This window comes from Mus musculus, chromosome 17, assembly GCF_000001635.26.
Source record: "Mus musculus strain C57BL/6J chromosome 17, GRCm38.p6 C57BL/6J".
Lineage (NCBI taxonomy): Eukaryota > Metazoa > Chordata > Mammalia > Rodentia > Muridae > Mus > Mus musculus.
The window spans coordinates 20,918,271-20,983,968 of record NC_000083.6 but is presented as its reverse complement, the minus strand read 5'-3'; the positions used below and the strand labels follow the sequence as shown (position 1 = coordinate 20,983,968).

Sequence of the window (65,698 nt, the reverse complement as noted above, 5' to 3'; positions counted from 1 at the left end):
GCCTGAAACCTGCTTGCTCAGGGGTGGAGCTTCCTGCTCATTCGTTCTGCCACGCCCACTGCTGGAACCTGCGGAGCCACACACGTGCACCTTTCTACTGGACCAGAGATTATTCGGCGGGAATCGGGTCCCCTCCCCCTTCCTTCATAACTAGTGTCGCAACAATAAAACTTGAGCTTTGATCAGAGTAACTGTCTTGGCTACATTTCTTTCTCTTGCCACCTAGCCCCTCTTCTCTTCCAGGTTTCCAAAATGCCTTTCCAGGCTAGAACCCAGGTTGTGGTCTGCTGGCCGGACACAACAATTGGCGAACCAACGCGGGACTGAGAAACGGCAAAGGATTTTTGGAAGAGACACTGCTGGTTCAGAGCTCCATAAAATAAAGGATAAAGGAAATTCATACTGGAGAAGGTATGGGCTAAGCTGAGACAGCGTTAAACACGAGCGCTGGTTCACTTAGGTTCAGCAGTGAGGAGCTGGGTAACAGGCGGTAGGCCGTAGCTCTCCGAAGCTACATGAGGCGTGAGAAAAGAAAGGGTTTATTAAAAGGAACAGGCGGATTGCCCCAGTTAATAAAAAATGCATCATAAGGGAGGAAAATGTCCCAAAAAGCAGAGAGAAATTTCTTTCTGGGCCTTATAGCAGGAGTACTCTGTTCCCTTTTGTGTCTTGTCTAATGTCCGGTGCACCAATCTGTTCTCGTGTTCAATTCATGTATGTTCGTGTCCAGTCTGTATGAATGAATGTTCTATGTTTTGTGTTGGATAATAAAGATGGTATAAAAAACTTTATCTGCAAAGCCAAGAGCTGCCACGTGTTTCAGCCAGGAATCAGACACATGGCGGGAGGGCCCCTGCTGGAAAAACTGTTCGTTTTAGGAAATAAGGGCGAGTGCACAGCCTCTAAGTTTCAGAGTAAAAAAGCTAATAAATGGTTTGTGACTAATGTGTTTGACAATGGTAAAGTTTTTTTTTATTCTATGATTGTAGCTACAAAAATTATTATTCTCTAATTGGTCTAAATGTAACTGCTTCATTTGGTTCTTTTTTATTGGTAATGTGCTCTGAGTGTCTTCACATTCAGCTCATAAGTTGTTGGTTAAGATTAATAATTGTTACATTGCTACAGATGGTTAGTGTTAAATTTGATAACTCAAGTTTAGAGTCCTTCCGACACGTGGCATAAAGCAGGCCAAGAGGCTGGGTCTCTAAAGATATTTCTAGTTTAAGTAATAATTAATGTGGTTCGTATCCTAAATAGTAAAATTTAAGATAATATTTAAAGCAATGTCTTTTTATTAAAGCATTAAAGCTTGCTTTAATAGGTATTCATAGGTATTAATTGACATCCAAACTTTGTAATATGATAGTAATGCTTCTAATATTGATTTTAAAGATAATAAATTGTTTTAAACTTGGGTTTTGCTTTCCCAAGGTTATAGGTATTATCCTAACCTTGCACAAAAAACTTAAAAATTATGGTTAAAACTGCTATTGTTCCATTGACTGCAGCTTGCAGTTTGATTTCAAATTTAAGATCTTTAATTCACCTGTTTACTGTAAATAAGATAATTACAAGAGTAATCATCTTATGAGAGCGCTCATACAGTTCACTTCATACGAAACTGTGAGTTATCTAGTTATGTTTGTCTTTATGAATAGATTAGACAAACAGTTTGGCTATAGTTGCTGCCTGGCAGGAAACTGCAGTATGGGCAATTTTTTCACAACACTAAAGTTGTGAAGAACATTTTAACTGTAAGTCATCTTAAAAAAGAGTATCAAAATTTAGAGGCATAGACAGTTATATTGTTTCTCTAGAATCGGTCCTTATTACAGGAGGGCCAAGATGCTCAGATTAAAAAGTATTTTACGTTTGAGTCAATACAGGGCTCTGGGCAGCCCCAGAGCAGCTTGTGGCCTTCTTGTGTTTTACAAACAGTGCCTGAGAAAGTTTTTCCCTGTGTTCAAGAGAATTTCTTTTTAACAGTGTTACAGATCTATTCAGATGTTTAATAATGCTTAAATTCAAAGAGTTTTGCTTCTACTGAACTGTAGTCACTAGAAAATTCTACCTCTAGGTATGGGTAATGTAACTTTACATTATGTAAGAAAAATTTTTATTATTTCTGCTTCTATACAAGAAGCCAAGAATTTTAATCTTTCAGTGTATATTGTTTCCTAAGTGAAAAGTGTTTTATTAACTAATTCTTCTCAAAGAAAGTTTACCTTAAATCCTTGCTCTCACCCAAAAGATTCAGAGACAATATCCTTTTATTACTTAGGGTTTTAGTTTACTACAAAAGTTTTTACAAAAAATAAAGCTTTTATAATTGTTATTAATTGGTAATTAAAAATTGGTTGTGCCCAAAACAATTCTTTGGCCAAAAAGAAAACATTATTGTAAAGTCATTTTTCTCATCCTCCCAGCCGATCGTTGGCCCACGTGGGCCCAACTAGCTTCTGTGGGGCGGAGTCTTAAGACACACAGTTTCCTCTGTTCCAGCACAGATGATCTAGTTGTGTGCTGTAGATGGTGTTTTAAAATGCTGAACAATCAAACCTTAATTTGTATATTAATAGTCAATGCCATATCTCTGAGCTCGCAATTGCTTAAATTGTTCATCCCTCAGATACTATTAATTCTCAAATTTACAATTGCTTATGCATATTTCTAGTTAATAAGTAAATAAATTATGCACATGTGACTCTTAATAACTTTGCAAGCCTTCTAGTTACAACGGCTCCTTAAGAAAATTGATTAAAAGTGCAATTAGTCACTGCCCCTTTACAGCCAAGTATTTAAAATGTTTTGTCAACTAGTTATTAATTCAAAAGTTTAGGTATTGTGAAATTTTAAAAATTTAACTTCTTAAAAGACAAAAAAGAGAGAAATTGTATCCCCGTGCATACTATTTAGTGCATTCCCATGCACACTACTTAAGTCTTACCTTTATTTTCAAAATTTAATATTTTAATGTCAAAGAGTTTAATAAATGCTTTATAGTATCTTAAAGGGATCTACTTATTGGCGTATAGATTGATCCTAAAACAGCTACCTTATTAGAAAAGAGAAAAACAGGTTTTCTCCACAGAACGCTGCAGAAGCATATTAGTTAATTCGTGTGATGAGCTGGTAGGTAAGTTGACTCATGTCCTGATTGAATTGACTAAAAAACTAAATTAAATTCATGTTTTAGATCCATCCTTACTTGTCATTTTTCCAGTTTAGACTAGCTTCTAGCCTTTTAACTTTATGGCAATAGTACATCAGAGACTGTATATTCAGACTTAGTAAAATTAGTCATTTAATAGTGTCATAATGATTTTTCTCTTTTCTTCAATGTGACCAGTCATTTTAACTCAATCTTAGACTGGTCTAATATTCAGTCCAATGTTAGAGATTCCTATATTCTAAATTACCTAACAAAGTTAATTCAGAGCACATCCCCCACTCCCCCTAGATCCCTAACCTCAGAAGGATTGCTGGCCTTACAGCTAGTGGAAAAAGCTATTAAAGAGCAATTGGTCACTTAATACATTGGTAAAATAGAAGGACCCCCTGACTAACAAATGGAAGGGTCCAGATCCAGTTCTAATTTGGGGTAGGTGCTCAGTTTGTGTTTTTTCACGAGATGAAGATAGAGTGCGGTGGCTGCCAGATAAATTAATTCATCAGATGAACACAGATTCTAAATCTTCTAAAGTATCACCTTGAGGACTAAAATTCCTGTTTTGCTTAAAAGTCAGCTTGAGGACTCAGGCTCTGAAAAAGCTACTCTCTGAGCCAGCCCCCCCCCCCCCCCACAGGAGGCCAGAGACTAGCCTCAGCTTTACAATTTGCATTTGAATAAAGTACCTGGACTTCCCCAAAAGAAGTTCTGCTTTCCTACTTTCTCACTGTCGAGATTTTGTCTTTCAAGCAGGTAAATCAACATTCTCGAGCCGGACCAGCGGATGTGCATCCCTGCCCCTCCTAGAGCACACAGGTGGCAGCTGTTATCTCCATTCTCAGGACATTTCCAGCACGTGGCTTTCAGTCTGAGTTAAAAATTAGGTTTACCAAGAGGGCTAGAAAAGTAGATATTTCTATATTAATAAAGATTGGTTTTTATTTTGATAGACAGGCTTAGTCCCTTAGCTGACCTCTGGCTTTTCACCCTTGCTGTTACTGCGAGGTCCCTTTAGTTTCTTAGGCTGTGGAAAATACAGGGATGAGGAGGAACGACTTCCAGCTCCTATTTTAGCCACAAGTCGTGGTGTTACTAATGACATAATTCTTGCTTAGGCTTTGCTAAATCTGAGGTTGATAATTCTCCTTTAGGAGCTGCACAGCACTCAGAACTGTGCATACTGGTTTGTGATCGTACAAATTCAGTATGGGTATCGCTTGGTGCAGAAAGCTACTGCAGGGGAAGGTCCAGCCTGACCATTTCTGAGTTTCCTGTGAGATAAACCCGGTTTGAAAGAGGTTGGTATCAAATTTTGGCTAAAAACCAAAAATATTTTTCGGCTCTGCCTCCCCTCCCCAAAAGATACCGAGAGCCACAGGTGTGGGTCTTAACAGCATCCACGGGAGGAATCGGGTCAATGTCCACCCAAGCCAAGGTTAAAAGCCCACTCATCTACAGATGAGAAAATCATTTGATCACCTCAGTCAAGCGTTGCCTTATTTAACTTAATTAATAGGGGGGAGAGAGATTGGAGACCGTACTGTCTTCACTGCCTCCAACCCCAAAATAAAAAAGCCAATTGGCCTTGTACTACAGAGCCGGTCGAACCCCTTCTCCCTGTTTCCCACCTATCATCCAAAAATGCGGAGGAATATCAACTTAGTGTTATTCTTATTATAGTGTATTTCACATTTGTTCAGTCAAACTTAGCCAGAGTTCCAACGCCCTACTTAAAATTCCACTAGAAAGTTACCTACTCAGTACTAATTAGCATTATACAGTCAGAGCCTGCAGCTCCAGGCTTTTCAGTTAGTTGTTTACTAAGATAAGAAAGGACAGTCTAGCCAGATACAGTTTACCATAAGAAAAGTTAAAGAATCCCAGGGAAGCAGGTTTTTTCTTTAGCCCTAGATTCCAGGCAGAACTATTGAGCATAGATAATTTTTCCCCCCTCAGGCCAGCTTTTTCTTTTTTTAAGTTTTGTTAGTAAAAGGGAGGAAATGTAGTCTCCCCTCCCCCAGCCTGAAACCTGCTTGCTCAGGGGTGGAGCTTCCTGCTCATTCGTTCTGCCACGCCCACTGCTGGAACCTGCGGAGCCACACACGTGCACCTTTCTACTGGACCAGAGATTATTCGGCGGGAATCGGGTCCCCTCCCCCTTTCTTCATAACTAGTGTCGCAACAATAAAACTTGAGCTTTGATCAGAGTAACTGTCTTGGCTACATTTCTTTCTCTTGCCACCTAGCCCCTCTTCTCTTCCAGGTTTCCAAAATGCCTTTCCAGGCTAGAACCCAGGTTGTGGTCTGCTGGCCGGACACAACACCTGACATAGCTCTTTCTTGTGAGTCTATGCCAATGCCTGGCAAATACAGAAGTGGATGCTCACAGTCATCTATTGGATGGAACACAGGGGCCCTAATGAAGGAGCTAGAGAAAGTACCCATGGAGCTAAAGAGATCTGCAACACTATAGAAAGAACAACAATATGAACTAACCAGTACCCACCCCCCACCCCCGCCCAGATCTGTGTCTCTAGCTGCATATGTAGCAGAGGATGGTCTAGTATGCAATCAATGGGAGGAGAGGCCCTTGGTCTTGTGAAGATCATATGCCCCAGTACAGGGGAATGCCAGGGCCAGGAAGCAGGAGTGGGTGGGTTGGGGTTCAGGGTGGGGGAGGGTATAGGGGGCTTTGGGGATAGCATATGAAATGTAAATGAAGAAAATATCTAATTACAAAAAGGAAAATAAACCCAGAGAATTCATGGAATTCTTAGGCAAATGGATGGATCTGGACGATATCATCCTGAGTGAGTCAATTACAAAAGACTACACATGATATGCACTCACTGATAAGTGAATATTAGCCCAGAAACTTAGAATACCCATGATACAATTTGCAAAACACATGACACTCAAGAAGAAGGAAGACCAAAGTGTGGATATTTCATTCCTTCTTAGAATAGGGAACAAAATACCCATGGAAGGAGTTACAGAGACAAATTTCAGAGCTGAGATGGAAAGAAAGTCCATCCAACCACCACTTATCTCAAGTAATTTCAGTCACTCAGTTTTACAGCATCTAATACTTATATACTAAAAGCAGTGCTGAAACATATGAAATCTATATGTAAATGTAGGTGATTCAAATTCTAATTGATCCAATAGTTGTGGATGTGTTGACATATACACAGAAAAGAGTGGCTATACTGTCCCACATTGTTACAGATACCTTTTCTCCAGATTTAACATATTAGCATGACTTATTTTCTTATTATTCAGTAATTTTATGGTATTCAGTAACATATACAATGTAATATACCCTATTAAGGAAGCATCCAGTATTGTGAAACAATCAAGAAGCCTTTAAGTTCCTACTTAAAGATGGTACAAAATGTTTACAATGATAGTTAAAACAGTGAAGCAAATTTGATAGGGAGAGTGAAGCAGGGTCTATGGGACAAAAATGAATCTGATTTACAGACCTTTAAACTGGCAATTACTTGTGGGATTTCTCCAACTGTGAGTGTCTTTATGTTCGTGAGCTATGAGTCCATAACATCGAACTATTGTATTTCCTTGAAGAAGACTGTACACTATCCCTTTAACAACATAAAAGTTGAAAGATTCTGAACAGTCTTTATTTTGTATTCTATCACACCTACAGAATAACAAGTACATTGTAAACTGCCATGTCTCATGAGACAAGGGTTTATATAAGAAAGCAATGTATCATCAATGTTTTTGTAAATGTGCCCTTAATGTGGACCTAAGCTCATATTTATTGGGCATCAAGTTATATCTGAAACATTGTTTGTAACATATGCAAATTTCAAGGGATAAAGGAAAGAAAATATATATAAATTTTACACTTTACAAGACTACAAATTATAACAGCAATAAACATATTTAAGAAAACCTACTTTACTCATGGTTCTTGATTTTTCTCTTTTTTCTTGATTATTTTATTTATTTATATTTCAAACGTTGTCCCCCCTTCCCTTTTTCCCCTCTGTAAACACCCATTTCATCCCCCCTTCTCTTTGCCTGTATGAGGTTGCTCCTCAATTCACCCACTTACTCCTGCCTCACCTCTTTAGCATCCCCCTATGCTGAGGCATCAAGCCTCCACAGGACGAATGGTCTCCCCTCCTACTGACACCAGATAAGGCCATCCATTTCTACATATGCAGCTAGTGCCATGGGTGCCTCCAGGTATACTCTTTGGTTGGTAATTTAGTCCCTGGGAGCTCTGAATGGTCCAGTTGATATTGTTGTTCTTCCTATGGGGTTGCAATCCCCTTCAGGTTGTTCATTACTTCCCCCAATTCTTCCACTGGGGTCCCCTGGCTCAGTCCAATTGTTGGCTGTATGTATCCTCATCTGTATTAGTCAGGGGCAGGCAGATCCTCTCAGAGCCTGTTACCAAGCTCCAGTCAGCAAGTGCTTCTTGGCATCAGCAATAATGTTGGAGTTTGGTGACTGCAGATGGGATAGATGACTAGGTGGGGCAGTATCTGAATGGACTTTCCTTCTATCTCTGCTCCATTTTTGTCCTTGCATTTCCTTTGAACAGGAACAATTCTGGTTTAAAAATTTTGAGATGGGTGGGTCATCCCTCAACTGGAGGCTGTGCCTATCTGCTGGAGATGGTCTCTACAGATTCTATCTCCCCTGTGTTGGGTATTTTGGCTAGTGTCATCCCTGTTGGGTCCTGGGAACCTCCCTCACACCTTCGACTTTCTAGTTCCTCATCCTCCACTGCTACATATTTCTGTTCAATTTCATGACCCTCTGTACTTCTCTCTCGCCTCTTCCCATACCTGATACTGAACTCCTTTTTTCCCTCCTCCTCTGCTCTTCCTTTCAGCTCCCTCCCTCTGTTTCTCTCCTGAGATCATTTTTGCTCCCCCTTATAATTAGGACTGAAACATTCAAACTTTAGTCTTTCTTCTTCTTAAGCTTCATATGGTCTATGAGTTGTATTATGTGTATTCTTAGCTTTTTGGGCTAATATCCATTTTTCAGTAAATAAGTTCTATTGTGTCTGGGTTATCTCATACAGAATAATATTTTCTAGTTCCATCCATTTGTCTGTTACTTTCATGCAGTCATTATTTTTAATAACTGTGTAGTACTCCAATGTATGATTGTACCACATTTTCAGTATGCATTCCTCTGATGAGGGACATCTGGGTTGTTTCCAGCTTCTGGCTATTATAAACAAGGCTGCTATAAACATAGTGGAGCACATGACCTTTTATATGTTAGAGCATCTTTTATGTATATACCTAGTTGTGATACAGTTGGGTAGAACTATTTCCAAATTTTTGAGGAACCACCAGACTGATTCCCAAAGTGACTTTATCCACTTGCAGTCCCACCACCAATGGAGGAGAATTTCTCTTTCTCCACATCCTCACCAACATCTGCTGTCATCTGAGTTTTTGATCTTAACCATTCTAATTGGTGTGAGGTGGAATCCCAATGTTGTTTTAATTTGCATTTCCCTAATGACTAAGGATGTTGAACAGTCCTTTAGGTTCCTTTTGGCATTGGAAACTCCTCAGTTGAGAATTAGGTTTTTTTAGCTCTGTACCCGATATTTAATAAGGTTATGTGGTTCTCTGGAGTTTAATTTCTTGAGTTCTATTTTAAATAAGCCTGCTATGAACATAGTGAAGCAGGTTTCCTTTTTTTAAAAATTTTTACTAGATATTTTCTTCATTTACATTTCAAATGCTATCCCCCAAACCCCCTATAACCTCTCCTGTCCTGCTCTACTACCCACCCACTCCCACTTCTTGGCCCTAGCGTTCCCCTGTACTGGAACATATAAAGTTTGCAAGATCGAAGGGCCTCTCTTCCCAGTGATGGCTGACTAGGCCATCTTCTGCTACATATGCAGCTAGAGACATGAGCTCTGGGGGGTACTGGTTATTTCATATGGTTGTCCCACCTATTGGGTTGCAAATCCATTCAGCTCCTTGGGTACTTTCTCTAGACCCTCCATTGGGGGCCCTGTGCTCCATCCAATAGATGACTGTGAGCATCCACTTCTGTATTTGCCAGGCATTGGCATAGACTCACAAGAGAGAGCTATGTCAGGGTCCTATCAGCAAACTCTTTCTGGCATATGCAATTGTGTCTTTAGAGGACAGTTTCATACTATGCACATTTAGCAGGATAACAGCAGTAATCCCACCTGTGAGCATCCCCAAAATTGGTTCTTGATCAGTCTTATGGTACCAGGCATGCATTTCTCCTTTAAAGCATGTATTAGACCCAAACACTTTGTTACACTGTAACATTTGTGCCACTATTGAACACATGGACATATCTTGCCACATTAGTCATTCATGTACTTCACAGGTGTAATATATAGGTAAGACTTTTGACAACGTTTCTCCTCAGCAGTCAGATTAGCATCTTCCTGTATAATGAAAGCTAGTAATTAAGTAAGAAAATTCTTGGTAACTGTCAACTTGATTCTTCCAAGACCTGTAGTTAATATATACTGTTTACAGCAATAAAGTCAAACCATGAAATTCTGGTGTGTAACCAAGAGCAATTTCAATAGCTTGTATTGTTTGAGGGGTCTCCAGAACACTCCTGACCAACTATTTAAGGGAAGGTATCCTACTAGTAGCATTGGTCGAGTTGCCAGCCCATGGCTTCTGGGAAGAGCATAATTCTTCTCTGTAGTGTAACCACAGTGGAACTCATCTAAATACACACACACACACACACACACACACACACACACACACACACACATACACACACACATCCCTACAAAGGAAGGTGTCATGAGAAAAAATTTTATTGTAATCTGTGAGGGAGAACAAGGAAAAGGATGAAAGGAGACGGACACACACACACACACACACAGCTGATAAAATAGGTTTCTATATGTCTTTTCAAATATCTTTAATGTTATCTCTCCCTCTGCCCCCTCCTCTGACATGCACTCTAATACCTCTCCCCACTGAAACACCTCTTACCTTTATTCTCTCTTCTTTTTTTCATATCTATTCTGTGTTCTACTATCTAGAAGTTTTGAAATTTTATTCCATAGGATTGTGATCAAACATCAAATTTTCAATCAAGTAAATGTAAATGATGCTGTCAGAGGAATCTCAAATGGTGAGGGAACAGAAGCCCTGAGGGCCAGCAGAAAAAAATGGAAACAGGCAACTTTGGGAGGTTGGAGGTTGGGGGAACCCTCCAGAATGCACCAGAGACTTGGGAGGTAAGAGACTATCAGGACTCAAAGGGACCTTAGATGAAATACCCTAGAGTAGGGAGTGGGAACTTATAGAGCCCACTTCCAGAAGGAAGACAGGACATCTAGTGAGGGTAGGGGTTGCCATCCCACAGTCACAACTCTGACCCATAATTGTTCCTGTCTGAAAGAATTGCAGGGATGTAAATGCAGAGGAACCTGAGGAAAATGTGGTCCAGGGACAGGCCCAAAGTAGGATCTGGCCTGACACTATTACCTAGGCTATGGAACATTCACAAAAAGAGACCTATCATGACTGCCTTCTGAAAGACCCAATAAGCAGCTGAAAGAGACATAGGCAGTTATTTGCACCCAACTAATGGACAGAAGCTGCTGACCCCTGTGGCTGAATTAGGGGAAAGCTAGAAAAAGCTGAGGGTGACCCTGTAGGAGGACCAGCAGTCTCAATTAAACTGGAGCCCTGAGATCTCTCAAATACTGGACCACCAATCAGGCAGCACACACCAGCTGATATGAGGACCCCAACACATGCAGCAGAGGACTGCTGGGTCTGGGTTCAGTCAGAGAAGATATACCTAACCCTCAAGAGACTGGAGGTCCCTGGGAGTTTAGAGGTCTAGTTGGATGAGGGTTAGAGGGTGGGGACATCATTGTGGAGACAGGGGTGGGGGCAGAGAGGAGGTATGGGATGTGGAACAGTTGGGAGGCGGAGGGGGTTGGTGAATAAAATCTGAGTGTAAAAAAATAAAAAGAAAATTAAAGGAAAGTAGCAGTGGATTTTTGCTACGCTCTCTGGTCGAGTCAACTGGACAAGCCGTAAGGCTTAAAAGTCACTCATGAGGCAAAAGAGTTTCAAGGAAGCTCTCCTCCTGGAGGCTAGTGTTCTCTACCCATACATTAATTTTTCATTCCCGAGTTCCAGTACTACGCTAGTCTAGAGTATGGATCCACGTGCTCTCTTTCAGTATTTTCCTATAAGTGCTCTGACATGGCTAAAGCCTTCCGCCAGTGTTCCAACAGTCCAAGGGCATCCTTGACCAAGATCAAGGGTTTAGAATTCAGCAAGATTGTAAAAGCTAAGTCACTCCCTTACACAGGAATTTACCATCGCTTAGGAAGAAGGAAGTTTCAGACCAAAGGAGAAACCAGAATAGATACTATAGCAGAGTTACACCCATACACATATTTACAATGGCCTAAGGGGAAGGTGGACTATACAAGAGACTAAAATAGGAACTATGGCAAGGACGCGAAGCCCTTGACCCTGGCTTCTAAGATTAGTGAATTTTAGGTGGAGCCTTCGTTGATCCCAGCTGATATCAATGTATTCTATCCTGGGTGGTTCCCGTTAGACCTTTTGTGTTTGCATTCCTCTGTTTTATGTAAGATTCCGGTTACCTCAATTGTACCTTGCGAATATGTCACCCAACTTCCTTATTGTCCTCTGCATAAAAAGTCTGATGCTCGAGTTGTAAAATTACATTCAGATTCCACACAAACTCTCCTGCGTGTGTGTCTGTCTGTCATCATCCACGCTTTGCCCACCCGCGTCGAGAGACCCCGTTCCACGCAGACATAGGGACCCAGAAGGTCTGCGGCAGATTTTTATTTTCAGTCATAAGCAAGGAAGGCTTTATATGACTTGAGCAGAGATGTCTGTTGTTTACATGACCTTACATACATCACCCATGGTCCAAAGGAAACTCCATGGGTATCTGTGGTGCCTATTAGCAGATGAAGGCCAATGTTCCTTCAGTATCACAAGTACTTTTTACACATTTCAAAGTTCATGAGCATCTTACCTCCTCCACTACATTACCTTCCCGCACCAACTCACAGGCTTCTTTGCATCTATTCATTCTCCTTACAACCCTACCATTTCAGCTGTGTGCCTGCTCACTTCCTCACTCTTCTCCCTCCTTCTTCCACCCCCCTCTGTTTCTCCCTCTCCTCTCACTTTCTCTTCTCTCAGTATCTCCCCCTCTCCCAGCCCCCCTGACCTCTCAGGCCTACTACTTTCTCTTTCTGCTTTGGACTCCCCTGGACTCTACTACATGTCTCTGGCTGGTTTTTTTTTTTTTTTTTTTTTTTTTTTTTTTTTTTTTTTTTTTTTTTTTTATATCTACAATGAAACCTTCCTCTAACCATACTATATAGTGGTCATGTCATCAATTTATACACATCACAGGGTAAATTCTCAGGATTACTACCAATATTATATTCACCTTGGGTTTGTGCTTTTCAGGATAAGAGTAATGGAAGTCCTAGACATCCCAAGCCCAAATTTTTTTTTTTAATGTATCCCTCGATGACATTGGCTGTTGGTATTCAATCCATGTGATGAGAGTTGATGCTGAAGGTGATTATGGCTGCATTATTGCCCTGCTATTCTACCTCCAGCCCAAAATCATAGCCTTGATTTTCACATTTCCCATAGCTGGACCTGTAAGATACAAGGCTTGTGAAGAAGACAAACAGGACCTACCTAGTCTGAACAGAAATGGAAATTGCTTGAGGAGAAAGGTTATTATGCTTACTCTGATTTAAAATAATAAAATATATCCTGAAAATGTCACTGACTGTAATTATGATGAATTGCTTCCCCTATTAAAAGTTAACATCATCAGCCTGACATTTCATTGAGACAGGGGCTCACTAAGCAACTAGCTCTTGCTAGCCTGGAACTCACAAAGATCTATCTGCCTCTGACTCATGACTACTGGGATTAATGGCATATGCTAACAATGCATGGCAATCCTGACTTGCTAACAAGATCCTTCAGAAAATTATCAACTCTCTCATTTGTTCATGGAATTCTCCATAACACTCACAAAAGAAATGTAAGGATCTGTAAGTATACTTGGGAAGTACACAGCTGTTCAGTTTCATTATGAATTTTTACTTACTCTAAATAAACCGTGGATATATACTAATGAAAGCCTAACCTGTATTTCAATGTTCATGTTACAGATTTATGCATTTGCTTATGTCTGTTATTCTTTATCACTTAGCCATCAACTGCAATCAGTAGGAAATTTACTTCTCACCTGAACTCTTTTACTCTATTATCAGGGTAATATTTGTGCTGAGATATTGGTAGTACACATAGTTACTGAGCTGATTCACAGGATGAGTATACTAAACCTCTGGTTTATAATGTAGATCCCAGTAAGTCATAGGCTACTCTCAAGATATCATGTGTTTCAGTATGTGTAACTCTTCATGAAGCCAGTTCCCAGTACATTTGCTTTCCCTTGTGAACTTTCTTTAAAATATCTCAGTATTCTTGGGACTGGAGAGATGGCTTGGCAGTTAAGACAGTGGCTCTTCTTGCAGAGGACCTGGGTTTGGTTCTCAGTACTCACATGATGGCTCAAAAACACATATGACTCCAGTTCCAGAGGATCAACAAATTCTCACTTCTAACAGGCACCAGGCACACACATAGTACACAGACAGGCAAAGCACTTATACTCACAAAAATTTTAAAATTCCAAAGCAATAACTCATTATTTAGACATGATACTGGATTGAGCAATAAATTTTATAAGACAACAAAAGCTAAAGTAAAATTTATTAAGTGCCACCAATTTAAGAGACAATAGGAATGTCTACATACCTGAATATTGAGCTACCTAATTTGAAGAATTCACTTTGTTGTCAGGGAGGCTGGTGAACTGTTCATGCATGGCTGAGTCTTAAAAAAGCTGAAATTTATACTTAAGCACTCACTAGTTTTATAGTTTTTTCTTATCTTTATATGAGGTATAAACACACATGTATCATAGATCATGAAGAATGAAAAAGTATAATTTATCTGTAGAGGATGTGTGGCTCAGAAGTGCTACCCAAACTCACAATGCAACTTCCAGAAATTTCTTAGTAAGAGTGAACAGAAATATACCAACTGAGAATATTTGTGGCTTCAGGTGATTGGTGCCTGAAATCCATGCTCCATCTCTCCCATTCAATCTCCTCATGCTCAGAGTGCAGAAAAATGACAAGATGGTAACCAATGAGGTGGTTGTGGCGATGATTTTCTTTTTACAGACTGCGGTTGAGTTCTTGGAAATTCTGTTCTCCTTTATCGTCTTTTTTACTGTACAGTGTGCAGGTTGAAGCCCACAAATCTGACTTTGATCATTTTTATAATTTAATTATAGCTAACTTTTTCACACTCTTACGTAAAGGGGTACCCCAGACAATGGCAGTCTTTGGACTGAAGGTTTGTTACAGTGACTTTGTTTACAAACTGCTTTTCTATCTCCACAGACATGGCAGGGGTGTCTCTTTTGGAAGCATCTGCTTTCTGAGCATTTTCCATGCTATCAACATCAGTCCACTACTGCCAGGAGGACACAGGTTAAAGAAAAATACCATAGGTACATAGTCTTACCTATACCTGATCTGGGTCTTCTACTTCATTATAAATATTTTCTGTTATAAACATGATTGGGAAACAAGGCAATAGAAATATAATAAGCCTAAAAGATGCAGGTTAGATGCATTATACTTCCCAAGCAGACCCACTCAGGACAGAAAGGATGACAATTTTTTTGAGACAGGGTCCCACTATGAGCTTTGACTGAATTCAGATCCACCTGCCCAGGTACCCTACTGGCAAAGACTACATGGTACCTGGCTTGAGGCTTCAACACAGAGCAAAAGGATCCCAAATTAATGTGTTTAGGTCTGTGATGTAGCCATAGGATGCCTTAGGAGAAAGTGGAAGTGATGCTGGAAGAGAGTGGGGAGAAGTGAACAAGGGAGAAAATCCCTCATCCCCAGCTAAACTCCCAGACATAAATTGACCTGGACCTTACCTGGTGAGGATCCACACCACACTGGTGCATTATGCAGAGGTATGCACCCTGCAGGACATGCAAGGTCTGATGGAGGCTTGTTTTCTGACCTGCTGCCATTTTGGACAAAGGGACCTGATGTCTTACTTCCATTTTGATAAAGGGAGGTAGAACACTGTCCTTGTGGTCTTCATCCAATAGGAGAGCAATAGGTATTCTCCCCAGTTCCACCTGCAGCTTATACATCAGAGGCATATCGTTTGTGGGAGCTGAAATACTTTCAACCTAGTGCGCTACTTCTGGACCCTACTCATTAGTCAAAGGTATCTTCACCCCCGACCCCCCTCCAACTGCATCTAGGTTTCTTGAGTCAAAGCTGTTAAAAGGCTGAATAAAAAAGATACTGGCCATATCCAGAAAGAGCAAAAATCTGTGGGTGTGTACTATGAATGGTGCTATGAAATTGACCAAAGGATAACCTATGCACATGTGGAGACTGAGGCCTACAGGACAAGATGGGATGGTGGAACTCTACATGATATCATCTGTTCTATGAACCAGATCCAGGATGCAGGTACCATAGAACAGAGTTCAGCTCCCACAGAAAAGTCTGGCTTTCTGAATAAGTAAAGTTTCACCTATGCCTAACACTACCTTCATTGGTCGGTATCTCTTAAGGACATGGAGGCTGCTGCTTCTGCCACCTGAGTACTGGGTCTAAGCCTGCAATCCCCTACTAAGCATTTCATAACCTCCATCTCTTGGCCAGGATGACCTCCTCATCCAGCCCTTCCTAAGGATCCACCTGATCCTTTGATCCACTTGATCCAGCTTTGACCCCCATGGTAACACGACCCAATCCTGTAGCCATGTTTACATGTCCAACCAAGTGGACTTCAGTTCTGGGCCTCATGTCCCCTGCCTTTTAAAGTCAATACCAAGAAAGGAAAGCTGGATGAGCGTGCTTAAGGTAGAGCCTCATAAACGTTACTGAAGAGGTCCCTGGAGATGCTGTTAGGATTAGGACTTAGGGCATGGTTTAGAGCTAGTACTCCTGCACTTCTAACAAGCCTGTAGACAGTGCTAACTATCAAGAAGATTCCAAGTTCTCTGGAATAGTTTGTACAAGGGGAAGGACTAGATTGTCAGACTGTGTACCCAGGTCTCACCCATTCTGGTACATGCTATAGCGTTTGAGGGAAGAACTGATAAAAATCAGTCACACAATGCCACACAGTTTCTGCCCATCCAGCTGAGTGAGACACTTCTCTCATGTTACTTCCCATGAGACTGTCCTTGGTAGACACTGTATCTCAAAGTCCCTTGTTTCTTTTTCAGGGGCTTTTGGCCTCCTACCTGCAGAGTCCAGCACAGCCTTGGTAGGGACAGAATGACATGGTTCCTGTCCCTAGGACAGGGCCAGCAGGTGTGGACCTCCACAAGTGTCAATGGCTGCTGTGGGCATGAGGTTTGTATAATAATGTACATATTTTCAAGTTCCTCCAAGGAATGTCCTGTTGATGTTAATGACTCCATGATAATCAAAGACAGCCTGAGTCCAGCAGGCAAAGGTGTAGCTAATGTCTCAGCAAAATGGTAAACATGGGGACCTTTGGGACACAGTCCTTACGGCTATGGAACTCAAGAAACTTGAGTTTGAAAATATGTAATTTCTCAACTATGCAAAAATATAAGGAAGCAATATAAATTGTATAAAGGGTTTCTCAGGTATAAAGGAACAGAGGTAGCTGCACTATGAGCCAACCTGTCAGAAGGATACCAAGGAAGGAAACAGAGATTTAGGGAGTGGTAATCAAAAGGAAAGATCCCACCCAGCTAAGTATTTTCTTGTTGTTTATACTTAAAAATGCAGGCAGATTCCTGAGGTCAGGGTCAGCCTGGGACAGAGCCAATCTAAATTTAGGTCTAGTCATGGTGGAAATGATAATCTCAGGATAAGGTTTCACCCAGCTAAATTTACAAAGACAGGCAGATCTCTGAATTCTTTTGCAAAAAAGGAGAAAAAAATAAATATATACTTGCTGTCCTTTGCTTAAAAGCCAAGGGACTACGGTCATGGAATGCTGATTCGTGGTATGTTCAAGAAAGAACCTGGAATAAATAACTGAGTTGATATGGAAATTTAAAATAATGGGCTTTTGGTCTGCATGATGAGCTAGCAGATTGTATAGCCCTGGCTGTCCTGGAACTCACTTTGTAGATCAGGCTGGCCTCGAACTCAGAAATCCGCCTGCCTCTGCCCTCCAGAACTTTTTTTATACTAAGAGCTGAGCTGTCTGTCTGGAGATTCTCTGGGAAACAAAAACAGCTCTTCTAAGAAATTTTTTAAACAGGATTTCTGATTTTGGTTGGAAAAATCTATGGAGAGAGAACATGGTGGTGCCTGGCTGGTTCTATCTTCATAAAGACTTCCTACAAAGCACTGGTGTAGGTGTGTGCGGAGACTTTTCACAGGGCCCTAACCAAATCTCCTGGTAGGCAGGCTTGGCCTGCAGAGCTACATATGGATTCACCACCCAAAGTGACGGCACAGGAAATGGGGAGCTCCACACACACTCACAGGTGCTATCTCAGTTATGCGGTCCAAATCTGAGAACTCTGCTCTGCCAGTGCCTGAAAACCTGAACTGCATCACAGGACATTGCCCTGAGCAGTCTCTGGATACTGCTGTGTCTCCTGCTGCCCTCCTGCTGGATCCCAAGTGCACGCTCTTGTGATAGCAGGAGTGACATCTGCAGGAAGGTCTCCTCAGAGAAAGCAAAGAACAAGCCACAAGGCAGTGGGCTTTCCTCCATTCCGATTACTAAGACTAGAGAACCAAGTATTTCTACACCTTTATTTCTCCGTGTACAGTAGGGAAAGGAATAAAATAAAAATGGCACAATTGACACACAAAAAACATGGTTGGGGTTGGGAAAGGGTGGTGGTAAGTAGATGGGGGAGGGGTCCCCATTACAGCAGCAAAAGCCAGTGACCTAGGATGCTCCCATCTCTCCCAATATGGGCAGGAACAACCAGCCCTTCTTTTCAGGCTGCTGTCCTGCAACAACTTGTACTGCTCCAGCCCCTTGGGAGGTGGACAGAGAAGTCTTCCCAGGCTACAGAGGAGGAACCGAACCGTGCTGGGGGAGGAGCCTGGGGTCAGACCATGCACAGGGAGTGACAGTCATTTGCCCCCACCACCTCCCTAAGGGAGGTAACTTTGTGGGGGTTGGAGGGTGGACACCAGAGGCCGGCAATGCTTCTTCTTCCAGCATCAGGCAAGAGAGAGAACTGGGGAAACAAGAACAATACGCCTCAGAACCACACCACATTCTCCAACCACATTTCTGAGTGCTGCCCCATTCCCCGGAGCCCTCACCCTTCTGCCAGAGGCTCTACACTCTCAGGCCCTTACCAGTCAGAGCCTCCTGGGCAAAGTACTTGACATCCACATCCTGGTCCTGGGTCAGCTTCTCCAGGATGGGCTTGACTTCACTCTGCAGGGTGCTGGAAAGTGAAGGGAAAAGAAGATAGTGAGATAGTCTTGCCTTGGATGGATGGATGTGTGTGTGTGTGTGTGTGTGTGTGTTCGGGGGTGGGTGGGGTGGAGGAGTTGTGCCCACAGGTAGAAAGAGGGCTCCGGTGAAGGTAAGTATCAAGACAGGAACACACCAAATCATAAGGCAGAGTATAGAACATGAACACACAAAGCATACACATGGAAAATTCCTGATCTCTAGGCTTGTAATCAAATAGTTAAGCAGGGAAAGCTCTTGGGTTAGCACAGGACATGAGCAAGTCTGACAAAGTAGAGCCCACAGGCCTTGAAGCTGAGCAAAAAGATTCCTTTAGTGACTGAATCCATGTTCACTGAGGTATTGTATACTTAGTATGAATACAAAAATATATCACTCTAGATTCTTGCTCAGATAAGCCAAGACTACAAGACAAGGCCAGTAAGTGGCAAGATGATCAAAGGCTTCTTGGTTTTAAGGGGCCTAGAAGTGGCATATACTCTTTATGTAAGGAGACATGGAGGAATATGCCTATCCTGTAAGGAAGGAAGACAGACCTTGGAGAGAAAGGCTGTGGAGCAACTATGAGACACACAGGCATCAAATGTTGGCAGACCGCTCCTCTATCCTCCATATAACCACTGTCTTCATTTCTACCTCCTAGAGTTATGCTTTTGTTGTTATTTGCTTGCTTGCTTTGTTACTTTTTGGGAAGCAGGTCTTTCTATATAACTTTATGTTATCTCAAGCTACATATCCCATCCTGGTCTACAACTCGACCCTCAAGCATCAACCACCAGAGTGTGCTGGGAATTCAGCAGCTGCCTACCACTGTGCCTAGCATTTTGACTTTTTCCCTCGAATATTCTTTCTGCCCCCCAACCCCCCCCACCCCGCACTCTTTGCATTCCTCTTCCCTGCTGTGTGTGTGTGTGTGTGTGTTTGTGTGTGTGCGCCCAGGCACATGTGCATGTGAATGGACACCATCTGTATGTCTTCAGAAGCCCGAGATGGGAACTAGAATTAAAAGCATGAGTGATCTTAAGTACACATGATGTGAGATAAGTCCAGGCCCTCTCAAGAGAAGCTAGTGCTCTTAACCCCTGAACCATTATCTCTCCAGACCCATATTAACTATTTTAACTCATACTCTGTACCAGCATTTGGATTATTCTTTCTTATGATTATAATATATAAGCCCACCACATTTTCAAGGGGTTGAGGGGGTAGCAACACTGAGTACTGTCTAAAAGCAAGGGCTGGATTAGGGTCTACATCTAGCTAGCTGGATCCTTCCAGTTAAAATGCTCATCCTATCTGCACTACAATTCCCATAGCACGATGTTCAGCCGAGTATTTCAGCTGTAACCTGTGCTATGTTAACAGCGTACACTGCAGAGCACCTAGTCGATGTCCTCACTGAGCATGTGAAGACAGTACTTTTAAACTGAAACAAAAGCACAAGTTACCTCATTCTCATATTTTCACATATATTAATTTTGACTACCTTCCTTCCTCCCCTCTCTCAACCCTACTTGTAGCTCTCATCTTCCCATACTCCCACTTGAATGTCATATGCCATACTTTCCTCTATGTCTTCTTCCCATGTGTATCATGGGAATTCTTTATCTTCCTATATATAGGATACTAGAGGAGTTCTTTATATAGAAACATCTCCACACTGTCAGGTTAGCCTTCTGATACACAGCTTTTCATTTTCTTGAGGGCCATCTTATCAATCACTTCTTTTGGCATCTTAGCAGGTTTATGTCCAACTCAAGACATGAAGACATTCTATATTTTCTACATGTTTTATTCATCATGCTGGTTCTAGCTCAAAAACTAATTTGTTTATGTAGAGGCAGAAATTCTGTTTGGGTTTATGTGGGCAACCAACTGATCCAGTCAGTTTTAGAAGACAGACACTTAGCCATCAAACTACAATGGTACCAGAGTGCTCTAGAAAATATTCTAGTGAGACATGAATATCCTGTCCCTGCCCCATGCTGTTTCTAAATTATGTGTCAGGTAGACTTGAGGTGCATAGTTTTGTTCTTTAGGATGTATGGGCTAGCCAAGCACTCTGCATTCCCAGGCCAGTTCCTACTAAAACTCTGCTGATATATAATGGCCTCAAATATAAGTACAGGGAATGAAGACTATATGTTTACCAAAGCTTCCTGTGGCAGTGCTTAATAGTTTCCCTAGAAATGTTAAGTATATTTCATTACATGTATTTTTTTTTTCTTCTTGTTTTTTGAGACAAGGTTTCTCTCTATAGCTCTGGCTGTCCTGGAACTCATTCTGTAGACCAGGCTGGCCTCGAACTCAGAAATCCACCTGCCTCTGCCTTTCTTTTTTCATTGTACTCTAGAGAAATGAATTCTTATTCTAAAACAGAGAAGATAGACTTTGTGGAGAGGAAAGAACAGGCATGGGTCACAACGCATAAAGAAATCAGACCCTGAGTTCTGTCTTTAAATATCTAAGATGTTTAGAACCCCCAGACCTCACCTGTTATCAAGAATGGGTCCTATCTTCTGGAGTGACTTGGCCACATTGAAGCGGACATTGGCAACTGGGTCCCCTGCCATACGAAGAACTGTGGGCAGCATGTGCTTGGTGGTGATATCCTGTCCACAGACCTCAGACAACACCTGAAAACCAGTGAATGGCAGAAGTACAGTTATGCAAGGCTTACTGCTAAGTCCCCATATATCTTCTTCTGAATATGCTGCCTGAGTCATCATCAGGACCCAGGAGCAACATGGAAGGGTATGGGTCTAGAAGCATGACTGTGGGGAGTTCTAAAATCCCTAACACAGTCTTCACTGGGGATGTTTCAGACTTTATATCTGGACTTCCATCATTCTCAGCATTTGAGAGGTCTGGATTTCTATCCCCTGAAATGCCACCTTCATAACGGAATCTCGAAATTGTAGCAGAGGAAATAAGCAAAATGTTTACTTAAGATTGTTTCTAACCCATCTTTAGCTTCTAGCTTGTGTAGGATTTACATGTCACTAAACAGTATAAGAAGTAAAACACAACTAAAAATGAGTAGTAAGTATATTCTGACACAGAATCAGAACTGTTCTATGCTCTCTATTATTACATTATTTTTCACATCCTGTTGAAAACCACCATAAATCTCAAAAGATGAGAAAACCAAACTACTAACTGGTTAGGTCCTATGATGTGTGACAGAAGCATGTGTTCTCCTTCCCAACCAGTAGAGGTGCACAGAATATGAGGCTGCTGCTCTCATACAGAAGCCTCCCAAACTTGGATCTCTCACCATGCAATCTTGGCCCTGTAGAGACCCGATCAAATACTGCAGATTCAAGCATTAGCCTGCAGTCCTCAGAAACTTATCCTTAGTCATGTTTCTATTCCCAAGCCAAACATCTGGGTAGACAAAGGGTCTTCCTCCACCTTCACATCAGCAGCACTCCCGTTCCCTGGGATCTATAGGCAGTTGGGGTGCTCACATTGATGCAGAAGAGTGTAGTCATTCGGTGCAGGTAGTTAGGGTCTCCAGACATGGCTAAGACCTTGGGGATGATAGTGGCATGGGCCCACTCCTTCCCGAACTTCTCTACTAATTTCTTAAGGTTGCTGGTGGCAGCCTCACGGATAGCATAGACTGCAATGGAGACAGAGCAAGGGAGGTGATTCAAGATGAAGGACTGAGCAGGAGGGCATTAACAGCTACACACATATCAGCAAATTCAGCAAAAACAGAAAATAGCACTTGCTATGTTAACCTAGTTTCTCTTTCTCATACAGCACCTTTTGGCCACCTACAGAGGCAGGCACCATTTGCCTCATTATTCAGAAGGATTGATGGTTGAGGCTCTGCTAATGTAAATTACACTTTAATACATACTAATTAAAACTGGTAGAAAAAAAAACAGTAAATTTTTTAACCCCATTAATAAAAAACAAATAATGTGTTTCACAAGGGCTGAGAGGCCATGGTAAGAAGTCTTCATGTTTTGGAATGAGCGTAAAGATAGAAGATGGGAAGACACTTGGTATGTTTCAGCAGACTAAGGATTCAAACTCAGGTCTTCTGCATCCACCCATAACCTCAACCCCAATCTACACTATGGCTTCTTAACAGCAACATGTAAGCACTGACAGCAGAAGAATGTCCTAATTATCTTTCTGTCTTTGGGGTTAACCTATCCTGCTGTGTTGCTGGGGGAACTTACCATGATCCACTAGCCAGGCCATACACAAAGAGTTTAGTTTCTCATCAAAAAATTCCACACCCTGCGGGGAAAAAAGATTGGTAAGGATTTGAGGGGTGAGAGGAAGGATGGAAGGGAGGGCCTGGTCCCAGAGAATCATGCAATTCTCAACCCCACCTGATCTGCTAAGTGTTCTTGTTCTGAATGAACCCCACTCATCTGCTAAGAGTCTAATTTCAGAGTAGAGTCCTCTCTGCATGGGCAGCTGTCACTGCCTACAAGAGGTATCTCCAAGTCCCTTGTTACAGCAACACAGCCCTGGTACTGGGGATAGGACTGGACCCTATACTCTTATCACTTCAGGACCAGCAAAACCTGGATGGATCCTCACTCACAAGCTGTCCAGCCAGCAGAGGCATGTATTCAATGATGGCCAGCCGCACTCGCCACTTGGCATCTTCAGCTAGTTCCACGATGGCAGGAAGCAGGGACTGAGAGAGCTGCCTGATGCCAATCACCTCGTTCACACAATCCAGGTTGGAGATGATATTCAGTCGGACTTCAGGACACTTGGAAAGAAAATAGGAAGGTTGAGAGAACATACTACATACAGCAACCCTAGAAGGCTGAGAGGAGCAGGCAAGAGCTCTTTCTGGGTATTGTCCTATAACACAAAATATCCACCTCGTCTCAAGAGTAGCTGAGGCTCTGCAACGTGAAATGGGAGCACTTGATAAACTGAAAGAAGTACCTAGTGTCTGGAACACAAAGGAGTGAATATGTTGGGAATATTTTCTATCATTCTCACTTCTCACTGACACAGAATCCCAGACCTTTGGACATGATTTCTTGAGTAGGAACAGCCTATGAGTCATGGGGACAAATCTGCATTCACCACCGTAGAAGAAGCCACAGTATAATCTACCAAAGTGCTCCATTAAAGAATGCCAATGGATAGCATCCCACTAGTCTGGCTTCCCAGGATCTCTGGCCATCTCTCCTATCTCTCACTAACACTGGCTATATTTTCCTAACAGAAAGATCTCTTGCAGCTGCAGCACTTGCCTACAGATTCAAATCCAATTCCCTAAACTGTTACTACAGTGCACAGGCAAGTATGGTGACCAGACTGGCTATGGCCAACAGAGCATGTAGAAGACACAAGCTAGAGCTATTTCAGTGGAAACATGAAGCTTTAAACTATGGCGCACTTCTCCCAGTACCTAGTTTCTGAGTTGAATTATGGGACAATTTATCCATCTGTCCTCTCTACTGGCACATTCTATAGATCCCTAAAGATCACCATTGTCTTGGTCTTTGTTCAACACTCAGGGAACGGATGAGTACAAAATTAAAGGCACATGAGGCATGTCTGACAAGAACGAGTGAACAAGCAGACACTTTTGCCTGTCATCAACTTATCAAAGCAGAGAGTGTAGAGTGTGGTGCCAAACTTTTAAAATACTTTTGGATAATTTGATTGACTTTGAAAACCTTCCTGCCACTCTTACCTCATCCTTCAGCTGAGCCAAGAACAGGGGCAAGAGGTGTTCGATGGTGTTGTCTTTGCCCAGAATGGGAGAGAGGCCCATGATGACTGAAGCCAGTGCTGACTTGACATGTTGGTTGGCATCTGACACAAGCTCCTTCAGAAGAGAAGGAAGGAGGGAGCCAAGGTCAGAAAAATCCCCTTTAATGATAACTGGCCACATAGACAGTAGCCCCAATTCTAAGACCACAGTCTTCTGCTTTTCATAGGCAGGGCATCTCAGGGCTGCACTACATTTAAAGAGATGGTTATGTGAGCCCCGATCCTGGGGCCACTGCCCTATTCCCCAAAACTCTGTGGATAAGGGAACTCTGGTCTCTGAGCAGTAAATACATCCCTTAGATCTGAGGGTCAGTTTCAACCTTCAGATTTTGCCTACAGCCTAATCCATGACTGTTAAACAGTTACAGTATCTCAAAAGGCCTTGGATCTGATTGTATCTAAAACCAAATCCTACAACCAAATACTCTATTACCTTGATGCAGGGCAAGATCTGAGTCATGATCACATTCTCCCGGCAGTCAGCTGAGAGATTTTCACAGAACTCTGTGGGCAGGGAGAGGAAGGTATTAGTGAGATTTGATGCTCTGGGCCCATTTCTGCCTCTTAGAAATCCACCCATCTAGTTGTGTTCTGGTTGTCAGCACCAACCTTTGACCTTGTGGGAGGCTGCGGCCCTCACCTCGGCCTCACAGTCCTTCATCAGGTTCTGGAAGGCAGGCACCAGATCTGTCTTGGTGATCTCAGGCCCCACTGCTTTCTGGAGCTGTACAATAGAGAAGAGAAGCAGAACTGAAGAGTCTGGCAATCACTCAGGGCTAAAGAGGCAAAAATGGAGATGAAAGCACCAGAATAAGGTTAGGACGCAGCACAAGGGACATAGTTCCAGCATGATGACACGACCAACAAGTGAAGTCGTCACGTCTCTGATGACTTCTTCAGAAACAGAATGAGGGTTACAGGACATTCTGCACAGTATGTTTTCCATTTATTGCCCAGGTTATATGAGGTTGGATTTCTTACTACCTAAACACAGTAAGTGGTCCCTGATTTCATCTAACATGAAAATATGTAAACATAACTGAATTTTATTAAAATTGTTACAAGAAGTTGGTATCATTTTTGCAATGAAAATGATTAAAAACAGTGAAGAGGAAAACACATGCCAGTAACAAGGATGTAGGAAAAGTATGTGGATGAGTTTGCTTCAACTTGGTTGTTGGAAGAACAGTTGAAAGCAGGATGACTCTACTACTAAAAGTAATGACGTAAACACCTTGCAGGGCCTTGTACTGTACTTATGAGCTGTGTGCTGTGGACAGACTATTATTTCCATATCCCATGACCCTGTCGTCCAAGTCACAGTGTCAGCCTACTTCTTCTACACGGCCAGATCTCAAACAACTTCACTAGACCCAGGAATACATTCCTTAGGGCTGAGTCTTCCATGAGAGAGCTCTTCTCCATCATTTCTGCTCCTCTGCTCACTGAATTTCAGCACCCAGCCATGAATGCTACTTCTTACTCAGTCTCTTATCGCCTACATCCTCTGCACAGGCTTATTGTTTTGCTCTAAGTATCACAGAGCCGTCAAGAGAAACAAAACACAAAATATTCCATTAGAACTAACTTTTAAAAAAAAAGATTTATTCATTATAAGTATGTGAGTATACTGTCACACTCTTCAGACACATCAGAGGAGGGCATTAGATTACGTTATACATGGTTGTGAGCAAACCTGTGGTTGCTAGGAATTAAACCCAGGACCCCTGGAAGATCAGTCCGTGCTCTTAACCTCTGAGCCTTCTCTCCAGCCCCCATCAGCACTTTCTATTGAAGCTGACTTTTAGCTTGCTCCTTGAAGACCAGGAATGTGTGCAATTAACTCACTCCAGAACCTCGACCAAGGACAATGCTCTTAACTACAGACTTGGGAATATGGCCAACAGGAGAGCACTTGCCTAACATGGTTAAAGAACTGGGTTCAACTCTCAGAATTAGCAAGAAGGGGGTGGTGGGGAGTACATGCTGTTGGCTAAGAACATTTGGATCTCAGCACAAACAGCATATATGTCCCTGCTCTGACTAGCTTGTGGTTGCTGCCACTATCACTGGGGCTGTGTCTTTCTTAGAGAGGTTATAAGTTTAGGGAAAATGCTTTCATGGAGTTGAAACTTGGCTTCAGAATCACTCTCAACACAGCGGTCTGATTTGAATCACCCACCCAGGACTGGCTCTGGGAGATCATTGGGTTTCTCTTTAAGACTCAGGACCGTACTATCCTTAAAATACAGTATGTCAGTTCCTGTATGTTGCTCCCTTCTCCCCTCAGAGAGCCTCAGTGTCCACACCTGTGGAACTATGGCAACCTACCTCTGTGAACTTGTCGGCCACCATGTAGCGAACACGCCAAGACTTGTCCTCAGCAGCCTGTCGCAAGGTGGGCATCACTAAGGCCTCCAGGTCCTCCTGTGGCAGAAGCTGGGCAATATTCACACATGCCTCCACTGCCAGCAGCCGCACCGAGTCCTAGGGAAAACAGCAGAGGGGTAGGGAAACACAGGCCCACTGAGTCTTAAGGGTGCACTCCCTTCTAAGCTTACTTGCATTGTGAAAGCTGACGACTGACTTACCTGCTCGTCAGAGGCCAGGTTAGAGAACATGGGAATGATCTCACTCTTGACATTGTCCAGCTCCAGTACCTTGGCAAATTCCCCCAGCTTGGAGGCAGCGGCCCGCCGCACCATGGGGGTGTCATCTGAGCACAGGTTCCGGAAGTACCTGGGATTGGATGGAGGTCCAGACTTAGAATCCTGGAAAGTCCTAACTGCTAGTGTCCCGGCACAGCACAGAGCACTGCTGGTTCTGCAGTAAATTCTGGTGCTGACAATGGTGACTTTGTATAACTCATGACTTCTCTGTCTTCTCAGCTCTATAAACTATTATACGGACCAATGGCAATAGCAAGTCCCCACACAGCTGATTTGACGTATCAGTCAAACAGTACAACACAGTACTAAGAACGGTTTAAAACTTGCCTTCCATTTCAGGAGCAATTGCCTCATTAAGAGATACATGGGAAACAATTGGAGACATGCAGCATGTGGTATGAAGTGACATCTCAGCAACTTCTGCTTAATAGTTATGAGCAACAAGGCAGTCAGCAAATGAGGGGTCTAAACCTGGAGCAGGCTGGAAATAATACCAGATACTATTTGTTATGCTGTATTCTGCTCCAAGCCCACAATGTGTAACTAATGGCAGGAATAAATTTCCATGAAGGCAGACCAGGCAAATTCACTGCTGAAGTACAGTGTCCAGTGATCACTGTGAAGGACAAGCCTCTTTGGAGAACTGAGGAGGGAGGAGGGAGTCATCAAGGACATTAGACATTAGGTCATGGAAGACCTAAAGGGGCTGAGGCTTAGAGGAAGGTTAGGTAAGGTGATGGGAGTGAGAACTTACTGTCGAAGTTCTGCCTTCACGGCACTGGATACTCGGGGGTAGCAAACTGAGAAGAGACCACAGGCCGAGGTGCGGGAGGTGAACCAGTCTCCACCCGCCAGCCGCTTTACCAGAGGCACAAAGTGAGCCTCTAGATCGGAAGGTGAGTGCTCATGAGAGATGGCCCGCAAGGATTCTACCGCCTTGTCTCGCACTACTGTCTCTTCCACTGTGGCCAGTGACTCAAGGGGTGGCTGTAATAAGAACACAAAGTTAGAAACCAGTGTTTTTCTCACTGTTTCCACTGTGGAACCCTACCTCATGGCCTGACTGGAGACTCCTCTGATCTCTCACCCAAATTCTTGGGATAACAAGCTTCCTATAAGAATCTCTCAGGAGGTCCATGTGTGTAGCTCTCAATGTACAGTAAACACTGATAATAGGGCTTCAATACCCATGAACTAGGCAAGGCTATTGCATTGCTCACCTTTTTATCACACCTTCTATGTGAATCTTGTAAAACAGTCTTAATACTGCCCTCATTAATCAAAGAGCAAGTATCAGAAGTACACAGGTTATGCAAATTGCCTAAGCTGCTAGCAGCCATGATTACTTGGCTCTCCTTTTCTACACAGCAGGACCTGTCAGGATCAGATTCTGTCTGTGTTCCCAGCTGTCATTCAACAGAGGTTGAATGGTAAGGTATGGTATGGTATGGTATGGTATGGTATGGTATGGTACCATACCATGCCATACGGGTCCTGGTGCAATCAAGCAGACAATCTTGACAATTCATCTGTGTCATTTACTAGGTAAGAGTCCCAGATGAGATGGTTTAACCTCCTGATATTCTATGTGGTTCATCCATCAAGTAAACCTTCCAAACCAAAATGGTAGATGACACATCTTACCCAACCATGACAATCACAACACCTAACTGTGAATACTTACTATAGACAAAGTATTGTTTGTGGGCATGTAGGTCAGTTATCAGAGGGGATTTTAGTGGCCTCCAATTTACACAGGCAGACAGAAAGATCTGTACTCTTCAGAGTCATACCAGTAAATAACAGAACCTTGCATGACCCAAACTCACAACCTACAGGTAGAGTGCTACTGAGTCCTAGTGTGGTTAAGTATGCAGAATGGAAGGCAAGTATAGATTAAATGACACTACTAACTTGAGTTAAAGTTACATCCAAAGGTGATTCATTCTGAGGTCCTATTTAGCCTTCCTAAATCCCGTTTCTTGGTGTCCATAGCAGAACCACCTCTCTAACCCCAAGGTGGAGGAGGAGATTAAGAGACTTCACAGCTTTCACTCACCAGCAGACAGTGCACATACTCAGGCCCTCCCACCAAAGTTGTGAAGGTTCCCAGCTGTTCAGCCAAGGCCAAGAGGACCTCATCTTCATCATAAATGGTATCTGTGAAACAAAGATCAAGTCCATTAAAAACTCAAGCACAACCCAAGCTTCCTCGATGTCAGCACCCCTATCTCCCAACCTGCCATTTCTCTCCACCATCTACCTGGTGAGCAGAGTAAGCCCAAGCCCCATATCTGCCTTTTCTGCCCCATGCTAGGTGTGGGATGGTAGCTGAGTAGCACAACTATTCTAATCCTAATTGTGGCTTCTTCTCAACAGGGACAAAAAAGAGCACATGTATGCAGCACAGGATGTTCAGTGGAGCTTTAAATATGCAGGAACTCACTTTCAGGAGCTATGTCTTCAGCCAAGAAGTTGTTTTCTACCCTTTTGGGCTTGGTTCAGATACTGCTTCTTGCAGATTCCAAGCACCTAGATTAGGTCAGATCCTTTTCCTGAACTCATTCTCTCCCCCTCCTACCACATTTACTAAGTACCCCTATCAGGAGCTTTGATCATCTGTGCCCAAGACTAGATTTGGCATGCTCCAGCTCCTGCCAGAACTAGAATGGCATGTGAATGAAATGACAGGGAAACTAAGCCTGCTGCCCAAACTCAAAGGCCTCTCTCTCAAGCCCTGCCTCTGCTGAGGAAAACGCTGACCTCATCTGCTGTTCATCAGCATTTTAGCATTCTCCACCTTGGACTTGCCAAGATGTAGCTAAGCAGAACAGCCTCAGGAGAAACCTAGACTAAGGCTACTGATACCTCAACCTCACACTTCCAGATTCAAGAACAGCAAAAACACAGCTGTTGAATATGCCCAGCCTGGGGCCTTTCCCTAGAAAACTACGTTTGTTGATTTTTTTCCTCAAGAAACTAGCTGAGGGGCTGAAGGGATGGCTCAGAGGTTAAGAACACTGACTGTTCTTCCATAGGTCCTGAGTTCAATTCCCAACAACCACATGTTGGCTCACAACCATCGGTATTGGAATTCAATGCCCTCTTCTGAAGAGAGTGACAGGGTACACACATAAAATAAATACATTTTAAAAATAAGCTGAATGTCCTATGGATATGAGCTCAGAGGTCTTCAGTTTGTGCTTGCTGAAACATTATCACTGGTCTAGAAATGTGTCTGCCACTTGTTCTAAACAGTGTCTGAGCTCAGAGCAGAAGAAATCTGACATTACTTAGAATTTAAGAGCTCTTTGGTTGCCCACACTTCCAGGCTCCCACAGTTCTTCCTATCTGGATTCTCTCTCTCTCTCTCTCTCTCTCTCTCTCTCTCTCTCTCTCTCTCTCTCCCTCCCTCCTTCCCTCCCTTCCTTGTTCTCTCTTCTCTCTCTCTCTCTCTCAAAAAAATTGCAATTTTTAAATAATACACCTGGAGAGTATTTTCCTACTTAGAGAACTGCAATAGTAACTCACACATACACTGTGATTTCTAACATTACAATAGAAGGAGAAGAGCAAGACAGGCCTAAACCATGGCCTTCTGGCTACAGGGGCTTTGTTCTCAGACATTACCTTGGCGACTGGCTTGCAACATCTGTGCCTCCCCTCACACACTCTGTCTATATACACACTGTTGCTGCATCTGACTCCCTCTGTATTTCAGCACCATGTCCACCTACAGGATTAAACCCAAGAGGCTCCATATGGTACAGAATGGCAGTAAAAGGCAACCCTAGGTGGCTCTCCTAGTGTCCCTATTCCTGATAGCCTTTTCATGCCACTTGCATTCCCTAGTCCTTTACATTGGTTATTCTCAGCTGCACAGCTCAATCCTCTCAGAATCACCCACAGCACTTACTATACATCTACACTTCTTGTAAAACAGCCTTTCAACTAATGAGCTGAGCACAAGTAGTGGAGGGCACTCCTGGGATAAGGTTATAGCAGCTCATTTCAAACCTAGGGCTAAATGGCTTTTCCCCTATACCAATTTTTCATGTAACTACTTATCACAACAGCCTGCTACTCCAACACTTGTCTCTGTGTCAGAATCCTAAATCTTTTGGCTCCCTCTTATAGTTCATCAAAGGAAGACACTTGGTTTGGTACCACATGCTAACGTCAGATGCAAATACCTACTCTTGAGACTATGTGTAGTCAGACCTGTAAACTTGTCATTAGCTGTAGCATGTGACAAAGCACTGAATCTCCACAGGTCTCAGCTACCCATGTATCAACTAGGCCTTGGCCTATCACTTCTTCCAGGTCATCTACAGGAGATTATCAAATACAAATCACTTCTGTCCGTAATAAATAGCACTTAGAATCTTTAGTTCCAACTCTTAAGTAGACACGAGTACAGCAGGAGTAACATGAGAATAATGACAGTGGAAATTTAGTAAGGTGGCTCCCACCATGGCCGCCACTGTACTAAGTACTTGGTGTGCACCTTTGTACAATGAACTTGGTAAGAGCTAATTGAGCCCACTTACCACATGCCTTGCCCTGTCCCTGGACCTTCACAGGAGCCTTAGTCTTCATTTAAGTTACAGAATCATGCTTGTCTTACCCATGAACCCTCTGAAGCAGATGGATGTGAAATATCTTGCCCAAAGTCATACCAAAGGAAGTCAGGAAAGCAGAGATGTGAAATCAGACTCCAATTCTGCACAATTAACTAACCCTGCTAACTATGGAGCCTAAATATAAAATCTCCTTTAGTCATGTCCAAACATAAAAATCTGATGGAAATTAGTCACTTCATCGTTCTATGCCTCAACTTCCTCACATACAGATCAGCAACAGTAGCATTCGATACTTTAAGGTGTTGCTGTGAGACTGAGATGAAAGGCACTGGAGATGGACATTTAAGAGTATAGGCACCATTCTAATATACACGCTAACTCAGTAGCACAAAACAGGAATCCAGTGGACAGTTGGCATGTGACAACTATGTAATAAAAGTTAATGATTATTGCTCTTTAATGCTCAAATCAACAACAAAAATTGGAGATTATCTTCATTCTAGAATGAAAAAAATAATCTGCTAAACTTATCTAAGGTCAACACTAACAATTGAAACTGTGATTCAAGCTAGGTTCGATTGCTTTGTCTTTCCAGATCATTCCCTTAGAAGACTACATTTAGGCTCCTGTAGAGTACTGCTCCATGCTACAGTGGCATAGGGAACACTTATAATGTATTAACTTACAGGGAGGAATCTTGATCACTTAGCAAAAAGCACCCACCTGTCCTCACTGCATTGGGTCCCAGGAATGCTTACCTGTAAGGAAGGGCAGGAGCTCACTTCTGGTCCGTTCAACCCCAAGGGCCAAGGCAATTGTGGAGAGCTTCTTGATACTATTGAGACGAAGCTAATGAAAGGACAAACAAAGGGAGGGAGAAAATTAGGGACTTTGTAGCCAGATGGCATTCCACAGTTCTGAAACCATTAGGACAATCCCTGAAAAAGTTGCTACTATACATAAAGATGCTTAGTGAACAACAGTAGATAGTAAAATCCAACTAGGCAATTCTGCGTTCCTAAAAGAAATATTTAACATTAGCAATGTTAGCAATGGAAGACAGAACTTCCCCTGGGTCTTTCCAAATTTAGACTAAAACAGGACTCTATTCCACCAACCCTTCCTCTCTGCTCCATTGCCCCACTACTACAGAGAACACTTGAGAGGTGGTTGCAGGAGAGCAGGAGGATTATAAATTCAAGGTCATCCTTGATTCCATACAAAGTTTTAGGCCAGCCTTAACTACAAGAAAACCTGTCTCAAGAAACAAACCAACAACCCAGGACTGGTGACTTTCAGTAGCAACAAGAACTAACAATCTAGCATTACCTTATGAACAAAACAGCTGTGCATAGTGGTGCACCCCTGTGACCTGAGCACTCAAAAGCCTGGGACAGAAAGATCCTTCAGTTTGAGACCAGCTTTAACTACATAGTAGTTAAAACCATCAAACCAGCACACCTTCCTGCTGCTCCTGTAAGTAACACTAATTAAGGTGACTGTAAGTAGAAAGAAGAGACAGACAGGCCAGTGACAGAGAGGATTGTGATTAAAATGTATCATGTAGATGCAGCAACATTTCACGATGAAACTATAATTAATATATGCCAATAAAAACAAAAGAGACTAGTATTAACAGTTCTAATCCCCCCAGTTCAGTGGGCTGACCTACAATATAAAGGTATATATACTCAGTTTCCATGTAAGCATGTGTTTTTGCTTATGTTTCTGGCTTGTAGCTTCCCCCTCACATAGACTGTAACAGCCAGAATGTCTCTTGCCACAGAAAGCCACATCTTCCCCATATCTTACTGTCCTATAGTAGCCATAAATGATGTATCCTGATTGTAAACTATAAATACCATTTCAGAATGGCATCTGTCACATACCCTAGAAGAATGAATGCTGCAGTGGCCAAGAAGAACCTTTCTATGTTTCTCTCACCCAGGCAATTACCAAATAGGGTATGTGGGGGTCTTGATTGACAGCCAGCTGGTAAAGAAGCATAAGACCTAAGGCTTGCAACTGGAATCTGAAGGTTGGGGGACATTCTTAGGGATGAGACCTCAACTGTGGGATCTCACATTCTCCATGTTACGGATCACTGGCTGGTGGGGGCTGCTGCAGAATCGAAAGCTCGTTTTCTAGTGAGAAAGTGCACAGAAATCTAATGCACTTTTTAGGATCATGGAGCTCTCTCAATTGTGGTATGAGAGCAGAGGAAAAAATAAGCAGTCTGTTCTTTCAACCACTGCATGTGCGGAACACACACCAGTCCTAACATCGTGTCTTTGTGAATGTGAAAGAGGATCTTTGCTAGTAGTGAGGGTGAGGATGAATCATCCTCAATGCAGAGTTGGTCCTAGACCCTATGAGAATCCTTGTAAGTAACAGAAATGGAGGTCATGTGGAAATGGAGGTCATGTGGAAATGGAGGAAGAGGTTGGGGTGGCATATCCACAAGGCAAAGAACATAAAGAACTGCCAACAGCTCCCTGAAGTTAAGAGAGATATACGGGGCAGATCTCCTTGGGAACCTCAGATGACCCAACCACACTGACACCTTGATTTCAGATTTTTGGTGTTTAGGACATTGAGAGGATGCATTTGCTGTTTTAACTCACCCTGCTTGTGAGTTAATACAGCAGCCAACTGTCTGGCTAACACACATAACTGGCCTGTCTCTAAGTATTTACATGCCAGGTTCTCACTTGATTGTCTCTACCCTATCAATGTATGTATGGTTATGCCTCTCCATTATACAAAACAGAGGCGCAGAAAAGAGACACTAAGCTAGAATAGCAGTGGCAGATGACTGCGACAACCTCCCTGTGTGTTTCTTTCTTTCCACCGGGTGCTTTTTTTTCTACCTAGCTCCAGAGCTGTGTCAAGAATGTAATGAGATCATTTTGTGAAGAAGACAATGCCTGAGAGATTAACAAACTCAATTCCCACAGGGAAACCCTTAGTGGAAGGAAAAAAGAGAACACAGAAGACTGAGGGAGAGGTAGGAAGAGGAATGGACTCTATCAGCTCCCTTTTCGGACCCCAGACAATTAGAAGATGTCTACAAAAGACCTTGATCTTAGAAAAGTATGGCTCTTACATCAGGGGATTTTGGGGGGTCTCTGGGCTCACAGACAATGCTGAGAATCTGATAAAATGCTATTATGAAACCTACCTGAGCACAGCTACAAAAGCCTGTATCCCCAGCACTTGGGAGGCTATGGTAGGGGCATTATGTGTTCCAGGTCAGCTGAGGTTACAAAACAATACCTTAACACAAAACAAAAATGTATATAGCAGTTTTCATTCCATGTCACCATGTTTTTGGAACAGTGGAAGGACCAAAGAGGAACCAAATCTCACTTTGGTAGTAAAAAGATCTCAAGTTAAAGTGCTATAAACGCTCTCCCCACCCCTAAGCCCCCCAAAATTTATTTTCACTCAAACTATAAAATGTGCAGAGAGCTACAGAAAGATAAAACAAAAACAAAAACAAAACAAAACAAACAAAAACCCCACAAATATAGCAAACACTCCCTAGATGCTGGCAGTTAGCCTGCAGGTGCTCAGTGCACTGCTGAGTATCCAGAAAAGAACATGTTCTTTAAATTGCTGGTAAATGTTCTCAGCTTCACAGGCCAGTCTCTAAATCACTCAACTTGGGCTCACAGCACAACAGCTGCAATGGGAAGGAACCACTAGGTAAACAAACAAACATGTCTTTTATTCCAGCAAAGCTTTACTTAATAAAGCTACTGGCATGGCTTTCACTCAAGCAAAACTTTACTTGCAAAAGCTGGCTGTGGATGGATATGGTACTAAGGCTGTCTTTTGCTGACCTGTATACTAGTTTTCAACATTCTTCCCTCAATTTCTTACATGCCTGTGCTCCTCTTCCATCTGAACTATGGGAAATGCATGGGCCAGGGTGACAACTGGTGAGCAGTGAGCAGCAGCCCTAAGGACAATGGATGGTATCAGGGAGCAACCACCATTCCATTCATAATCTTCATGCCAGCAATAATAGCATCATGGATCATCTATAAAGTGTTCCCTGTATACTCAGGTAGTTTATTCATACTCTGCTCTGAGGTTTTCTAGAAAAACCATATTAACAGGCGAGGATGCTGATGCAAAACAAGAAGCACTTGATAGAAAGCAGTGAGTTCCCAAGCAGAACCTAAGCAGTCTGACTATCTGCACCGTCACTGTGTCTAGGAGTAGGGGTCCTGAACACCACGCTTCCTGTCCATTTGTGGACAGTTCTTTCACTCTACTCTTTCTGTCAACAGTGTGCATTGTTTTGTTCAGGAAGATGGCACTGTGAATGTTGGAGTAAAGTGGCAGAAAGCTGTGTAGCCCTGTTGCCTAATTCAAGGCTATGCTGTCATGAGGTCATTTTCATCCAGCAAGACCTCTGACAGACTTCTGATCTCCAGAAACATAATAAAACTTTATGTTGTTGTATACTAAACTTATGGTGACTTGTTACAGGATCCTGACAAAATTGGCACACTGACCTAAGCTAGACAAGTTCCTTATTGTCTCTAGGTGAACATTTCATCCAACAGCTTCCCTCAACCTTAGCACTAAAATCTTTGTTTCCTACCTAAGAAAGATGTCCTATATACTGCAATCATGCTTAACAGCATTCATGACTTCAACCTACTAAAAGCAGCAACAATCTCCCAGTTGTGGCAACCAAACCATCCCTAGACATTACTAAACACCCTTGGAGCCAAAAAACTAGAACTATAGCCATTGCGCGCATACACACACACACACACACACACACACACACACACTCTCTCTCTCTCTCTATCTGGATTCATCTCCAACTTTTTAAACTTTACATCCTAGAAGGAGCCTCCCTCAACTAGCCTAATTCCTCACCCAACTGTCTAGAGGTTACACACTCTGCCCAGAATCTAATGGCTCCTTCAACAAGCAGGTACTGTTTCAAATTTCAACAAGACTTTCCCATGCTTACTCTACATTTCTTATTTTCTCCTTAAAATTTTCCATAGTCAACATAATGCCTATTTATCTGTGACCACTCACTAAAAGGTTAATTCCTTTAAGGCAAGTTTTGTTCTTTTGTTCTTCAACTATCCAAAATACCACTCTGAAGAAAGGCCCAGCAAACACTTGCTGATTCACTCTTTCAACATTGACAAGTCTCATTCTTTCTTACATGTGGTAATATGCAGATTTAGTTCTGTTTACCTGTTTCACATCTAGCCTTTGTACAGCAACCAGACTGCTTCTTTCTTGATACAGTGTCACCAGGCTAGCCTTGACACTGCCTTTGCCTCCTGAGTGCTGGGATTGCTAGCATGCATGCACCACTATACCAAGCTCTGGTCTCCTTTATGACCCAATAACATTCCTCATGCTTTGCATGTGTTTACAGAACATATGCAAATAAATTCATTCAGTATACCCAAAACCAGATTATTATTCCCATTTAACAGAAGAGAAACACAGACTGCCTGAGTCAATTTGCAAAAATTGCAAGATCCAGGAGTACAAATCCAGTCTTGCCAACAATGGAACCAGAGTCACACATAAATACGTAAGACTTAGAGGATAGGCCCAGGTTCAGGAAGGTGACTGAGTGCAGCATGAACAATTCTATATAAAAGGAAAAGCAGAGGGCTGTAGCACAGTGCCACAATAGCCACACCCCCAAAATAATTGCTAACATTTATAGAGCCTTTACATACAGCCAGTTTCATTTTACTACTTTTCCTCGGCCACCGAGGGAAACCAGGACTATTATTAGCCGCTATTTGTAGAAAACAGAAGCCAGGGGCGATGAAATAATGTGCACACAAGGTCATCCTCAGGTGAGAGGATGCGGCCTTGAGGTCTGACCTCTTTTTCAAATCCAAAGCAGTCCGACAACTCTGGGGTCCTGGCTCATTCTTCTCCCATGAACCAGAACTATCAACTCTCTTGGCAGGCCGGCTTGGGACCAGGTCGGAGAACAGGTGGGTCTGTGCACGTTACCCACCCCAGCTACGGCTAGTTAAATCTCAGGAGAGGATACTTTCACCGCCTCCTTCCTCCTCCTTCAGGAGAGCTAACCCAAAATACAAGGTGGAGGTCGGTGAAGAATGGACAGAAATCTCGGTATCAGTCCCCAATCCCAATATCAGTCCCCACTCCTTCCAGTTAAAACGAAAACATTAAAAGCAATGGGAACTCTACCCGGGTCGCCAGGACCCCTGAGGGTTTCTACTCAGCAGGTCACGCGCCCCCGCCGATTCTCTACAAAGAGCCATTCTGAGTCCGCCGCCAATCACCGACTGGCAGGCGGCAACAAGACCGCCACCCTATCTCGGGCCGCCCAGGCCCAGATCTGGGGCGGCCGCGCGCACTCAGGTAGGACCCTCGAGGCTTGCCCTCCGCTTGGCCGGGCACCCAATGAAGGCTGCCATCTCATCGAACCTTGCTATTAAGAAAGATGAGACCTGAATTCTGATTGGCTGCCGCTGCTTTCCGCCACTCCCGGAGAACCCGGAGCCATCGCTCCCACATTCCGCGAAGATCCCCGTCCCCGATCTCCCCCACACACTCTAACGGAAGGATCCCCGTACCTGAACGTCCTCATTGCGGAGTTCATCTATGAGCACCGCAATAGGATAGAGCGAATCGTCACCGTCGGCAGCTGCCATCTTGGCTCCCTGGCGTTTCTATCAGGCAGCAGCGAGCTCCAGGCGGAATCCGGGATCGGGCGGGGCGGTGCCGGGGAAAGGACGCAAAGCGGACGTGGGGGCGCCCGAGCCGCCCTACAGGGGCCGTCCCGCCGCCATTGCCGCACAAGCTCGCGTCTGTTTGGTCTGAACCAACCAAGTCCCGCCTACTTCTCATTCACCATTGGCCGGACGAATGAGATGTTTTTCCCGAAGGACGAGAGGAACCGGAAGTGAAGTATCTTAGTGACCAAGATTGTGCCCGCCTACGTCGCTGCTAGCAACCACGGGAACAAGCAGGTCTAGCTGCCAATGAGAGTCGAGGGTGGGAGGTGGCTAAGATGGCCCCTTGGGGAGAGGCGGAGAAGACTTAAGCTGGAGTCTTGGGAGCTATGCGTGACGTAATGAAGGACATGCTTGTCTGGTTCTGCTATACCGGTCTCTGTAAAGGAGGGACTCCTAAGTAGGGAGATTTGCCTTGCTTGGTTTCTAGGATGCGGTTCTGGGGCTCTTGGCGTTCAAGGCTTTATTACCCACCCCCCTTACCCGGAAGAAATAGAGCGGCCAGAGCGAGTCTTCATCCTGCCGGGGAGCTTCTAGGTAGCTAGTAAAAAATGAACAAGGTCGAAAGTTTTTTGAGGATGGACCTCTGCCTCATAATGAGCTTGGGCGCTGTGATTCACTTAGAAGGCGAATATAAAACTATCACAATCCTTTCTCCTTAAGGTTGAAAATATGAAAGGGAAGAAGGTGGGCATAGCGGGGTTGTTAGATGCTATCAAGGTTGTTAAAGCGTGGCTATTTCTATACTTGATTTTTGTTTTCTCCTTTCGACTCCCCTCGCCTCTCCCCTCCTCCATCATCCTCCCCCCCACACCTCCATTCCTCCCTTCCCCCTTCTTCCTCTCCAATTAGAGAGAAAATTGAGAAAGCACCCTCACAGAGAGTGGAAATAAACAAACAAACAAACAAACAACCCCCCCCCCCTCACAGAGAGTAGGCGTTCCTAAGTAATGATGCAGATCACATATCTCTGGCCCTGAATAGGAAACACTTGGTCTTGTGATAACGAACAGAAGGCATAGCCATGTGTGAAAGTGCACATGCTTTCAATCATGAAACTCAGGAAGCAAAAACTTGTCATCTTTCTGAGATTGACATCATCTTGGTCTACATAGTGACCTCCGGGCCAGTCAAAGGTCTATGGTGTAACCCTCAAAAGACAGCCATACCATTGCCTCATCCCATAAGAGTTAATCCAAATGGTCTGGCTTAGAAACTTCAGTTTATACGCTACCTCACTAAAAGAGTTTGGCACAATGGTACCATTGTCTATTCTTTGTGAGTGTATTTTCTTTTATGATCTCTCTGGCCATTCTTCAGTTTCTTTCCTTTATATGAACTCTTCTATACTGTACTTTATGTGTTTCTGAAACCAATCAACAGAAAACTGGGGAACTCAGGAGAGGCTATGGAGAGGAATTCCAAACAGTGCCTTCTTGGACCATTTTTGATTTAACAGATCTTTTGGAAAAAACATCCTCTTGCCTGTCTCCTCTCCTTTCAGATATAGTAAAGTTTTCTAGTCTTACTTTGAACTGCCCTAGGTTAAACATTGTAGGAAGCACTGGATTTCTTAACAAGTACAAGAAGAGGGTAAGTTTAATTAATTAGTACTAGGTTGTGATTGGTAATGGGCTTACTGGCATTTCTAATCAATTTATGTGAATTATGAAAACTAAAAAATAAGGTTTTATTTACTTTTTTGATTTTAAATTTGTATCCTTTATCTCTTATGCTGAAAAACACTAAATTTTTAGTGACATTGACATAGTCATATTTATGATTAATGATTACATTTTAGGATATTATGAAATAGTAAATGTTATTCAGTTATGCCGTGGGCAACACAGCTGGACATCAACAGGGCCTAGCAAGGAAGGTAATTGGAGACAGAGACACAAGACTCTAGGTTCAGTTTAAGAATGGACAATTTTTTGGAGCTGTGACGAAAGGATGGACCATCTAGTGATTGCCATATGCAGGGATCCATCCCATAATCAGCTTCCAAATGCTGACACCATTGCATACACTAGCAAGATTTTGCTGAAAGGACCCAGATATAGCTCTCTCTTGTGAGACTATGCCGGGGCCTAGCAAACACAGAAGTGGATGATCACAGTCAGTTATTGGATGGGTCACACGGCCCCCAATGGAGGAGCTAGAGAAATTACCCAAGGAGCTAAAGGGAACTGCAACCCTATAGGTGGAACAACAATATGAACTAACCAGTACCTGGGAGCTCTTGTCTTTAGCTGCATATGTATCAAAAGATGGCCTAGTCGGCCATCACTGCAAAGAGAGGCCCATTGGACTTGCAAACTTTATATGCCCCAGTACAGGGGAATGCCAGGGCCAAAAAGGGGGAGTGGGTGGGTAGGGGATTGGGGGGGTGGGTATGGGGGACCTTTGGGATAGCATTGAAAATGTAAACGAGGAAAATACCTAACAAGAATAAAAAAAAAGAATAAAAAAAAAGAATGGACAATTTTTATTTTTCCCATTGTTTATATAATGTTTAGCGCATAGCTGGAAATTCCAAGCAGAGTTTGAGAAACAGTCTTTGGGCCCACTATCTATATTCTGTCTTTTATATTTCACTGCCCTTGTTGGCATCTTTTACCCCAGAGGACATGCCTGCTACATTTTATCTCTTGCTTACAGTTTTTCAGTCAGAAGACTACATCTGGATCATTGTTTGTGCTTGAGAAAAGAACTATAGACTATCTGGACCAAGCACAATTACATGTAGTATATAATAGAAATACATGTTACATAGGTTCTTTATATTAGGAAATTAGGTTAAAAAGCATATTATTATTGGTTTCAATGGTTAATAGAGTTATTAGTCATCCTACCAGTTCTTGTTTAATGTGTCTGTTTTGTTTTGCTTTTTTAAATTATTTATTTACATCCCAAATATTTCCTCCCTGTTGGTCCCCCATCACAGAGTTTTCCCCCAACCCCCACTCCCTTTTGCCTCTGAGAGGGTGACCCCCAGTGATCCTTTCCCACTGAGGCCAGACAAGGCATCCCTTTGCTACATGTTTTGAGGGGGAGGGGTGGACCATCCTATGTATTCTCTTTGGTTGGTGGCTTTATCTCTGGGAGCTTCCCAGGTATCCAGGTAAGATGATACTGTTGTTCTTCCTATGGGGTTGCCATCTCCTGCAGTTCCTTCAATCCTTCCTATAATTTTTTCCATAGGGGTCCCCGACCTCAGTCCAATGCTTGGCTGTGAGTGTCTATATTTGTATGAATCAGCTGCTGGCAGAGCCTCTCAGAGGACAGCTATATTAGGCTCCTATCTTCAAGAACAGCGTGGCATCAGTAATAGTGTCAGGATTCGGTGCCTGCCTATGAGTGGATCCCATGTTGGGCCAGTCACTGGTCGAGCATCTCTATAGTCTCTGCTCCAATTCTTATCTTGCATTTCTTTTAGAAACAATTTGGGGCTGAAAGTTTGTAGTTGGGTTGGTATCCTCATTCCTCAACTGGGGGTCCTGGCTGACTACTGGAGATGGTCCTTTCAATATTCCATATTCCCACTGCTGGACATTTTGGCTAAGGTCACTCACATTGTGTCCTTGGAACCTCCTGCATTCCCCACTATTGATTCTTTTACTTCCCTTACTACATTCATAGTAAACTCATACATTCAAACCCTAAAGCACAGCTATCATAGATTATTCTCCAGACAGTGCTGAGTAGTTCCACATGAAATAGTATTTCAGGTGTGTGTATTTACTGTGGTGAGAGGATGGAGGTGGGAATTTGGAGGCATAGAGAAGAAAGGAAATGAATTCCTCTTCTCAGATATATCTAGATTTTTGTCAAGTTGACAAAAACTAGCTATGATACCTCAGCACCATCTAAAATTGAGTGTACACAACCAGCCATCCCAAAGGTAGATAGACAGACACAGAATCAGAAGTTAAAAGGTTATCTTTGGCCATATATTCAAAAGGCAACCTGGCTAACATGAGAACCTTGTAAGTGGAGAGGGGTAGACAGAGAACATCCTGCCTGTTTAGCTTGAACTCATTATGGATAACTTCCTGTTTTGTTTTGTTTTGTTTTGTTTTGTTTTGTTTTGTTTCTGTGCCACCCATATCCATAATATGTGAGGATATTATTTTTTTCCATAGCTGTCCTTAATATGTCTCTGCCAGTATCTGTCTAGGATTCAGAGCATTTTTCTGTCTTCGTCTGGGAAGACTCTTCCTGCAAGTAGATTGCAGTTAACACAGAGATCTGTAACTGGACAATGTGCAGAACTTGAGAGACTCTGGAACACTCAGTTCTAAGTGAGATGTCTTTACCAAACTCCTCCCCTCAAAGCTCAGGGATCTATATGGAAAAGGACCCAGAAAGGGCAGAAAGATTGTAATATCCACAGGAAATGAATAACTCCAAAGAAACAGTATCTTCCAGATACAATAGGCTAATGAATGTGTGAACTCACAGAGACTGAGACAGCATGCACAGGACCTGCACAGGCTCAAAGTCCTAGTACTGAGAAGGAAAAGTGGCACAAAGTCCCACCCCCAAGCTCTTTGCAAGTGATGCCTCCTGGGAATAGTTGACCAAAACAAAATAGACTCCATGCTTTTTGACTTGTCTTTCTAATTCTTTTTTTTCTGTTTCTTTGGGGTTTTGTTTGGTTTGTGTTGAGAGAGGGAAGAGGTGATGCCATCTGTTACCAAATAATTTGTAATAAGTCTACCATGTATATTTTCATATGCATGTAAAAAATGATAGCTGCGTACAGTATGTCTCAGCAGGTGGCAGGAAAAGCAGGAAGAATAGTGTTGGCTATATGGATGTGTTTATGGGCACATGATATTAATTCCCTAGACCATGGACTATTACTGTGCCATGTGTCCTGCCCTGCACAGATACAAATACTATGTAAATGTCACAGGATAGTGTGTAATACAATTTAGGAACAGTGAGTCATTGTGCATTTCAGACAATGTGTAGCAATTTCCTCTGAGTTGAAATGTTTGCTGTTTCAAGGCTCAGGGAAGCTCCTGAGACTCAGGAGGTGAACAAACTTGACAAGATTAACTACTGCCCCTCCTCAGGGTTAGAGAAGCATTAAAAAATTGCTGGAGGAATTGGCTCTGACTAGACCAACTCAAGTCAAACATTCTGACCTGTGGTGCCACCTACAAGCCATGCAGAAACTCCATGGTTGCAGCTTTAGTGAAATGAAACTCAGGTTGGGGTGGGAATTTTAGTGATACAGATGCATTTATTCATTCCTGCTCTTGAGAATACCCACCCCCTACTCCCCCACCCACACACATATTCCTGTAGGCAACTGCAATAAAGAGTCACTGATTCACCCATGTTGACTTCAGTAGAATCATTAATTTGTTACGGTTTCCCTATTCTGGGTGAGAAGATGTTTATAGATATGTAATATCGTCCTGAAATAGGCATGGCCCATGGAAATGTCCTATGTGGGAATAGGTATATAGAACACTTGAAAGAAATAAGATAGGAGAGCAAGGGTTGCTTTGGTGTGCCACAGCTCATTGCTCATCTTCTCCAGAAACCATATACCAAGGCTGAGGCTTGCATGTAGAGGTTCAACTGGAAAACCTGTGGTCCTTGCTGAGGTGGAATTAAGTGAATTTAGAGAGAGAAAACTTATACCATTGTCATTAGAATTAACTTAGGATAAATCCCCAAAGGATTTGGAATCAAAAGAGGGTGTACACATTGGCTCTGGAGGAGGGTGGATCTAGGAGTTGCACCACAGTACCTACTACACTTAATGTGTTCTGTGTGACCTTCAGGAGTATGAGAACCACTGAAGTACCCATAGGAGGGTTATGGAGACCGTCTCATGGGTTTCTCAGGAGCTCTCTCTGCTACTTTTAGTAGGGCTTGAGCTTAGAACTCTAGATTTCAGATGTTTTTTGAAAGATACATAAAGCAATTTGTAGTATTTCTTTGGAAGATGTAGAGATGCTTAGAATGATGTCCAGTTAGACTTCACATCCCCTAAAGAAACACTACAAATTGGCTATTGTATCTTTCAATGTGTTCCTGAAATCTTGAGTTCCAAGAAGGTAATATCACTATTTAGAGAAACATTCAGCTTCTTTGCCTCCTGAAACTTTGTTCATTTTCATATCTATCATTCTGTTATAAATTTATGTTATTGAGGTACTAAGGACTTAGGAAATTTTTAAGGGAATTTTTGTGGGATGTTAACTGCTCTTTTTGCAATATATACTACTAACATGCCTTTTTTAAAAGCTAAAATCTTGAGCTGGGGAGATGTCTCATTGTGTATGCTTGGACCTCACTTCAAATTCCCAGAACCTATGAATAACACGGCCAGGCATGATGGCATATTGTGTTAACCACGGCATCAGAGAAGCAGAAATGGAAGAATCCTTGGGGCTTGATGGCCATGTTGGCTAGGTGAATTTGCAAGCTCCAAGTTTAGCTAGAAACCTTGTCTCAAAAAATAAGTTTGCGAGTCAGTGAGGAAGATATCTAATTAACTCTGGCCTCCACACATATGAACACACATTCATCCCCAAACATATGTAGGTACACATGAACATGTGCATATAATATAATATAATGTAATATAATATAATATAATATAATATAATATAATATAATATAAAATCAAATCTTGCAACCTGCTAACACAGGATGGAAACCACTCATGACATGCTCTCACACCTCTCCATGGTTGCTGAATCATCCTGAACATTTCGGGGTTAACAATTTTGAGATGGGTGGGTGGCCCCATCCCTCAACTGGGGGCCATGCCTATCTATTGGAGGTGGTCTCTACAGGTTTTCTCTTCCCTTTGTTGTGTATTTTTGCTAAAGTCATCCTCATCGAGTCTTGGGAGCCTCTTGATTCCCCAGCATCTGGGATTTTCTAGTTGCTAACTTCAGAACCCCATCCCCCACTGCTACATATTTCTATTCAATATTCCGATTTCTCTCTTGTCCCTTCCAATACCTGATCCTACCCCCTTTTATTCTCTCCCCTTCCTCCCTCCATCCCTGGTCCCTCCCTCCCTCTACCTCCTGTGATTATTTTGTTCCCCCTTCTATGTAGGGTTGAGGTATCCACATTCTGGTGTTCTTTCTTCTTAAGCTCCATATGGTTTATGAGTTTTATTGTGCGTATTCTGAGCTTTTGGTCTAATATCCACTTATCAGTAAATACATAACATGTGTGTTCTTTTGTGTCTGGATTACCTCTCTCAGAGTGATATTTTCCAGTTCCATCTATTTGCCTAAGAATTTCATGTAGTCACTGTTTTTAATAGTTGAGTAGTACTCCATTGTGTAAATATATCACATTTTCTGTATTCATTCTTCTGTTGAGGGAAATCTGGGTTGTTTCCAGTTTCTGTCTGTTATACATAAGGCTTATATAAACATAGTGGATCATTTGTCTTTATTATAAGTTGGAGCATCTTTTGGGTATATGCCCAGTAGTGGTATAACTGGGTATTCAAGTAGAACTATTTTCAATTTTCTGAGGAACCACCAGATTGAGTTCCAAAGTGGTTTTACCAGCTTGCAGATGCTCCAGTAGCATAATTGGTTAGCATGCAATACTTATAGAACACTGCCTCTTAACCCCTGGCAGCTATGTTGAGCTCTTTCAGAGCTCCATGATGTTTACTTAGATTTCTCCTATCATTTCCAGTGTCAGCTGTGCTACTTTTTTCTAGGGACTCTTTCAACCTTGTGACTGTGTTTGGAATCTCCTTTATTGTGTTCTACAAAAGCAGGATCCTCCACCTGTCAAACCCATGCAGAACAGCATAGGTAGGGATACATCATAGGTTGTAAACCTTTATTACAATTAATGTTACAAAACAAGATGAGGACAGGAAACAAAGATGGGTAGCTTTTAAGGTTAATAAAAGAACAAAGTGAAGACCCACCTTACATTACCACAAATAAATATTACCTGTAATATAAATATTAAGCCAGTTACATCTAGGCATAAGTATAGATCCCAATTCTTCTTTTTAAGTCAGTCATAAACCTTATATAGTGCTATACCCTAGTTGCAGGTACCTAAAGACCACCGAGGAGCCTATTCCGATGTAAAACTCATAGGTTCTTCATTATGAGCTCAGGAACAAGGCCTTTCAGATTCTCACCATGGAAGCAGCTCATAGTGAGAGCCCAGAGTATAGGGGTTCAGGGTTTTTATTGTGGTTGCAGTAAACATGGGGAATTTCCTTATGGGTCAGTAAGTTAATAGTTTAAAAACTTCATTTCTGGCATAATCTGTAGGAACCAAACACGGGGTCAAAAATCACTTGACAAACAGGATGGTTAAGTTTTCTATTCTCTGCAGGATGCATTTACACACACACACACACACACACACACACACACACACACACACACACACACACCTTGGCCCTGCTATTATAACCTCAATGGTTGTTGCTAATGCGACGTGGGTGGGGGTGGGAGAAGGGATGTTGTAGGATACTTGCTCAGGAGGACTCTGATTTTCTTTCTAGAATTGGAGTTTAGGCCCTGGTCTCACACAAAATGGAGTTTCTTCAAAAATGGAGTTGGTTGGGCTTTACAATAGGAAACAATAGCAAACCTTCAATTGTTGCACCTTCCTATATGTCACCAAGAGTTCTGGCAGGTGTGCTTGCTTCGGCAGCACATATACTAAAGAGTTCTAGCAGGAGTAACAAGCTGAGGTGCTACTCTGCATCATGATTTTAGCATGTAGAGGACAGCTATGGGAAGTTCAAGGTTGCCGGGAGAATTTTTTGGTGAATGTCCACCAGGATCACTGATCTCTTTTGACTGCAGATTAGAAGAGCAAGGCTCATACCTTGAAGATCTCTCAACATAATGCTTTATAATAATATTTAACAGTTCACCACATCATCAAAATTTCTACAGAGAGTTGTTTCCCTGGAACCTGTTTCTTTTTATATATTCAATTTCTTCACGCAGTATGTGTTGAGATATTATCTCTCTGTCTCTGTCTTTCTGTCTCTTTGTCTGTCTGTCTGTCTGTCTGTTTGTCTCTCTTTCTGTTTATCTCTCTCCCTTTCCCCTCCTTTTTTTTTTGAAGTGTTCTTGCATTTGTTTTATTTACAGACACCAGTATCCTCATTCCTATCTTCTTGGATATCTTGTTTTTTAGTTTCTTTAAGGAATTGAGATCTACCACGTTTTCTTAACCATAAGGAACACTACTTCAGATTCCTTTGAACAAGTTATTGCTTAGTTATTCAGAGTAAAACACCCTGCTACATTAACCTTTATTTTGCTCCTATAGGTGCCAGGTGAAAACCCAAAACTGTTTTAGAGTTTGCATTAGAAGTGTGGACATTATGCCCCTCCTTAGAAGTGGGAACAAAACACCCTTGGAAGGAGTTACAGAGACAAAGTTTGGAGCTGAGATGAAAGGATGGACCATCTAGAGACTGCCATATCCAGGGATCCACCCCATAATCAGCATCCAAACGCTGACACCATTGCATACACTAGCAAGATTTTATCGAAAGGACCCAGATGTAGCTGTCTCTTGTGAGACTATGCTGGGGCCTAGCAAACACAGAAGTGGATGCTCACAGTCAGCTAATGGATGGATCACAGGGCTCCCAATGGAGGAGCTAGAGAAAGTACCCAAGGAGCTAAAGGGATCTGCAACCCTATAGGTGGAACAACATTATGAACTAACCAGTACCCCGGAGCTCTTGACTCTAGCTGCATATGTATCAAAAGATGGCCTAGTCGGCCATCACTGGAAAGAGAGGCCCATTGGACTTGCAAACTTTAATGCCCCAGTACAGGGGAACGCCAGGGCCAAAAAGGGGGATTGGGTGGGTAGGGGAGTGGGGGTGGGTGGCTACGGGGGACTTTTGGTATAGCACTGGAAATGTAAATGACCTAAATACCTAATAAAAAATGGAAAAGAAAAAGGGGGAAAAAAAAAGAAAGACAAGTAGCTTTCCACAAACTTTTTACATTTTTATCAGTTATTACAAATTTCATAGAATATATCTTCATCATATTCAACACCCCCCCTAAAATTCTTTCAGAACTACCACCACATCCCTACCTCAAACTTTTAAATTCTTTTATTTTTAAACTTATTAAGTTCAATTTGTGTTGCCCAAGTACTCTTGGTTGTATTGCTGACCATGAATATGCTCAGCCTACCTGTGTCTACACTGTTAAACAAACCAACTCTTTCTCTTTCTCAGCTGCCATCAAAGGCCAACAGTATTTCATTTAGTGCTAGCACTTCATGTTTTTCTCCTCCTTATCTCCAGTGCTAGGATATTATTTGATTTCAACTTGCACAGTTTATTGTGCACGCCATCACAAATAACTATGAGTACATTTTTGTAACTGCAAAATCCTTGAGTCATAAAACATGAAGAAATCAAACATGTACTGACTTGTAAGCTGTACCTATCTTGGTTAGCTTTCTTCATGCTAGAAGGTAGCATCCTCTTTACTGGAGAAAAAGTGAATAGATATCATCCAGCCATGAACCCTATGAGCTAAAAAAAACTCTTGGCCTGGCAAGATAGGCCCATTTATTCAACAGTGGCACAAATATGGCAGAAATAACCAAACTAATTATGATATGCTTAAAGGAATACTCAATGAAATGGAGTCTATGACTAGCACAGTGAATGTGGTTCAGAACCTGTGGCTAGATAGACCATAGTCTATAAAGAATAATATACTACTATTAATCTGTGAAATGATCATAGTATTAAAATCATCTCCCCTTTAATTATTACACTGATATTTTGAAGGACACTAGTGACTAAATTCTTAGATACTCTGAATTATTAAAAGATATAATTTGTACTTTTATTAAAAGATTATTGTAAGTATATATTCCTCATCTAAGATAAACAGAAACGAGAAAGAATGATATCATGGCTCATGATAAAGGGACCTACAGTAGGAAAGCACATAGAAATGATAGCTGTGATATTAATTAGCCACCAACTAGGATTCTGAGAAAAGGTAATGAAGCCTTGTAAGATGGAAGATAGTGTATAAAAAGTGAGAAATGTGCACACCAGGACTAGAATTTTCTGGGTGGCTCTGGACTCAGGAGAGTTTCTGGGAGAAACATGAGAACTGTGTATATGTTGAACCATTTTCTTGTGTCCATACAGTATGACAATCATGGTGATGCTGGAAATGACCAGAACTACAGAAAGCAAGACTTCTGGAAATACCCAAAATGCTATGTATAGTGATTCTACTATATTATCACGACCTGGAAAAGAGGAACAGAATTCATATTTTCTTTTTTGTGTAATATTTTTTGTCTTTCCCTTGGTGGATGGATATATAGGAAAAAATCATATTCACCATCATGTGTAGGATCCAGCAGAGTGAAATGAAGAAACCCATGAGCCTTCGAATTTTGACTATGAGATCCTTCCAATAGGATTTCCAGGGGCTGATGGTGATAGCCTGGAAGACACTCACAAGACAGGTGGTGTAGATAGACATACTCCTGCCAAGTCTGAGAATATATAAAATAAGATTGCATCCAATATCATTGAAGAACTGATTCCATCCAAAAGCTCCTGTTATCTGTAGCATTCCTTTGGAGAAAATGATCAAAGAGTTGGCTGTAAACACATGTGTAAGAATCAAGTCTATGGTCTTTAACTTGCCTTCATTGTAGTAAAGGAGTAGATAGTGGAAAAGAAGAGAGAAGTTTCCCAGAATTCCAAATACACCCTGAAGTGAGAGCACTATTCCTATTGCCAAGTTCCTGGACCCCATTTTGTCATCCATCACTTTTCTGTTTAAGTCATTTAAAAAACAAAACAAAACAAAACAAAACAAAACAAAACAAACAAACATGCTTCAATAAAACCTTTCACTGAACATTCCCAAACTTGAATATGTATGTGAGAGATTGCAAAACTATAGTCTGCAGCATAGCAAGACTATTTCAGAGCAAACAATTTTATCATCATTAATAACTTTCAGTGAGTCTTTATATATTTCTGATATTAGCCATTTGTCAGATGTAGCATTAGTGAAGATCTTTTCCTAATCTGTATATTGCCATTTGGTCCTATTGACAGTATTTTTTGTCTTACAGAAGCATTTTAGTTTTCAAATTAAATAACCCAATTAAAATGGGGTATAGAGATAAACAGAAAATTCTTAACAAGAGGAATTGCATGTGGTTAAGACACACCTAAAGAAATGTTCAATATCCTTAGTCATCAGGGAAATGCAATTAAAATGACCCTGAGATTCCACCTTACACCAATAAGAATGGTTAATATCAATAACTCAAGGGACAACACATGCTGGCTAGAATGTGGAGCAAGGGGAAACACAACTTCAGTGCTGGTGAGATTATGAACAGGTACCACTCTGGAAATCAGTATGTTGATTTCTTTGGAAGTTGAAAATACTCCTACCTGAAGACCCAGATATTTCACTCCTGGGTATACACCCAAAAGATGTTCCAACATACCACAAGGACACATGATCTACTATGTTCATAGAAGCTTTATTTGTAGTAGCTAGAAACTAGAAATAGCCCAGATGTCCTTCAACCAAAGAATGAATAGAGAAATTGTGGCTAATTTACACAATGGAATGCTATTCAGGTATTAAAAATAAGGACATTATGAATTTTGCAGGCAAATGGATGAAACTAGAAAATATCATCATGAGTGAGGTAACACAGTCACTTTCCAAAAGTCACAGTCACAAAAGGACATGCAGAGTATGTAGTCACTGATGAGTGGATATTATTCATAAAGTACAGCATAACCTTGATACATTCCGCAGACCCAAAGAAGTTAAAAAAAAGAAGGAGGGGCCAAGAGAGGATGCTTTAATCTCACTTAGAAGAGGAAATAACAGTCATAGGAAGCAGCTGGAGGAAGGGAACTGGTGGGAAAAGGGAATGTAAGGGTCAGGATCAGATGTGGGGAGAGACAGGAGAGAGGACCAGAGTGATAGGAAATGAATGGAAATCTGCAACTGCCTGGAGTGCAGGTCTGCTGGGAATCTCTAGGAAGCCCTTGAAACTTGGGAGGGGGAGGATTCCAGGAGTCAATGCAAGTGACTTTAGCTGAGATGGCTAACAGTGGGGAAATGAGACCAGAAGAAACCACCACCTTGGTTGGTGGTCCAGTCTCTGAGACCTCTAAAGGTCTAGATTGACTCTATTGGTCTTCCTGTGTTTCTATCCCTTTCAGGGCCTTCAATCTTTCTCCCTACTCTTCCATAAGAGATCTCCCATCCCCAAGTTCCATACACTGACTGGCTGTGGGTGTCTTCATCTGTTTTAGTCAGCTGTTCAGTGGAGCCTTTCCGAGTACAGTTGTGCTAGACTTCTCTCTGCAAGCATATCAGGGTATCATTATTAGTGTCATGAATTGGTTCTTGCTCATGATCTCAAGTTGGGCCATGCTTTGTCTCTGCCTAATCTTTGCCCCTGCATTTCTTGTAAATAGGATAAATTTTGGGTTGAAAATTTTGTGGGTTGGATAGTGTCCCTATTGCTCCCTGGGATTCTTGCCTGGCCACAGGAGGTAACCTCCTCAGGTTCCATAAGCCCTATGCTGTGAGTCATATCTAAGGTCACTCCCATTGATTCCTGGGCACCTCTTATCCTAGGACTCTGTCTCACCCTCGAGATGCCATCTCTTCTGTCCTTCCCCACACCTGATCCTGAAACCATTTCCACTTCCCTCCCCATGCCCTCTCCCAGTCAGTTCCCTCCTTCCATCTGTCTTTTTTATGACTCTTTTATTACCCCTTCTAAGTGAAATTCAAGCAACCTTGCTTGTGCCTTCCTACTTGTTTAGCTTCTTTAGATCTCCGGAGTACAGCATCTATAACCTGTATTTTATGCTTAATACCCATTTATAAGCATGTCTTTAGGGACTGGGTGTCCTCACTCAGGCTGATATTCTTAAGTTCCATCCATTTACCTGTGAAATGCAGGATGTCTTTTTTTAAATAGCTGAATAGTATTCTGTTGTGTATATGTACCACATTTTCTTTTTCCATTTTTTTTCAGCTGAGGGATATCTAGGTTATTTCCAATTTCTGGCTGTTATGAACATAGTTGAGTAAGTGTTACAAGTAGAAGTTTCTAACCCAAGACCCCCATACATGTGTGTTGGAAGTGTACTGCCACAGGTAATACAGAATGATGACCCTTACAGCAATGTAAATAAAAGATCAAAGTAGTCTCAAAAATCAAATGCATAAAAAACCCTCAGAAAATATGAGTTCTTACCTCATGATTGCATTTATGCAAAGTATAACATAGGATGGTATTGATCAAATTTCTTAAAGGTCAACAGATATGAACCTATGTCTCCATATTCACATTCAATTACTGACTTAATATTATAAAATTATAACAAATTTAATTGTCAGTGTTTTATTTCTATTTTGTGCTGTGGAGGAGTTCATATGGGATCTCACCGTAAGTATAAGCTGGAGCTAGACTAGATCTTTCTACAATCCTACTACCTCAGTCTATGAATACCTAGACTTGCCACCCCTAGGAAATATTCAGTTATATAATGCACACAATGTATACAAAGGTGAGTTACATTTGTGAATTCTACTGACATTTTGTATAACCTATCAAAAAACACCCCCAAATCAAAAACAACCAGAATTAAGTTGCTGGACAAATTGCTTAGAAATGATGGGTAAAGCCGGGCATGGTGGTGCACACCTTTAATCCCAGCACTCGGGAGGCAGAGGCAGGCAGATTTCTGAGTTCGAGGCCAACCTGGTCTACAAAGTGAGTTCCAGGACAGCCAGGGCTATACAGAGAAACCCTGTCTCAAAAAGTCAAAAAGTCAAAAAAAAAAAAAAAAAAAAAAAAAAAAAAAAAAAAGAAAGAAAGAAAGAAAGAAAGAAAGAAAGAAAGAAAAACAAAAGAAAAAAAAGAAAAAGAAATGATGGGTAATAAGTAGAGGTTCTATACAGAATGAACAATAAGAGCTACAGAGACAGATCACTAAGTAAGCAAAGATTGATGGATATTAATGCCATTGTGAACTCATTATAATACTCATATGAGTAGGGTCCTGAATCTTTGTTACTGTTTTTGATATTGTGTCCTTCTTCAGGTAACTAAATCATACTGAAAGGGCATTTTCATGATATACACAATGTTACAGAAGAAAATTAAAAAGAGTTCATGCATGCGAACTTCTTAAAGTCTACCTACCTATAATTCTTGGCTTGCCGAGGTGGTTGGGCATATGGTTAGGAGCATGCTGCAGAAGAGTCTGCCATGGGATGTCTGTGAGAATAGAAATACAAATTATAGGCACTGAAAAACACTCCAATCTAAGAACTTCCACAGCATTGGAGATACCTTGAAATCAGTGACTAGGATGTAGAATACAACAAATGAACTGAGCACAATGCACTTAACTCTCATTCAATGAACACAAAAACAAAATGATGGGAAGAGTGATTACTTTTGAACTTCTCATATTTCCCAGTATCTAAGTTACTCTGTCCATTTTCCATGATTGTTACTTGTCTTCAGAGCCACAAGAATTTTAAGTGGAGCACACAGTGTGACCATATTTATTGCAACAACAAAGTATTCTCACTAACAAGTGTTTGTTTAAGGATTCACTGTCTTAAGAGGCTTCCTAATGTTTAATTGACAAAAGAGAAGTGATCATCATCACTGTATAGCCAAGTTCATTTGTTATCTTCCACAATTTCTGTAAATGTTTGACGTGGCCAATGATGTTCCTTTTGTGACCAAAACAAGGACTGAGAGAAGACTTTGTAGATGATTGCATTAATTCAAAAGTTCTGTGGACGTGTTGGTCTTCTTATCCTTCTACTGGGTATCCTGACTTGCTACAGGAGATGGCCACTTCAGGTTCAGTAGCTGCACTGTTATGAATCGTAGCTAAGGTTCTAGACTCCTAGAATTGAGTTGATTTCTTGAAAGCCTCCCGATCTCAAGTATCTGGGACTTCATAAAGATTTTCTAGCAACCCCCATTCTGTCTAAAAGCAATGCAGGGACAAATGTACTGAAGGAATATCCAATCAATAAACAGTATAATTTGAGACACATCCTATGGGCAAGCAACAATTCCTGACACTGTTAATGATACTCTGTAGTGATCTCAGACAGGGACCTAGCACAACTGTCCTCTGAGAGGCTCTACCCATATTGATTTCGGACAGGGGCCTAGCATAATTCTCCTCTGAGAGGCTCTACCCAGCAGTTGACTGAAACAAATGCAGAGCCTCACAGCCAAACATTGAACAGAGGGAGGAGATGCTTATGGAAGAATTGGGGCGAGGATTCAAGGTTCGGAAGGGGATAGGAACTCCAGAGTCAACAAACCTGGGAGTTCTCAGAGACTGAGACACCAACCAAAGAGCATACATAGGCTTGACCGAAGCCTCTGGAACATATGTAGTAAATGTGCTGCTTGGTCTTCATGTGAGTCACAATCAACTAGAGCTGTGGCTGTCGCTAAATCTGTTGCCTACCTGTGGAATCTGTTTGCCAACAGGACTGCCTTGTCTGGCCTCAGTGGGAAAGTATGCTCCTAATTTGGCAGACACTTGATGCAACAGGGTGTGTGAGTGGGATATATGGGGGTGCCTATCCCCTTAGAAGAGAAGGGGAGGAGGGATGGAGGAAGGGACTCTGTGAGGAGGGACCAGGATGGGGGGACAATAATTGGGATGTAAAAGAAAGAAAGGAATGAATGAATGAATGAATGAATTAATGAACGAATAAATAAATAGAAGAAAGGTATGTTTGTACATTTGGTGACTTGAGAAATGAGAACATGACCTGGAATGAATGAATGAATGAATGAATAAATAAATAAATAAATAAATAAATAAATAAATAAATAAATAGAAGAAAGGTATGTTTGTACATTTGGTGACTTGAGAAATGAGAACATGACCTGGATCCTTGTACAGAGAGCTACATAATTTTGTATTCAGTGATGCCACATTTTGAAATTCTCAACTTATGTTCAATTTATTTCTACTGCATTCTAAGTTAATATGATAATGTAAACTATAGTCATCCTTATATTTTCTAGATCAACAGAAATTGCCTATGTCTAAGTTGAATTTTTTAAGCGCAAGAAAAACCCAATTTTATTTTTTGCATTAAATTATTCCTATAATTTTATGGTAGAAAACATGGTTTTATCCCTCAAATAAATACTTGAACAGTATTATTTTCATGAGACTTGTTCAAAATTCATGACCATCTCTGAAACATAAAAAACTAACATGTTAAGTAACACTGTAAACTGTTTTTGCATACACTTTAAAATTACTTAATTTTTGTACAACATAATCACATAATTTTCTCTTCCTATTATTCCCTTCAAAACCTCTCATATGCCCTGCCTTGCTCACTTTTAAATTCATGGCCCATTTTTGAATACTTATTACTACACACACACACACACACACACACACAGAGAGAGAGAGAGAGAGAGAGAGAGAGAGAGAGAGAAACACACACGCACATATATGCACACACATACATATATGTATATATGTAACACATGTATATATGTGTACATATACACATACATATGTCTCTTTTTGTATATTCTTTAATACAAAATAAATATGCACAGTCTATATAATGCTACCTGTATGTATGTTTTTAGGATTATCTATTTGGGGTATAAGACCATAACAAATTGAGAGGTAAAGTTGTGGAGCCCAGGTCTAACTGGTACATATATAGTTGAATGCTTGCATATAAGGTTCACAGGTCATTTCTGAAAAGGTGGAAGAGAAAGTGTAAGAGTAGAAGATATGAGAGTTTATGATGACCCTGTTTCTTCTAGGAATGTTAAAAGGCATACTCATAAAATCTCTCCACACCTAAACATGATCTGAATAAGAATAAAAGAAACATGATAATATCATATACTTTTGGTCTAACCAGTGGAGAGGCAAAGATAGGAAGTTATTTTTCTATAACTGACTGGTACACTTTGAATTTTAGGCAAGTGAAAGACATTGTCCCTAAAAGAAACAAAATTAGACTTGTCTAGGGAAGGTCAACTGCGTTTGTCTTCTGAATTGACAACCACAATTGAATGAGACCACACCTGGACTCACAGTGCAAGTGAACACAAATACATGTACACAAACATAAAAAAGTAAAATTAGATTATTAGTAACATAGAATTAAAGGCTTGTATTTATGCTTGTAACTTCTCCTTTGTATCAATTTAATCAAAATATGTGCTGTGAATATAGTTCAGTGATCACATCTTTGCCTGGCATGTCCAGAGTTATAGGCACCAATAACAGTCATGAAAACTGGTTAACCCACTATGAATTTTAAGTGACATCTGATTATCACCAACCAAGGGGAAATAATAGATAATACATTCTTCCTAGATGAGCACTGTACAAAACTCACCATAACAATGTCACCTTTTCTTCAACATGTGTTTATGAGTTCATGATGGAGAACAACCTCTTCAGTCATCACATCACTGATTTTTAGGAGCAATGCAGGTTTTGTCCAGGACATATATGCAATTCTGTACAAAAATATTTTTTTACTATAAAGGCAAGTTCAGATTATAGTTTCTATCCAAGATTAGATGACCATAATTTCCTTTTAATCGTTAGTAATCAGGTGAAGCTTATATCCCAGCACCTGATTGTCATATTGAAAAAATAACGTAGGATTCACATAAATTATGGAGAACTGGAAATGTAAATCACACAATTACTATACCCCCAAAGCATCTTTGAGGACAAATTCAATATATCACTGGGATGACTCACCAATAGCAAGCATCAGACAAGATTTTATCACACCATGTTGAGGACACCATGGATTAGCACCAGATGAGAGATACGTTCTCTTTAGCAAATGTGCTCATAGCCCAGAAAGTTTTCTATTTTGTTAGCTGAAAATTGCATGTGTTTCCTTTCCAGAATTCCTTCTCCAGCCTTGAGCACTTGCCAGACCTCCTCATTGTTTTTCTTTTCACAGACTCAGTGCAAGCTGCATACCTCGATCCTTTCTTCAGCAGAACATTCAGCTCCTGTGTGTGCAGATCCTGGCATGACAGCCAGCATTGTGGGAGAGAGAGGGAGATTAACCTTGAGATAGAGGTTCACAGCTCTGTGATTTCATCTCCCTCAGAACTGTAATCTTTATCTCACCTGAAATGACAATGACAACACTTGCATTGAGATTCAAGAACTTTTCTGAGACTTCTTCCTGCTGGTAATCACCAAAGATCATTTGTTATTTCTCGTGAGTGTCTCAAAAGATAGTGTTTGGAAAGCCTCCTAGGATTTCAAGATCACAGAAGGCTGACAGGGACAGTAGGTGCCTGGAACATCGGGATTTGATATGTGAGAGTGCACACAAAGAAGCCAGTGTGTATCATTGGATTTCAGATTTCTCTGTGTTCTACTACATAAATAACCTATTAAAACTCAGATTCCATGGATGTCCAATTTTAGAGCACTCATCAAAGCAAAGTCAGTCAGGAATTCAGGGATATCTAATAATCTTTCATTAAGAGGGAACCATAAAATCATAATCTGTACCAGAAACTCTTGCTTTCTTTCTACAAGTAGATGATGAATACAACTATAAATTAAGGGACTTAAACATGCCAGAAAACATTACAAATATCAGTCCAACAATGCCAAGGAGCCTGAACTCTAATAAATTCTAATAAAATTGTCCATATGTAACTATTCCACATAACATTTTACCAATACTCATAAAATATCACATAATTTAGCTGTTCTTTCTTTTTTCCTGTTTTTTCCTTCATTGTTTTTGGATACACATTTTGTAATGGTTACTATTTTTGCTGCACACAAAGGGTGCAGTGTCATAATTAAATGTATGTATACAATGTGTAATGAGAATATCAGTGTAGTTAGCTAGAACTTTCCTGTTCTTTATTTTTCTTTTTCGTTAATTTGTTCATTTACACATATACATATACATATGCCCTAGATCTGTCCCATGCATCCTCTTGGTTGGTGGTTGGACTTGGAACTCCATGAATTTAGGTTAGCTGATTCTGTAGGTTTTCTTGTGCTGTCCTTGACCTCTTTGGTTCCTTTAATTCTTCCTCCCTTCTTCCACAAAATTCTCCAAGATCCATTTAATATTTGGCTGTGGGTCTCTGTATCTGTGTCCATTAGCTGGTGGGTGAAGCCTTTAACAGGACAGTTATGCTAGGCTCCTTTCTGCAAGTATCTCAGGATATTATTGATAGTTTCAGGGGCTGTCTCTCTCCCAGTTTCAGGAATGGTGCAACATCTTTTAGGTATATGCCTAGAATAGTATAGCTATGTCTTGAGGTAGAACTATACTCTCTGGGAAATCACTAAACTCATTTCCAAAGTGGTTCTACAAGTTAGCATTCCTACCAGCAATGAAGGGGTGTTTCCCTTGATCCACATCTTTGCCAGCATGTGCTGTCTCTTGTATTTTTGATTTTAGCCATTCTGAAGAATATAAGATGAAATCTCAGAGGTGCTTTGATTTGCCTTTCTGGTTAAGGACTTTGACCATTTTTTAAAAGTGCTTCTCAGCTATTAGAGATTCTTTTGCTAAGAATTCTCTGTTTAGCTCTTTACCTCATTTTTAATTAGGTTATTTGGTTTGTTTGTGTACAATTTCCTGGGTTCTTTATATATTTTGGCTGCCTGCCTATTGCTGGATGTATGGTTGGTTAAGATCTTTTCCTATTCTGTAGGCTGCCATTTTGTACTATTTACCACGTCCTTTGCCTTCCAGAAACATTTCAGTTTTATGAGGTCTCATTTATTTTTTATTTTTTTAAGAATTATTTATTATTCACTTTACATCCCAATATCAGGCCCCGTCTCCTCCCAGAACCCATTCACACAGATCCTCCCTCATTCTTCCCTCTGCCTCTCCTCTGAGAAGGGGGAGACCCACTCTAGGTACCATCCCAAGAGCCCACACCCCACTATCTGGGTCACACCACACACATCAAGTCAATGCAGGATTAGAAGCATCCTCTCTGAGGTCGTATAAGGTAGCCTAGTTATGGGAACAGGATCCATAGGCAGGCATGCAGCAGATTTAGTGACAGCTCTGCTCCAGTTGTTTGGGGACCCGCATGAAAACCAAACTGCACATCTGCTACATATGTGCAGGGAGCCTGGTTCCAGCCCGTGACCACAGTTTTGTTAGTGGTTCTGTCTCTGGGAGCTCCCAAGAGTCGAGGTTACTTGGCCCTGTTGGTCTTCCTCTGGTGACCCTGTCCTCTTTGTATCCCTCAACCCTTCCCACAACTCTTCCTTAAGACTTCCTAAGCTCCATCTAAGGTTTTGCTGTTGGTCTCTGCATCTCTTTCCTTGACATCTGGGTATATCATATTCAGGCATATGACTGATAGAATTACAATTTGTATATACCAGGATATGTCTCTTAATGGTAGATGAACAGGTGGGTCATCATGTTTTCTTTGATTTATCTGAAGGCTTCTATGTAAGATGAGGCTTTATCTCTCATGTTTTACTATTATTGCCAATAAAGGTCTTTATGAAATATATTACTTTTGCTCATACATTTTTTTTTCATTGGATAGGTAAGGCCAAGTGAGTTGCCAGGAAACAAAAATCTGGATCATCCATTCAAATTAGCAGCAAGAAGAATGGAAGAGCTATTGTTTGCATCTACATAGCTAAGGTGGTAGAGGAGAAGAAAATGTGAAAAGCCAAGGTTTCAGTGATAGAACACTAAATCACCTAAAAGAGTTGTCAGAGATTAATACCTAGTTTCTACCTACTGAAATCCTGCCCTGACTCATAACCAGCTATGCCATTGTGTATCATGTCTGACATTACCATAAACTCCAAAAATGATGATATAAACTTTCTACAATGAGTTCAAACCAAGAGTCTGAGGAGGAGACATTGAAGCCCTAAACTGTATTCATAAATAAATAAGAATTGTTCAAAGACAGCACTATTTTAGAAAGATGAAAAAGGAGAACAGGAAAATAAATGGAGATGTGAAACACAGAAAGAATGAATGAGTTTGAAGAGGCCAGGATATATTTCAAGGGCTATTGAGCCATGTATCAGATATTAGTAGTCAGAGTTCAGAGACAGGCATTAGTGTCATGAAAAAATTGATATATCTAATCATTGTAAACTATAAAATTATATGCCATAATGTCAGGCACACAATTGGAAAAGGCTTTGGTATTTCAAGTGAAGACAAATAGAAAGCAACTATCATAGTAATGGATTTGACTGTGTGGAGTGGCTGAAAAAAAAAAGATGCACCACAGGAAGAGGACAGGTTAGAGTATAGACTAGGAAAAGGTTCACGTCAAGGATGATGAATATGTATGAATTTCTAAAGGTGACAGGTATTGGAAAATGGAGGACTGGGCAGGTTTCTTTGGTCACAACACCTGACTTAAGATCATAAATCATTTGCCAAATCAGGTGCCTATATGTACTGAACAGAGTCATCATCAAGGACTAGTGATGTTAGACCAAGGAGAAACTCCAGAGCCTCTAGCTTAACCACTTTCTCTCCAAACATAGCTTGCTAAATATTGATATTGCAAGGATTTTATCAGATGCCTAGTTGTTTAGGTTATGCTATGAACAACTCAGCTTGCTGATGAAAACGCCTAATGGATACAATGCCATACAACAGTATTACTGTTAAATAAGTCAGGTTGAAGCTATGACATGTTCACAAATTCTTCACCATTACTTGATCAGTTATGCTTTTACATTCAAGAGAGTAGGACTGTCCAGCTGAATGATAGCCACATAAATGCAGCCCTAATTCGATTGTGCCTGAGCAGTTGGAGACCATGATATTCATAGTTGGACAAACCTATATACACAGGACACTTACAGACCCATAGTTTCCCTCAAGGTCTATTCTTATTCCTGTCTTTTAAAAAGCTCATCTGAAACTCATAGATGACACATTGTAATTCTGGACCTCTGAAAGATAATGTTCCACATATAGTGCTATCCTATCTCTTTGACTTCAGAGGATAAAAGTGACTCAATGGCCACCTGGCTGTTGACACTTTATGGCCACAGCTCATCCTGCCTGACACAGAGTTACGGACATGTGGCCCCACATCGACTGACATTAAAACTCAGTAGCAGCTTCCAAAGACACTCATGCATGTTTTGTGGTTACCGCTTTCCAAGAAGGACCTTTCATATAGCATAAGGCCATTCTCCATTCAGTACTTTTTATGTCACAGACCATTGTTCAACATGGCAGTCAGTCAGATTTGGAATGGTTTAAAGTTTATCTTCAAGGAATCTGAGTAATAATATGTATATAGATATGTTTTTATTCAGAGATATATTTTATCCATATTTGCCCCTCATCCCTTACTTATTCTTTCCTCCTTGTAACTCTGTAATATACAGTATACAATTTTTCATCTGAAGTTTAAATCATTGGTGTTTTTCTCTCAGGTTGAGTGAAATGATACAATTGTAAAATGTTTGGTAAACACAAACTCACAAGAAAGGCAAAGATAAACATGCTGAATAAATCTTCTGGAGCCTATGAATGTGGAGTTACCCATGGCTGAGCTTTAAGCCTCTGGCCCTTTCTACATACCAACTTTGCTTATCAAGTTATATCATAACATGCCTGATTGTCCTCCACTGCCCTTTTTCTTAGAATTCTGAATGTCTCCAAGAATTCTGTATCAAGTTAGCTAAGGACATTGCTGTGGACATGGTAACATTATTTGCAACTTTGTGTGTCTAAAGGTGCCTTGGTGAACTTCTGCCATGATTGTAAAGTACTTCTTTTTTACTTAGTTTTTTTTTTGTTTGTTTGTTTTTAATCACAGTACTTCCAGGGATATGTGAGTCCTTGTTTAGTGTTTCTTGATTGGGAACAAATGACAGATTAAAGCAAGGGTGCCACTTAAGAGCAAACTCGATAAACCAAATAATTTTACTGGGATTCCTTAAAGAAATATTGATGAGGGGTTACTCACAGGACAAAAATGATTTGAAGGCATAGGCATCACTAGAGCTTACTCCATTCTGTGACTAGATATCACATCATAATAACCTAATGTTAATATTTTGATAAATGAAAATAGTATTACTACCATGACTCCTATTGACTTTCTATTAAAATCGTACTTTACAATATATTTTAATTTTTCTTAGATGAGTTTCTTTAAGTAGGTGGTAGCTAACACAGAGATCCTCACCAACTGATGAATGATGAAAGTACCACAGAGTTCTGAGACATAAATGAGACATATACATTAAATATACTATTTGAGATTTATTGAACTTTTCTGAAGTGTAACTGGAAAGGTAATAAGAGGCAGAGGTAGTTGATGACATCAAGAAAACAATGTTTTTCTAGAAATAATTGGTCATATTTATGTGCGAGTATGACAGCTTAATGAAGACATATGCAAGTCCAAGATTGAAACAATCCCAAAAGAGATGAAAATGTGGGAAAAACCAGAAATCTAGCAGAGGCACTATTAGCATTTGATAGCTGTTGTAGAGGGAGTGTCAGTTTGTTTACTGTAGTGACCTCTGATAGGTGGTCACCAGAACAGGTCCTACTACTTGTATTCTGTTGTTCTTGGAATTATTCATGCTGAAGATTTCTTTCTTTATCCTACCATCAGATTACTGTGTTGTGTGTTTCCATGCAAGTTGTTTTCTATGAGTTAGCTCCTTGGTAGACCATGAAATTTTAACTCACAAAATATTAGTAATTTTGTAAAATCCTGCTTCATCATTCTTTGGCTTATTTTAACCAAGATGCCTTTCCTGTGATAAGCTGGAATGATAAGTACAATTTTCTGTTTCCAAATTATTCTAGTGAATTATTGAATCTCTGGGAAATATGGGAGCTGAGGGCAGAAAGGATGACAAGTGATCCTTCTTCAAAATCTAGTTCACCAATTCTCTATTAGCTTTAACCTTTCAACACTGTAATGAATAGAGGGTACATTCTAATCTTTTAGATTTTAAGTCTATTCACTAATTTCTGAACAATGAATGCTCACTATTTTTCTAATAAAAAAAACCTGTAGTTTTCTCAGGTATTTATTCCATGATTTTAAATTAGGAAAGAAGTAGTGGGTTATGTGACATTTATGGAATACTGGTGACTTATTTTTGGGGGTGTAGTTATATATGTAAATTTTTATAACAATAGGATTGTGTTCAGGCTTCTTGACAGCTGGGATGACATTTGTACTTTTTCCTAGCATATTAAGTACCTCTGAATCAAGTTAATTTACAACATGTTGTACAAAGAGGGCAATAGTTTTTAGTGTGGATTTGATGTCATGTTTTCCTCTTACTGATATTTCATTAGCTATCACTTAACTTCTGCCTGAATCTTCTTTGTTCTATCTTAGTTCTTTAAAGGGAAACACTCATGATTTTTGAAAACTAATTGTTTACATTGTACAGATGAACCCAGAAAACATTAGAGTCCAAAGAGACACACACGTTTCTTTGTAAGACTTTCACACATCAATGTATGCTGTTCTCAGCACTGTTTCTTTGTGCAAGCCTTCAGTGACCATGGGATCCCAAGAGGCTCTCCAAAGACTTTGTCTCTTTTGAGACAGTGCAGGTGAGATAGCTTCCAATTCTGAGGGAGATGAAGTCATAAAGTTATGAATCTTTATTAGGGTTTTCTCTCTGTCTCTCTTACAGTGCTGATAGTCATGACAGGAGCTGTACACTGAGCTGAAGGTTCTGCTGAGGAAAAGAGTGAAGTATGTGATTTGTACCGAGTCCCTCTCTCTTTTTTATTAATCATTTTATTCATTTAGATTTCAAATGATATCTCCATTCTCCATTTCCCCTCCACAAACCCTCCATCCCATCCCCTTCCCTTTGCCTCTAGGAGGGTGCTTCACTCACCCACTCCTGCCTCACTGCTCTAGCATCCTCCTATGCTGGGACATCAAGCCTCTGTAGAACCAAGGACTGAGTCTCTTAAGTAGAGAAAATAAGTGAGATCTGGTAAGTGCTCATGTCTGGAGAAGGGAGTCTGGAACGGAAACACAAGCAAACAAACTTCAAATAAGGATGAAGAATACTTTTTGGGCTATAAGCAAATTTGCTAAAGAGAAGAGTGTCCCTGACATGGTGCTAAATATGTTCCAAACATTGTGAGATAAAATATTGTCTGATGCTGACTATTGGTTAATTTTCAAATATATTGAATCTGACTTCAAAGCTGCTTAGGGATCATAGCAATTAGGTAATTTCTGTTTCTGTTTTCCATATTTTACATGAATCATACTGAAAATTTAAATACAACAATAATAAATGTTCGGATAAAAGCTTTTCCTGCTTGATAAATATTAAAGTGAAATTATAGTCATCTAATTTTGGGAAAAAACGTCTAGAATCTAAACCAGCTTCTATAGTAAAAACACATATGTATAAAGACTTACATGTATATCTGGAGCAGGACCTGAGAGTCAGTGATGTTCTGACTGCAGATGCTACTTTCTACCTTGAAATTAGGAATATGGGCTGAAGAGTAGATGACATTGTCATGGGAAGTTTTGTAATGCTCACATAAGATGAACATTATGTGATCTCGCTTTATTTAGTGATATTTAGCAGTCTCTAAAATCTTAATATTACATTTCCTGGCTTTCATGTTTGGTATTGTTCATACATGTAAATATGGGCATGGCAGGCAAAGATTTAATCATAGGACTATTCCATATCACTTATTTTCTTCTTTGTTTAAATTTATGCAATTCTAACTTCTCATATTCTCAGACTCTATGTAAGTCTTGAAGTTAAATGACCTCCACAAGCTCTATTTCTAAAAATTTGGGGAGTCATAAATAGATACCTTTAATTTTAAATTGCTAATGTCTTAATTTCTTTAGTTTGTATACTTATATTTTTTTGTGTAGGTGCACGATAAGTTTAGATGTACTTTTCATCAACTGTGTTGATTTATACATGGGTCAATCTCAACTGGGACATGGTCTCTCAGATGCTTGCATCTTGAATTATGCTAGGTGTGCTGGTCTGTGATTCCAAATAACTTCTTGTGTCTGACTCTCCAGTGCTCTGACAAAA

General features: G+C 41.2%; 1 protein-coding gene and 2 pseudogenes across 1 annotated transcript; 1 reads left to right on the top strand and 2 right to left on the bottom strand.

Moving 5' to 3' along the window:
- Vmn1r-ps145 (vomeronasal 1 receptor, pseudogene 145) lies at positions 14,384-14,967 on the top strand (annotated as a pseudogene).
- Positions 18,064-38,515, bottom strand: Ppp2r1a (protein phosphatase 2, regulatory subunit A, alpha). The gene is made up of 15 exons (NM_016891.3): positions 38,386-38,515; positions 32,536-32,626; positions 29,254-29,354; positions 27,949-28,181; positions 27,117-27,264; positions 26,857-27,012; positions 25,135-25,249; positions 24,959-25,029; positions 24,446-24,580; positions 23,330-23,503; positions 22,956-23,016; positions 22,230-22,384; positions 21,253-21,395; positions 18,639-18,730; positions 18,064-18,514 (listed from the first exon to the last, which is right to left on the bottom strand). The coding sequence occupies exons 1-15, from the start codon at positions 38,461-38,463 to the stop codon at positions 18,498-18,500; spliced, it is 1,770 nt and encodes a 589-aa protein (NP_058587.1). The 5' UTR covers positions 38,464-38,515; the 3' UTR covers positions 18,064-18,497.
- Positions 49,422-50,358, bottom strand: Vmn1r-ps144 (vomeronasal 1 receptor, pseudogene 144; annotated as a pseudogene).

Excerpts from the sequence above, each read along its gene's own strand:
- Ppp2r1a (NM_016891.3), bottom strand. The coding sequence starts at position 38,463 with ATGGCAGCTGCCGACGGTGACGATTCGCTCTATCCTATTGCGGTGCTC. Across the intron at positions 25,030-25,134 it reads AGCCTCCCACAAGGTCAAAG|AGTTCTGTGAAAATCTCTCA; the intron begins GTTGGTGCTGAC and ends CCCTGCCCACAG. Across the intron at positions 21,396-22,229 it reads CTACACTCTTCTGCATCAAT|GTGTTGTCTGAGGTCTGTGG; the intron begins GTGAGCACCCCA and ends ACTGGTTTTCAG.